Genomic DNA, 72,089 nt, shown 5'->3' with positions numbered 1-72,089 from the left:
GCTATCTCAAACCCTCACCCTAACCCTAACCTCCCACGGGGCAGCACACCTAAACCTAACCTTAAAGCGGGACTGACACGCCCCTCGGGAAGCTATTAAGGCTATTAAAACTAGCATCTAGATTGTGACGTACGTACGGGAACGCACAATTTGACCAATGAAATTGATCTTGTATCTGGGCTAAATGGCAGAGCGGCTCTGGGCTCTGCGAGTTAGCGTTCCTGGTGGCTATCAACTCATGCTAGTGGTTTTGAGGTCACTTTTAGCTTCATAGCTGGGTAAAAGTTTGGTGGAAAAAATATTTTTTTGCTCTAAAATCTTCGTTAGGATGATATTGAGTTGACGTGTAAGTTTTAGGGAAAACTGTTGCATAATCGCAATTTCGCGTGACGGGTTCCATCGTACCTATCTTGTCTATCTGTCTCCCCCCCGCTGACACGCCCTCAGCCGGCTAAGTGCTGAACAGGGCTCACGGAGCCCTGGAGCATCACGTAACGTTACCACTGCCTGTGACTACTCTAGCAAAACTGCGCCGGCCTAACCTGAGTCCACCCCTCTCTCTCTCTCTCTCTCTCTCTCTCTCACACACACACACACACACACACACACCGATATAGGGGCGGTCTCTCTCTCTCTCTCTCACACACACACACCAAGTTGATTCTATCGGTATGTTTTAGCCTGTGTGTATAGCTGTTGTGAACGCGAAGAGTTGTGTTTATTATTTACCAAGAAGAGCATCGGCTCTATCCGTCATCCATTGCAACTGCAAGACGGCGAGACGCGGTTTGTGTGTGTGTGTGAGAGAGAGAGAGAGAGAGAGAGAGAGAGAGAGAGAGAGAGAGAGACTAGCTGGCCTGCTGCAGGGCAGGCAGTGAAGGTTCCTTCCTTCCTTGTGTTTGCAACATGGGGCTGCATGAATGAATGAGTGACAGCTCGTTACGTCTAATGCTCTACTGAATGAAGTGGAGGCTTTCCCAGCTATAGCCCTACCAAGCAGTTTTAGAGAAAATATTTTTATTTTTAAGACTGTGACCGCGGGTGACTATACCATTAAAAAACAACCGCTGTTCTGGTAGGGCAGACTAGCCTGCTAGCCCCATAATGCGCCCTCTCCCTCTGCTCATTCTGGAGCTACAGAATGAGCGGAGGGAGAGGGCACATATGGGACATATGCATACCTGCATGAATGGGACATGGGGATCCGTAATCATCATGAATTGGGGCCGACACGGTTACTTACAGTGACTCATAATACCCAATTACGGATTACCCATACAATGTTTTTCACTCGTGAATTCTGTAGACAGTCTTGCCTATGTCAATTCCAAGGACAGGGCAGAGAGCGATCGGCTCGACTGTAATGAATAAATTGGACAGAGCAGCAGTAATTGGAATAAATAAATGCATGTTGTCTTGTGTTCTTATCTTCTCGGGGCTATTGTTAATGCATGTTCAAAATCAATCAGCAATTTGACCTAAATATTCCCATTTCATATTTATATTATGGCGACGAGTAGTCACTCATGACGGACAATCTGACATAATATAGGCAATGAAACAGTCAGTAAAGTGGAATGAATCACAGCATTATATCGCCCCTTGCTGCAGAATGGAAAAGAATGCAGAATCTTTTCATGGCTTAGAATCTAGGACAAGTAAAGTAGAGTATAGACATAAAAATACCCCCCTCACAATCAGAACAATGACGGTGCGACTAACTGTTTCACACCTGTGGCTATTGGCTAAAACATTCCTGTAGCCTGAATGATTATGCAAACACTGTAAGTACTGTAAACACGTTTTCAATTTCAATAAATCGTGAGCAAATCTGTAAACATTAACAAACAAAGCAGACATTTTAATACTGTATTGAATAGTTTTTGTGCTTGTTACAGTTCTACAAAGTACAAACTATTAATTTAATACAGTTTTCGGACTCGGTGAGTTGTCTCCCTCTGAGACCCTCTAAAGAGAGAGAGAGAGATATACGGAGGGAGAGAAGAAAAAAACCCAAAACCACCCCCACCTCCTCTCGCAATCTCCCCGTTCTGAAGTGCCTTGTGTCCGGCCAGAGTTCAAGGCTTACCGCGGCCCGCGATTCTCATTAATTAATTATGCATAAAGAAACATTTCACATGTTCAAACAATGTTGTGTGTGTGTGTGTGTGTGTGTGTGTTTCTGCGTGTGTGTGTGTGTGAGAGAGAGAGAGAGAGAGGGACGCATCTCTCTCTCTCTCTCTCTCGCACACACGGGGGACTTCGCAGCCGGTGTGTGGTGGGCTTCAGACGGACTAGTCACGCGAAATTGCGATTATGCAACAGTTCAGTTCAGTTCAGTGCAACAACTGAACTCAATGTCATTGTAAGGAAGATTTTCGAGCAATAATTTTTTTTTATTTATTATACTTTCACCTAGTATGACGCAAAAGGTTACCTCAAAACTATTAGCCTTTAGTGCGCTAGCCACTCAGCTCGGCTAGATGCTAGGTCACGTCAGAGCCTGAGATATAGTCACGTGTCGTTTGAAACTGTTTTCATTCAGACCACGTGATGTACCTTATCAGCAATGTTAATCTCGGGCCGGGACACTCCCCCTTTAACGCATGTCTAACCAATGACTAGTCTAAACTAAGTATGCACCCTAAGCCAGGGGCCTCAGTCATTCAGTGGTGTTGACATCTCAAGTTAATCTATTCTGTTCTGTTGTTTTGATTGTGATAACTGGATTTGTACTCTATGAGTTATTTACTGTTCAGAGATGAAGTGCACATATAATGGCACACTGGGCTATGCTTCAGACTGGTGTGCTCCTGCTCACATTGGGAGGAGTTCAAATCCTGTGAGATGTTGACAATTATTTATTTATTTATTCAGTCATCCGTTGATGCGTTTATTTTGACGCTTTAAATGGGCAGAATATTGTACCATAAGGTGAACTTATATAGGTGATGATGGTGATGTTAAAAACAAATATGTAGCCGTTTTGGAAATCGGTGTGATGAATGAGATTTCAAGTTGATCTAGTTCCCATGCAGTTCGTTTTGAGTTGTGATGGTTGCTTTTATAACCTATGATTTGATTACGATTACAAATTGTCATGGCTAGAATGGCTCACTGTAGTAGGCATACGCTCCATGACTGGGGAACTTTATGCCGACAAACGGAGGACAAAGTTCGAACCCCGTCAGAAACAAACGTTTATGGAGATAGACAGTCACAGGAAGACGGGGTTGTCTTCCTGTTTTAATAACAACAAAACATACGGCTAGCCTGAGTAGCCTCGGTCCCAGGCTTATACTGATCTGCGGCTAAGGTCCACATCGCAATGTGAGTGCCCGAGAATCGGATCGGATAACGGATAGGGTATGTGTTGGCATTGTGACAGAAAAAAAGTGGCATTTGCGAGGACAGCTACGCGTTCTGTCGCCGTTAGAACATCTGCGCCGAAGACGCCGTTTCCACGGCGACGGATGATGTCATTTCATTTTGATCTGATTTCATCCAAATCTGATACACCGGTCCGGGGATACGAAATAGCGACCTTCCGATATCAAGACCGCTCCGCAAACCGTTCGGCCACCGCTGCCCAAAGACATGGTCAGTGTTCTGCGCTGGTTTTTCAGACGCCTATGTAAACATTACATTGATCTGCGTTACAAAAGAAACGGTCAAACTATAAAGTCTAACACAATAACTGATACAATACGACTACTGTCACGTGACGGTGTGCATTTCAACAGATCTTACGTTAGCTTAAGGCTACTATAAACAAAAGAAAATAGTATAACTTACTTTATCAGAGAAACAGCAACGAGGGACTTAGCTTAGCTACTAGCACAACTGTTGTTGTGTGCTGTTGTGACTGGAGCAGTGTGAGAGAAATAAGACGTTTGAGTGAATTAAGCCCTGGTTGCTCAAAGCTCTGGGTTGTCCTCTGTGTGTCTTCAGGTTGAAAAGGACGGCCGACAGTCCCTCAAAACGACCAACTGGTTCAAGTTTGTTCAAGTTTAGCTACAAAACGTCTGTTCACTTGGAATGGACCGACCCAGCGAACACAAATGGTTGTTGTGCACATGCGCATTAGCGCTGAAGCCAGTGTTGCCAACTCTCGCGAGAGAAATAAGCCAACCCACCTCCAAAAACAAGCCAAAACAAACCCAATAACATCCCCAAATAATCCTAAAAAAAAATGATTTGATGCATTTATCATTATACACACTATGTATGTCTATGATAATTAATGTTTTAGTAATTTATTATACTAATAATTAGCTTATAAAGAAAATAAAGGGATCTCTGGAAAAAAAGATGCCAAAAGTCGAGGAAAATAAGCAGACTTGGCAACACTGGCTGGAGCGTGCACTTAGCATAAACAGTCGCTAGGGGGAGACATGGTACAGCGTAATACTATGCAGCGTAGGAATTATACTATAGCAAATACATTATATCCGTTACACCAGTGGTTTTCATTGATTGATTGATTGATTGAAATATTTATTAACAGTTTGTAGAATTACAGTACATTTCAACACAGAGACTGTTAACTGTGAGTGGACGACCCAATTAAGCATTTACAACAGGGTCAACATTGTTCAATTCATCAAAACATTTAGAGACATACAATTAGACACTTCTATATAGTTAATGAGCAGAACAGGAATTCATCATAAAGGAAGCAAAAAGGGAAAAGAAACATATACAGTGAGGGGATAAGGGATGGGGGGGATTCAGATTTTACAGGGGCCAGTTTGGAATTGCTGCCGTCCGTAGGTGCCCTTTGAGAGTGATTTTTAAGGGGTTTCTACTGTAGGTGGTCCCCATGTATCAAAATGATGGAGAGTTGGTAACCAAATAGACCCCTTTTTTAACCCTTGAGAGTGTAAAATGAAACCAAATGGACCTGTGGTTTCATTCTACACTCTCAACTATAACACTATAGAAACACTATAACACTATAGAATGATGACCAATGCTATAGAATGATGACCAATGCTATATAGAATGATGACCATATGCTATAGAATGATGACCAATGCTATAGCATTAATAATAAATAATAATGGATATGTATAACGCACTTTACATTCGCAAGAATCTCAAAGTGCTACAGCAGTGAATAAAAGCAAAAGAAACAGCACACCATTAAAAACATAAAAAAAGAACAGGAACATTTAAAACATAAGGGCAAGGCTATAAAAATGCTTTGGTAAAAAGGAAAGTTTTGAGTCCTCTCTTAAAAGCGTCTATACCGACTGTGGGGCTCTCAGGTGGGCGCGGAGAGCGTTCCACAGTTGGGGGGCGACCGAGCAGAAAGCCCGGTCACCCATGGTGCGTAGGTTGATCTTTGTGGCTTTGAGGAGGTTAGTGTTTGAGGAGCGGAGGGAGCGGGTTGAGGATTGAAGGGTGACAAGTTCCTATGACCAATGCTATAGAATGATGACCAATGCTATAGAATGATGACCAATGCTATAGAATGATGAGGTATCTGAAAACACATATATACTGTACCTGTGATTTGTGAGAATTGTTTATTTGCAATTTTGTATGGAAATTAATGTTCTCTATCGTGTTCGAGACTGGCTCTCCACTACATATTATTCAATATGTACGGGAACTGACCCCACGGGGCAGTGTACATGGATATCTCTTTAAGACACATCATCTACGGTGGCCCTGCCCAGATCCAATCAGCGGGCTACTTAAGCCCCATCTGTGCAGAGCCACTTCGATCTTTTGATTTCCACGAGACAGACGTTACTAGGTTATCTCAGCAGTTGGAAACGCATCAGAAAAAATATATTAGAACAGCTGCGTGGCACACAGTCCACTTGCCGTAGGTGAGAAGAGAGCCGGTCGTCCTGACGACTCCTCTCTGGGCGCCGCGTAGCTCCACATTCCACAACAACAACGACAACAACAGCAAACAAGCTGAGTGCCGAGTCCGTCTTGCGGAGGAAGCCTCAGTTTGTCCGTGCGACCGCTCCTAGGTGAAACCTGCTCGTTGGGGGAAACCTTGGAGACGGCGTTCGGTCCGTGCGTCCAACCCTTGGTGAAACCTGCTCGTTGGGGGAAACCTTGGGTCGGCGTTCGGTGTGGCCACTGGCCAGAGGGTCCAAGTGTGAAGCCAACCACGTTGGTAGATCCTTGGCTCCCTGGCTGCAGAAGCGCTGGGACCCAGAGCGAAACCGACCTCGTCGGTGAACCTCCGGTGGACCATCGCGGGCCGCGGCTGTATAGTATACAGTGTATACCGGCCAGACCGCACAGAGGAAAAACAATAACAAACCCCCGACTTCCGCGTTGACGTCACACGTCGGCGTGGGGGGAGGGAGCTCTAGTGAATACACTCTGTGACCCTCACTCGTCGTGTAGGCTGGTTGCCAGGTTGTCTACAAATAAGTGGGTTTATACACACTTATAGATATATAGGTATAGATAGTATACTGTGATACGTATCTATATACATACACACTTATAGATGTATAGGTATATATAGTATACTGTGATACATATCTATATACCCATCCAGGTACTGAATGGATAGATAGCTATACATGCATGTATTTATTTATATATATATATAGATAAATTGGATATATGCAGTTATAATACACGTCTATAGAGTTGTCTGAATATACAAATAAGTAAATAGATATATCTATATATGTATATGAACATATAGATGTGAATTATAACACATAGCTATATATATATTTAGGTACAGAGGGGAAACAGAAACATGGCCAGTCCAGTGCACACCTGTTCGGTGTGTGGGGTGAAAATGCCCATGGAGGACGGCCATGATAGGTGCATGCTGTGCTTGGGTCTGGACCATGCACATACGGCCAGTTTGGACCCGGCATTCTGTATGAATTGTTTCATCCTGCCGGCTAGAGTGAGGGAGGCCAGGGCTCGATCATTCTCTCTGGCACCGGTAGGGGCTATTTTAGCCCAGCAGCATCAGGCCAAGCGGATGAAGACTGCCGTTGGGGGCGACCAGCGGCAGAGGCAACCGCCGTCAGCCACAGCTTCGTCAGCCCCACCAGCTCCGCTAAATCCAACAACCCCACGGCGCCCAGCAGCCATAGTGGTGGCTCCTCCAACTCTACGGCGCCTTATAACTCTGCGGCGCCCTACGGCCCCACCGGCTCCACAGCACCCTGCTGCCATTGTAGGCCAGGAGGAGGTGCACCTGGAGGGTGGGTCGGAGGAGGAGGAGGTTGATGTGGTGGGGGATGACCCCGATGACCCCAAGGACCTCGAGGAAGAAGGCCTCCCCACCTGGCAGGAGGGGGAGGAGGCACAGGCGGAGGAGGAGCAGGAACAAGAGCAGTACCCCTCCTCCGATCTTGAGCTCATAGCACGGGCCGCACGGGCCTTGGACGTAGAGCTGCCCTCAGGGCGGACACAGAAAACCTCCCGGTTCGACGACGAGGGGGGGGACCAGCCGCACTCCCTCTTGGTGCCCCTGCTCCCAGACGTGGAGGACTTAGTGCTCCAGCAGTTTAAGAAGCCGACGGAGGCCCACCACTGGTCAGGCCTAGTTAGACGGCTAGCGAACGTGGAAGGTCCGGAGAGGATCGGCTGTGGCCCACCACCGACCTTGGATCGGGCCTTGGGGGCCTGGATCGCCCCCGCCACATCGGTTCTGGGGCAACCAGCCTGTGCCACAAAGGACACCAAGGCCATGGACACCATGCTGACCAGAGTGCATGGAGCCTTGGCAGTTCAGGGCCAACTGGCCAATACAGCAGCGATCCTAGCCCTGTACCAACGCGGTCTGGCTAGGCAGCTGGACAGCGAGGGTCCCGACCCCACTGCGGAGTTGCAGCAGGTGTCTACGCTTTTGGCAAAACTAATGAAGGAGCAAGCGGTGGCATCAGGCAGGGCGCTTGCCTCACTCTGCGTGGCAAGGCGCCACCTCTGGCTGTCACAGTCGAAGCTGGAAGCGGTTGACAGGAAATGTCTGACGGCGCTACCCGTGGTACCATCGGCCATGTTCGGGCCGAGTGCCATGACATTGCTCCAGCAGGCCCAGGAGGGCCGCAAGTGTGCCAGGGAGGTGTCGGGGGCTATCCAGGAGGGTCGCAGCCAGCGTGTCACGACCCCACGGGCAGAGCCACCCCGACCGACTTATGACGCTCCAGGGGACCTAAGGGGCCAGTTGGACTCCTTCCGGCGCGGCAGGTCCGGACGAGGCCAGAGGCGTGCGCGGGGGCGGGGCAGAGGGCCCCGGGCGCCCCATGCGCGCTCCTGACGGTGGGGGGGGCTCAACCCCCCCTTGCCGCCCCCTGGAACAGACATTGTTCCGGGGGACAATCGGGGCGGACCCCTGGGTGATTTCCACCATGACCCAGGGGTATCGGGTGCCGCGGGCCACTCAGCAGGTGCAGAGAGACCTGCGGGCCATAGTATTGGTTCATCCCTTTCCCCGGGGACTCAAGCTCTGGGCCTGGCCCCTGAGAGGGCGGAGTTCCTAGCCATGGGGTTGCCTCCATCGGTGGTTGGGACTCTGCAGGAAGCCCGGGCTCCATCTACAAGGAGGGTGTACGCATACCGCTGGGAAAATTTCCAAGTATGGTGCACTGCGAGGCAGGTGGATCCCCTCTCTTGTGGGGCTTGCGACATCCTCTCGTTCCTCCAGGGAATGTTGGAGGCAGGCAAGTCTCCCACGACTTTGAGGGGCATGGTGGCGGCCATAAAGGCGAACCGGGTTGGGCCCCGTAAACTGGCAGACGGTTGTTGCGACCTGATTAGTCAGTTCCTTAAAGGCGCCACAAGGTCTCATCCCTCGCAGGGTAGGCCGACAGCCCCCCCTTGGGATCTGGAGGTGGTACTGTCGGCCTTGCGGCACGGGCCGTTCGAGCCCCTGGAAACGGTGGAGCTGGAATGGCTCTCCCGCAAGACCGCATTTTTGCTGGCAATGGCATCCGCAAAAAGAATAGGTGAGCTACATGCCCTGTCAGTGCATGAGGAGTGCTGCCACTTCTTGCCCGAGGAGGCTGGGGTGATATTGCGACCGAACCCTGCGTTCCACCCTAAGGTTTGGTCTGGGTCTCGAGCCAGTCAGTCCCTTGAGTTGCGCCCGCTCAACCCCTCACAAGGAGAAGGGGGATCGGGCGGGCAGGCTCTGTTATGCCCCCTCAGGGCCCTGAGGACGTACCATCGGCGGACGCAAGACCTCAGGACAACGGACCAGCTGTTCGTCTGCTATAGACATAACTGCCTCGGGAAGCCGGTCTCGAAGGCTAGGCTTTCTCACTGGGTAGTGGAAACCATCCAGGAGGCATATAGACAGGCAGGCAAGCCAGCCCCGTCAGGGGTACGGGCACACTCGACTCGCGGCCTCGCAGCCTCATGGGCTTTGTGGCGAGGCGCGACCTTGTCCGAGATATGCACAGCAGCATCTTGGTTGACGCCCTCCACATTCACAAGGTTCTACTGTGTGAACGTGGCAGCCAGCACCCAGTTCACGGAGCGTGTACTGGGCTCCAGGCAGTAGCTTGGACTGGCCTTAGCGTCTAGGAGTTTGTTGACTGGCCTCAGTGTCGGTCAGGGCCAGCTGGGCCTAGGTGGCGGCTCACACCTAGGCCACGAGTTTTGTTGACTGGCCTCAGGGTCTGGGGGCCAGCTGGGCCTAGGTTGCGTCTTGCACCTAGGCCACGAGTTTTGTTGACTGGCCTCAGGGTCTGGGGGCCAGCTGGACCTAGGTTGCGTCTTGCACCTAGGCCACGAGTTTTGTTGACTGGCCGCAGCGTCTGGCTGGGCCAGCTGGGCCTAGGTTGCGTCTTGCACCTAGGCCACGAGCATCATATCCTTATACAAGGGCTTGGAGCACATTGGTGAGCGGGCACCAGGGATGGCTACGGCCAGGGTGCTCACCACTTATAGGCTCTGATGGAATTCAGGGTAAACTGCCTCGGGCTGCCGCGGGGGCAGCTGGTCTGCTTATTTCCTCGCGGTGTGTCTTAGAGAGTTCCCGTACATATTGAATAATATGTAGTGGAGAGCCAGTCTCGAACACGATAGAGAACGGAGGGTTACACTCTCTGTAACCCAGGTTCTCTGAGTGGAGAGACTGGCTCTCCACGAAAGAGCCGCTCCGAAATTCGTGTCAATCAAGTTAATCGAAGTGGCTCTGCACAGATGGGGCTTAAGTAGCCCGCTGATTGGATCTGGGCAGGGCCACCGTAGATGATGTGTCTTAAAGAGATATCCATGTACACTGCCCCGTGGGGTCAGTTCCCGTACATATTGAATAATATGTAGTGGAGAGCCAGTCTCTCCACTCAGAGAACCTGGGTTACAGAGAGTGTAACCCTCCGTTATATAGGTTTGTATTGTCCAGTGTTTGTTCAACTATTCTGTTAGTAGTAGAGCTGGGCATAATTGATCTGTGCAGGGAACTGCTTTAAGGTTTTACTCTAGGAGTAGCCTATACAAGGTTTTACACAGATGGGTGTCTAAGGCTGTCTCACAGGAGAGGCTAGAGAGGACAGTAGGGAACTCACAAGGACACTGGATGCTTTGAGGAAAGAGCATAAATAAACTTAGACCTAGAATGCCTGTGATAAGTTGATTATACTTCGTAAATTTTAATGTATCTCAGGCATAGATCGCTTGCATCAGATCCTGGTTCGGGTTCAAAATGGGCGGCATAAATGTGATAAATGCTCCGTTTGTACTCACCCATTAAATAATTCCAAAGACGTGGAGTGAAATATGGTCCTCTAGTTTTATATCCATGTGAAAGTTCTGGCACAAAACGTGTATTTAGTTAATTATCTCCACTTTTTCAAGAGATGCACACTGACGCCTTTTTCTCCGGCGAGGGGGGGCCGGAAAGATCGATGAACTGAGTTTACAAATACGTCCTGTTTACCGCAGACGTCATCACCAATTGACCAGGGAAACACAAAAGTTTGCAGTCACACAATTGGCAGGTGGTGTGATTAATTACCCAGCACCTATCGCAAAGCACCTGCCAATTGTGTGACCGCAAACTTTTGTGTTTCCCTGGTCAATTGGTGATGACGTCTGCGGTAAACAGGACGTATTTGTAAACTCAGTTCATCGATCTTTCCGGCCCCCCCTCGCCGGAGAGAAAGGCGTCCGTGTGCATCTCTTGAAAAAGTAGAGGACCATTTTTCACACCACGTCTTTGGAATTATTTAATGGGCGAGTACAAATGGAGCATTTATCACATTTAGGCCGCCCATTTTGAACCCGAACAGAAATTAACCTGGGTGTTCTATGGCTCTGTATGTGAAATACTGTACATACTGTATGTAACAACAAGAGCCGTTCTAGACTAAATTAAACTATACATGCATACTGTATGTTCACTGCATTTTGATACTTGACATTCTCTTTACAATATGATAATTTGTTGCACACTAAGTAAGTGCACTGAATGATGTTTGTATGTAGATCCTTTTACCATGAATTTGACTTTTTATTTTAAATGATTCAAGAATGAGTTTCCTCAGTTCAAAATAGCAAGATTTATTGGCCATAATAACGTCGGGCAATATCAATATCAACTGTCCATTTTCAGGAACTCAACAGACAAATAATGCACAAATAATGAAAATTCGCCTGGCTGTTCACCGCTGTTAAAATGTACTGTTATGCTCTCTGTTGTAAACATTGAACACTTTACAAACCTTTACAAATGTCATTTCCAACAGTGATCAAAGACCGGGTCAAAGTTTAGGCTGTATTTTAATTTGTATTTGTTATTTTTATTATAACTCACGTTTCTATAGGCGACACCAATGATGCTTTGCTGTAAACCAGTGGTCCTTGAGGGGGTTCCAGGTGGTCCCCAGATAAATACATATGATGAGTTGGTAACCATCTGGACCTTAAAATGAAACCAACCAAACTATCAATAATGCAATAATAATGCAGCTTCCGCCTATACCTTTTCGATCATGTCAAATTAGTTTAATACATGATTCTTCCCGGTACGGAGGCGGTTTAGCAGGGTCCAGTGCCTACCACGCCGGCACTGGACCCTGCTAAACCGCCTCCGTACCGGGGTCGGACGCTTCGGATCGTCCATGAAGGAGTGGGGCCTGGCAGACAGCGCAGAATGCGAGTGTGGCGAGCCCGAGCAGACTGCGGACCACATTATTACCACCTGTCCTCTGTACAGACCTCCTTCAGAGGCTGGCCTCTTCCAAGTGGGACCAGAGACAATGGCGTGGCTTTCGGACACTGAGCTGGACATTTGACGAAGATACACGAAAGAAGAAGATGATTCTTCTTGTGATGTTCCAATGGCATAAGATCGAAATAAACCATTCAAACAAATATAGAAATACTCAACCTTGGTCACATTTATTCAGTGGCAACAAAAACAAGTCAATGTAGTGCAAGTCCAACTATGGCCAGAACATCTAGATCAGGGGTGTCCAAAAGGTAGATGATCACAAAGGCTCTGCAGGTAGACCACATGACACCCTAAAATATATATAATTTAAAATAAAAGAGCTTTTCTCCAGTGTGGACACGCTGGTGTGGGAGCGTACCCATGTTCCCCAGGTTCTATATTCCCAACCATGCAAAAAAGGTTCTTTGTTCCCCATTTAGAATAAACATAATTCTAGTAAGACTAAAAGTATTTTAGCAACTTAGTCTTACTCTTTGAACAATCCATTGAACTTTAGGCCTTCCTAGGCAACTTAAACTATCTAGTCTTAGCCAACTAAATATGAACACTGGCATTCAAAAAAACTAAAACATAATTGCTCAGACACATCAACCACTGACAGCAAAAACAAACATTCTTTGTTCTGTATTTATACATACAATTGTATAATACAAAACACTGAAGTCCATAAACCAGAAAATAGATCAGTTAATTTGTTATTTTCAGAGTGTTTGTGCCAGGCGTGGATGATTACATTTATGTATTGATCACCTCCTGTCTTGATTGTTTAATGTTGCTTAATGTAAATCCCTCTGGATAAATGCTAAATGCCTAAATTGTAAACATGATGTCATGGGCCGCTATGCTCCATAACAGGCTTGATAAGCCCAAAGCTTATTGATAACGGGTACTCAATAAGCTTGTTATCAGATTTTGTCGGGTATCGGTTATCAAGCTCAATCCCTAGTGTGGACATGCTGGTGTGTCTTGAGATTCTTTGACTGAGTGAAACTCTTGTCACAATGTTTACACTGAAAAGGTTTTTCTCCAGTGTGGACAAGATGGTGCTTCTTCAGATCATCTGAATGCCTGAAACTCTTGTCACAATATTTACATTGGAAATGTTTTTCACCTGTGTGGATACGCTCGTGTCTCTTCAGATGACATGACTGACTGAAACTCTTGTCACAATATTTACACCTAAAAGGTTTTTCTTTAGTGTGGATACGCTCGTGTCTCTTCAGATCACCTGACTCACTGAAACTCTTGTTACAATGTTTACACTGAAAAGGATTTTCTCCAGTGTGGATACGCTGGTGTGTCTTCAGATTACTTTGAAGGTTGAAACTCTTGTCACAATATTTACACTGAAAAGGTTTTTGTCCAGTGTGGACACGCTGGTGTCTCTTCAGACTACCTGACTGACCGAAACTCGTGTCACAATGTATACACTGAAAAGGTTTTTCTCCAGTGTGGACATGCTGGTGTTTCTTCAGACCACCTGACTGACTGAAACTCTTGTCACAGTGTTTACACTGAAAAGGTTTTTCTCCAGTGTGGATACGCTGGTGTGCCTTCAGATAACCTGACTACCTGAAACTCGTGTCACAATGTTTACACTGAAAAGGTTTTTCTCCAGTGTGGACAAGATGGTGCTTCTTCAGATAACTTGAAAGAGTGAAAATCTTGTCACAATGTTTACACTGAAAAGGTTTTTCTCCAATGTGGATACGCTGGTGTGCCTTCAGATAACCTGACTGACTGAAACTCTTGTCACAATGGTGACAGTGGAAAGGTTTTTCTCCAGTGTGGATACGCTGGTGTCTTTTCAGTTGATGTGATAGACTAAAACTCTTATCACAATGTTTACACTGAAAAGGTTTTTCTCCAGTGTGGATACTCTCGTGTGTCTTCAGATGACATGACTGTCTGAAACTCTTGTCACAATGTTTACACTGAAAAGGTTTTTCTCCAGTGTGGATACGCTGGTGTGTCTTCAGATCACCTGACTGAACGAAACTCTTGTCACAATGTTTACACTGAAAAGGTTTTTCTCCAGTGTGGATACGCTGGTGTGTCTTAAGATCACCTGACTGAAAGAAACTCTTGTCACAATGTTTACACTGAAAAGGCTTTTCTCCAGTGTGGATACGCTGGTGTCTTTTCAGGTAATGTGATACTCTGAAACTCTTGTTACAATGGTGACAGTGGAAAGGTTTTTCTCCAGTGTGGATACACTGGTGTGTCTTCAGGTTATTAGATAATCTGAAACTCTTGTCACAATAGTGACAGTGGAAAGGTTTTTCTCCAGTGTGGCCATGTCCACTTGTCTTCCCCCAATCATCACTGGCTTCAGTGAGTTCAGTGTCAGATTCAAGTTTAACTTCAACTTCAACTTCAGGGCAGTGTGAAGAAATGTCTTCATCAACTTCACTTTTCACTGCTAGTAATGTCAACATTGACCTAACAGGTTCCTCTGGTCTTTGAAGTAGTTCCTCCTGTTCCTCTTTAACGTGTGGAGGCTCTGGTTCCTCCTGGAGCAGACTGGAGCTCCTCTCCTGTTCAGGAGAAACTTCCTCTTTACACACAACCATGTGTTCAGTTGAGGTGCTGGCCAGAGGCGTCATTCTGTTTTCATCATCTTCATTTTTTACAGCTACTAATGTGAACATTGACCCATCACCCTCCTTTGGTCTTTGAAATAGAATCTCCTGTTCCTCTTTAATCAGTGGAGCTTCTAGTTTCACCTGGACCAGTCTGCTCCTCTCCTGCTGTTCCTCTTTAATCTGTGGATGTTCTAGTTTCACTTGAACCAGACATAGGCTCCTCTCCTGCTGTTCAGGGGAAACCTCCTTGAAATCTGGAAGGAGGAGAGGGGAGGTAACATCAGCAGAGAGAAACACATTGTGTTTTCTGTTACTCTCCGTGATCAGCATCTCGGTTGCTAGTAGATGAGATACAGCAGCATAATGTGACACATAAATACCACTGCATGAAATAGAATGCTATAGAGTACAATAGACAACACACACAAAACACTACTTGTACATACTACACACAATACCTACTACACACATTAAAGGACCTGAGCCTCCTCAGGAGGTAGTTTGCTCTAGGGGTGTAACGATATAGTAACGAAAACAGCAACATTGATTATGTATCGTATCGTTTTGCTATGCAAATAATCGATTGTATCAATACTATATTTCTGTGCAAGGTATTTAGCATTTTTTAGAAGATAAAAGGGGATTAGTTACTTAGTTTAAAATAATGTCAATGTATTTTAAATAGTTTGTAATTTGTAGTAGTTGTACTGTATCGATTAAAAATAAAAAATCGTATCGGATCACCATAATGAACCAATATCGTCCATGTATCGTATCATCAACCGTGTATCGTATGTATCGTATCGCTGTTGAAATGCATTGTTACACCCATTGTTTGCTCTGTCCCTTTTTGTAGACGGCCTCTGTGTTGTCTCGCCAGTCCACTTTCAATCAGCCCTCAACCAATTTGCAATGACCTACCAACAGTGATGAAGAAGTGTGTGAAAACATGTATGGTAGGTGATGATACCAATTTGTTCAGTGGCATAGCAGGCACTACCGAGTGCATGTGTTTGATCCGACGGAGCATTGGTCCGATCGATAACCTACCTCAAACCCTCACCCTAACCCTAACCTCCCCCGGGGCAGACACTAGAGCCATATGAAATCCGTGTTAACGGAATCGCGGACGGAATCGCGGAAATGACCAATAAAAACGGAATTGGAATAAATTTGGGGAAAAAAGGGGGCTTAATTAAGGGCATGGTGTGTGTGATATGAAATGTCCAGTACCTCCCCAGTGCCACCCCAGTGTCTGCCCTGCAGTGTCTGCCCAGTGTCTGCCCAGTGCCTCCCCAGTGTCTGCCCAGTGGCTCCCCAGTACCTCCCCAGTGTCCACTGAGTGCCTCCCCAGTGTCCCCCTGAGTGCCTCCCCAGTGTCCCCCCCCAGTGGCTGCAGTTTCTCCCCAGTGCCTCCCCAGTGTCCCCCCCGAGTGCCTCCCCAGCGTCCCCCTGAGTGCCTCCCCAGTGTCTCCCCAGTGCCTCCCCAGTGTCTCCCCAGTGCCTCCCAGTGTCCCCCTGAGTGCCTCCCCAGTGCCTCCCCAGTGCCTCCCCCGTGTCCCCTCAGTGACTTCCCAGTGTCCCCTCAGTGCCTCCCCAGTGTACCCCTGAGTGCCTCCCCAGTGATAAAATTATATGCTATATTACTGGGGGGAAACTGTGTGTTTCGATACGGTTATTGTGATCTCTATGACAATTATAATATTCCGAATATATTTTTATTATTTTTGGTATTTTCATAACTTTTCATAGAACATAAACTGAGGGTGCACATTTTTCAACTCAGGGTACTTTGCACCCCCCAGGCACCCCCGTGGCGCCGGGGCCGATTGCACGCAGACAGACAGCAGACGCTGTCCCAACTCCCAACACAAACACTGAGGAAACTTGTTGTTTGATTAAACATAATATGCCACGAAAAATAGCTTCCAATAGCTTAGTTGGTTATTATCGTGTCGAGGAGGTACGTGTCCATAATATCGCCACGAACGGCCAACAAAAGACATCTCTCTTCCACAGTGAGTGAAGCGCAGTGATGCCTGATTTATTCTTCGTCGTACAATGTGTTCCGTGCTGAAAATAGCTGATCTACAAGCTCACAACGTGTTGCGTACGCAACACAATGTGAGCTTGCAGATCATATATTTTTATCATGCGGAGAGATGCTGGCTCTGAGAACATTCAGAAACGTTTGCCTTCACAATAAAAGCATGCAGCTTTCGAAAGTGTACCCATATAGACAAAGGAAAATATTTAAGAATTTGGTGGCATTTCACATTGCAGGTAAACAAACCCATAATGTGTATAAACAATTACAAAATGTGTATAAACAAATCCCAAATGGTGGTAAACAAATGACAAATATATGTAAACTAATGTAAAATATTTGTAAACAAATCATAAATGTTTTATAAACAAACCCAAAATATTTGTAAGCTAATCACATGTTTATAAACAAGCCCAAAATGTTTGTAAACACATACCACATGTGTATAAGCAACCCACCCCCCAAAGAAATGTTTATGAACAAATCCCAAATGTTTGAAACAAATCCCAAATGTTTAAAACAAATCCCAAGCGTTACTCTTTTACCTGCGTTGTTCACTAACATTACAAAGATGCCCAAAGGAAAGGTAGGCCTACTATGTTTACCCAGGGTAACTGGACTAAGCTCAAGAACTTGTTTACAGCCAGGCCCTGCTCATAGAACATTTCATGGTAGAGTTCAATGCCTTGTTCAAGGGCACTTCAGCGGTGGTAATTTTAACGTGCCGGTCCGGGGATACGAAATAGCGACCTTCCGATATCAAGACCGCTCCGCAAACCGTTCGGCCACCGCTGCCCAAAGACATGGTCAGTGTTCTGCGCTGGTTTTTCAGACGCCTATGTAAACATTACATTGATCTGCGTTACAAAAGAAACGGTCAAACTATAAAGTCTAACACAATAACTGATACAAAACGACTACTCTCACGTGACCGTGTGCATTTCAACAGATCTTACGTTAGTTTAAGGCTACTATAAACAAAAGAAAATAGTATAACTTACTTTATCAGAGAAACAGAAACGAGGGACTTAGCTTAGCTACTAGCACAACTGTTGTTGTTGTGACTCGAGCAGTGTGAGAGAAATAAGACGTTTGAGTGAAAAAGCCCTGGTTGCTCAAAGCTCTGGGTTGTCCTGTTGTTGTGTGTCTTCAGGTTCAAAACGACCAACTGGTTCAAGTTTGTTCAAGTTTAGCTACAAAACGTCTGTTCACTTAATTGGAATGGACCGACCCAGCGAACACAAATGGTTGTTGTGCACATGCGCATTAGCGCTGAAGCAGTCTTATAGCATGTTATGTAGACAGCATAAGTGCATTGTATGTGCTATTGTCATAGCACGTCATAGTACATATGTATAGCATAGTAGTATAGATGTATAGCTTATATGTATAGTTTCATTATAGATATTCCACTGTTACTTTCTTAGCTTACGCATGTTTCATGATAAATGTTTTTATGTGATGTATACCCATGCTTTTTTGTTCTTGCTTAATGTAAGTCGCTCTGGATTAAGAGCGTCTGCTAAATGCCTAAATTGTAAATTGTAAATTGAAGCCAGTGTTGCCAACTCGCTACTAGCACAACTGTTGTTGTTGTGACTGGAGCAGTGTGTGAGAAATAAGACGTTTGAGTGAATTAAGCCCTCGTTGCTTAAAGCTCTGGGTTGTCCTCTGTGTGAATTTGGCTACAAAACGTCTGTTCACTTGGAATGGACGGACCCGGTGGAAAGCCTGGTGAGGCGAGGTTAGGTGAACACAAATGGTTGTTGTGCACATGCGCATTAGCGCTGGAGGCAGTGTTGCCAACTCTCGTGAGAGAAATAAGCCAACCCAACTCCAAAAACAAGCCAAAACAAACCCAATAACATCCCCATATAATCATAATAAAAATGATTTGATGCATTTATCATTATACATGCTATGTATGTCTATGATAATTAATGTTTTGGTAATTTATTATACTAATAATTAGCTCATAAATAAAATAAAGGGATCTCTGGAAAAAAAGATGCCAAAAGTCGAAGAAAATAAGCAGACTTGGCAACACTGGCTGGAGCGTGCACTTAGCATAAACAGTCGCTAGGGGGAGCCATGGTACAGCGTAATACTATGCAGCATAGGAATTATACTATAGCAAATACATTATCCGTTACACCAGTGGTTTTCATTGATTGATTGATTGATTGAAATATTTATTAACAGTTTGTAGAATTACAGTACATTTCAAGCACAGGGACTGTTAACTGTGAGTGGACGACCCAATTAAGCATTTACAACAGGGTCAACATTGTTCAATTCATCAAAACATTTAGAGACATACAATTAGACACTTCTATATAGTTAATGAGCAGAACAGGAATTCATCATAAAGGAAGCAAAAAGAGAAAAGAAACATATATACAGTGAGGGGATAAGGGGTGGGGGGGGATTCAGATTGTACAGGGGCCAGTTTGGAATTGCGGCCGTCCGTAGGTAACCTGACGCTGCCAGATCCAAAAAGCTTGCTACACAAATTTGTTTCACAGCTTATTTGGATCTGGGATCGCGGAAGCAAATTCGATGACGGGGCTGTTCCTTTTTTTCAAGATACATGGTAGATGATTGGATGGGAGCGTCTGTCTATAACCGTGTGGGCGTGCAAACACAACCAATCATATCGACGTGTCTATATACCGTCACATCCGCATCCCGCCTTTAGCTCACGCTGATTGGTTCGGTACGAAGCAGATCTGACTCAGGGCTCAACTCCGTCAGAGATCCCAGATGAGTGTTGTGTTGGGGAATATGTTTCCGCAATACCGCCCTCATCTGGCAGCGTCAGGTTAGTCCGTAGGTGCCCTTTGAGAGTGGTTTTTAAGGAGTCAAGGGATTCACATGTCTTAATGACTGTCGGTAGGGCGTTCCACATTTTGGTGGCATAGGAGCGAAAATAATTTAGTCCCTTGTTTGTGCCGAATCTGGGTTGTACATTGTTTGTTGCACTCCCTCTGGTGTTGTGGGTGTGGACTTCAGTGGTCTTAAAGGCCCGCTGACACGCCCCTCGGGAGCTAAGAACTGCTATCAAACAATGCTATCATGATTCTGACGTCAGAGTGGCGAGGGGCTTTCCCCAACGACTTCTATGCGGGCTCGCCGGGCTTGGTGGCCGTGGTAGCATAGCAACTTATGCTACTATTTTGGTGTCACATTTAGCTTGAATACTGGGTGAAAGTCTCATTAAAATAAATATTTTTTCGCTCGAAAATCTTTGTTACAATGACATTGAGTTGACGTGTTTTTTGTTTTAGGGTAACTGTAGCATAATTTTTTAGCCGTGGCTATAGTGCATGACAGCGGGGAAGAGAGCTAAAGACGCCCGAGGCAGATTCGGTGCCATTGCGTGTGTGTGTGTGTGTGTGTACACACATGCCCAGTCCCGCGTAGAGGCTCATGATCTCGTCCGCAAGACTATGCCTCGGCATAGCGATATTTATTATTACAATGAATACAAACATAAACACACTATAGTTCACTTGAACAATGTTGTGGTAACTAACTACGGTATTACAGAGTGAGAGCGAGGGTGTACATGTCAGCCTGCGGTTGAGAGGGGAAAAGAACAGTAGTCGCGCTGCGGGGCTGCTCTGCTCAATTACATTTATAGCCAATATGACGCTAAATGTACCGTCAAAAACGCTAGCCTGACCTATAGCCACTTGTTGCTAGCGCCGTAGCCCCGTTTCAAACTGTTTCAAACTGTTTTCAGTCAGACCACGTGATGTGCTGTACCACCCATATTAATTTCGGGGCGTGTCAGCGGACCTTTAAGGGGTTTCTACTGTAGGTGGTCCCCATGTATCAAAATTATGGAGAGTTGGTAACCAAATAGACCCCTTTTTTAACCCATGAGAGTGTAAAATTAAACCAAATGGACCCGTGGTTTCATTCTACACTCTCAACTATAACACTATAGAAACACTATAACACTATAGAATGATGACAAATGCTATAGAATGATGACCATATGCTATAGAATGATGACAAATGCTATAGAATGATGACCATATGCTATAGAATGATGACCAATGTTATAGAATGATGACCAATGCTATAGAATGATGACCAATGCTATAGAATGATGACCATATGCTATAGAATGATGACCAATGCTATAGCATTAATAATAAATAATAATGGATATTTATAACGCACTTTACATTCGCAAGAATCTCAAAGTGCTACAGCAGTGAATAAAAGCAAAAGAAACAGCACACCATTAAAAAATAAAAAAGAACAGGAACCTTTAAAACATAAGGGCAAGGCTATAAAATGCTTTGGTAAAAAGGAAAGTTTTGAGTCCTCTCTTAAAAGCGTCTATACCGACTGTGGGGCTCTCAGGTGGGCGCGGAGAGCGTTCCACAGTTCGGGGGCGACCGAGCAGAAAGCCCGGTGGGTCACCCATGGTGCGTAGGTTGGTCTTTGTGGCTTTGAGGAGGTTAGTGTTTGAGGAGAGGAGGGAGCGGGTTGAGGATTGAAGGGTGACAAGTTCCTATGACCAATGCTATAGAATGATGACCAATGCTATAGAATGATGAGGTATCTGAAAACACATATATACTGTACCTGTGATTTGTGAGAATTGTTTATTTGCAATTTTGTATGGAAATTAATGTTATATAGGTTTGTATTGTCCAGTGTTTGTTCAACTATTCTGTAGCCTATGCATAGGCTACAAGGTTTTACACAGATGGGTGTCTGAGGCTGTCTCACAGGAGAGGCTAGAGAGGACAGCAGGGAACTCACAAGGACACTGGATGCTTTGAGGAAAGAGCATAATTATAACATATTGGCCCTCATTTTTCAATTAAGTGTAAAATCTGCCACAGATTGGAGTGCAGGTTTCGTAGTACACCCACGTCGCCACGGCATTTATAAAGTGATCGCAAACAGCTGATCCTTCCTTAATTTCGTTCCGACGTTAATAAATGTGACGGCCTCGCCCTCGTTTATGCGACATGAACAACGAAGTACGACCTTGGAAACCATAGTTACATGAGTCAAGTCTGAAGTCAAGCCTTCCTTGCCTTGCTTGACCGCCTCACACACACACACACACACACACACACACACACACGCACGCACATGCAATTTGAAAGCAACTGTCACTGTGTGTTAGTTGTATATGCAATTATTAAAATGTTTATTAATTTAATATTCAACAAGATTAGTGAACGAAAACCTGAACCTGTGATTATGTTAAGCATTAATGAAATAACATTGCTCACGTCATTGGAATGAGTTTGGAAACGCACAGCCCATGACAAACGCTGTTTTGCAACTCTGCATCTCCTCCTGTTCTGTCTGTCTCTGTCTCTGTCACTGTCGTGACCTGCATGCACGTTTATGACATTATACACACACCGACACACAGACGCACGCACGCACACGCAACTTACAAGCCCAACTTGTATCTTAAATAAATAAAGAACGAACACCTGCATGAATTAAATAAAGTTGTAGGCCTACCCTGTCTGTTTCCCTCTCACCTCGCTTGCCTTGCTGTCATGTCCACGCACGCACGCACGCACGCACGCACGCACCTCAAGGCTACATGACACATCGACATCGCATCGCCATGAATGGAATACGTTTGTAGGCAGGCCTATATTAATTTTACCCATCCGTGCGCAGTGCACGGCGAAGGCGATCGGTGAGACTGCGCACTGCTGTGATAAGTCCTGTGGGTGAGTGATGCCTGCACGAGAGACAGGCTACCATGTCGTCAAGGCAGTCATAATCAACGTTTATGGAGTGATTTGATAATTGATGAACGAATCAGAAACATATGGATGAAGGCTTGCATGTGTGCTGGCGACGCACGCCACGGTCCCGTCCTCCCGACCCCCGAAAATGATCTCGCTTTTATCTGAACTGTCAAAGCACTTATTTAAATGGTGAATGATTAAGCCCCTTACGCCTATATCCTGCTACAATTGCAAATAGGCAAGCTGTATGCTTGTCATTGTCACTTGGAAATAAAGGCGTGCAGTCTATTTATGCCTTTAAAAAAAAAATGCCGCATCACCATGCGCTCCCAAATCATCTCACAAGTGCGCTCGCATAACAAGGCCAGTAAAGCACTGTTTGATTAAGCACAAACTAATACATTGTAAACATGTTATATTGTTTTTAATTGCGCAATTTTAATTACTTGTAAAGTTGGGAATCTCTGTTTCTTTGTATATACATATACCGTTTTATATTAACAGTTTAGGAGTGAAAACATATGTTTAGATGCCTGTGACAGCGTGTCAGCAGTTCAGACAATGCTGCTCGATCCGCTTGTGTACGACAGAAAAACAGGACAAAACGGACAAAACGTACGACAGCTCCCGACCAGACGTGACTTTTTGTCCTACTCAAGTTCAATTTCAAGCTTTGGCGGAAATGTTAAATGTGTCGGTAATTTTGGCGTGCACCCATATTTTGGCGTACGCACGGTTGATAGATGAGGCCCTTAGACCTGATTTAAAAACATTAACTTTGAAAGAATATATATTCAAACATTTTTAAGAATTTTCAAAAATAGCAGACCTACAAGCTCGTAGCGCGCCACTCGGTGGCACGCTATGAGCTTGAGCTATGAGCTAAATTATAACATGTTTAAAACACCAAAAGGGGTTCCCGCCCAAAATGGGTTAAACTATACATGCTGTATAGTGTATACTGTATGTTTTACTGGATTTTGATACTTGACATTCTCTTTACAATATGATAATTTTGTTGCACACTAAGTGCACTGAATGATGTTTGTATGTAGATGCTTTTACCATGAATAAAAAAAAAGCTGACAGTTTTTTAATTTTTTACATGATTCAAGAATGAGTCTCCTGAGTTCAAAATAGCAAGATTTATTGGCCATAATAACATCGGGCAATATCAATATCAACTGTCCATTTTCAGGAACTGTCACGTACCTGCTGTTAAAATGTACTGTTATGCTCTCTGTTGTAAACATTGAACACTTTACAAACCTTTACAAATGTAATTTCCAAATTCCAAGACCGGGTCAAAGTTTAGGCTGCATTTTAATTTGTATTTGTTATGTTTATTCTAACTCACGTTTCTATAGGCGACACCGATGTTGCTGTGCTGTAAACCAGTGGTCTTTGAGGGGGTTCCAGGTGGTCCCCAGATAAATAGATATGATGAGTTAGTTGGTAACCATCTGGACCTTAAAATGAAACCAACCAAACTATCAATAATGCAATAATAATGCAGCTTCCGCCTAGAACTTTTCGATCATGTCAAATGAGTTTAATACATGATTCTTCTTGTAATGTTCCAATGACATAAGATTGAAATAAACCATTCAAACAAATATAGAAATACTCAACCTTGGTCACAGGTCTACCAGTAGATCACAAAGGCTCTGCAGGTAGACCACATGACATCCTAAAATATTATAATTTAAAATAAAAGAGCTTTTCTCCAGTGTGGACACGCTGGTGTGGGAGCGTACCTATGTTCCCCAGGTTCTATATTCCCAACCATGCAAAAAAGGTTCTTTGTTCTCCAATTAGAATAAACATAATTCTAGTAAGACTAAAAGTATTTTAGCAACTTAGTCTTACTCTTTGAACAATCCATTGAACTTTAGGCCTGCCTAGGCTACTTAAACTATCTAGTCTTAGCCAACTAAATATGAACACTGACATAAAATAAAACTAAAACATAATTGCTCAGACACTTCAACCACTGACGGCAAAAACAAACATTCTTTGTTCTGTATTTATACATACAATTGTATAGTACAAAACACTGAAGTCCTTAAACCAGAAAATAGATCAGTTAATTCGTTATTTTCAGAGTATTTGTGCCAGGCGTGGATGATTACATTTATGTATTGATCACCTCCTGTCTTGATTGTTTAATGTTGCTTAATGTAAATCCCTCTGGATAAATGCTAAATGCCTAAATTGTAAACATGATGTCATGGGCCGCTATGCTCCATAACAGGCTTGATTATTGATAACGGGTACTCAATAAGCTTGTTATCAGATTTTATCGGGTATCGGTTATCAAGCTCAATCCCTAGTGTGGACATGCTGGTGTGTCTTGAGATAATTTGACTGAGTGAAACTCTTGTCACAATGTTTACACTGAAAAGGGTTTTCTCCAAGTGTGGACAAGATTCTTCAGATCACCTGACTGACTGAAAATCTTGTCACAATGTTTACACTGAAAAGGTTTTTCTCCAGTGTGGATACGCTGGTGTGTCTTCAGATTACTCTGAACGTTGAAACACTTGTCACAATATTTACACTGAAAAAGGTTTTTCCCTAGTGTGGACACGCTGGTGTGTCTTCAGAACACCTGACTGAGTGAAACTCTTGTCACAATATTTACACTGAAAAGGTTTTTCTCCAGTGTGGATATGCTCGTGTGTCTTCAGATGACATGACTGAATGAAACTCTTGTCACAATATTTACACTGAAAAGGTTTTACCCCAGTGTGGACATGTTGGTGTGTCTTCAGCTCACCTGACTACTGAAACTCTTGTCACAATGTTTACAATGAAAAGGTTTTTCTCCAGTGTGGATATGCTCGTGTGTCTTCAGATGACATGACTGAATGAAACTCTTGTCACAATATTTACACTGAAAAGGTTTTACCCCAGTGTGGACATGTTGGTGTGTCTTCAGCTCACCTGACTGACTGAAACTCTTGTCACAATGTTTACACTGAAAAGGTTTTACCCCAGTGTGGACATGTTGGTGTGTCTTCAGCTCACCTGACTGACTGAAACTCTTGTCACAATATTTACACTGAAAAGGTTTTTCTCCAGTGTGGATATGCTCGTGTGTCTTCAGATGACATGACTGATTGAAACTCTTGTCACAATGTTTACACTGAAAAGGTTTTTCTCCAGTGTGGATATGCTGGTGTCTCTTCAGACCACCTGACAAACTGAAACTCTTTTCACAATGTTTACAATGAAAAGGTTTTTCTCCAGTGTGGACACGCTCATGTGTCTTCAGATCAGCTGACTGACCTAAACTCTTGTCACAATATTTACACTGAAAAGGTTTTTCTCCAGTGTGGAGACGCTGGTGTATCTTCAGACAACTTGAAAGAGTGAAACTCTTGTCACAATATTTACACTGAAAAGGTTTTTCTCCAGTGTGGATATGCTCGTGTGTCTTCAGATGACATGACTGACTGAAACTCTTGTCACAATATTTACACTGAAAAGGTTTTACCCCAGTGTGGATATGCTGGTGTCTCTTCAGACCACCTGACTGTCTGAAACTCTTGTCACAATATTTACACTGAAAAGGTTTTTCTCCAGTGTGGAGACGCTGGTGTATCTTCAGATAACTTGAATAAGTGAAACTCTTGTCACATTTTTTACAACTAAAAGTTTTTTCTCCTCTGTGGATAAGATTATGCTTCTTCAGATCACCTGACCGTCTGAAACTCTTGTCACAATGTTTACACTGAAAAGGTTTTTCTCCATTGTGGAGACGCTGGTGTCTGTTCAGATTACTTGAATTTTTGAAACTCTTGTCACAATGTTTACACTGAAAAGGTTTTACTCCAGTGTGGATACGCTGGTGTCTTTTCAGGTTATTTGATAATCTAAAACTCTTGTCACAATGGTGACAGTGGAAAGGTTTTTCTCCAGTGTGGCCACGTCCACTTGTCTTCCCCCAATCATCATTGGATTCAGTGAGTTCAGTGTCAGATTCAAGTTTAACTTCAACTTCAGGGCAGTGTGAAGAGATGTCTTCATCACTTTTCACTGCTAGTAATGTCAACATTGACCTAACAGGTTCCTCTGGTCTTTGAAGTAGTTCCTCCTGTTCCTCTTTAACGTGTGGAGGCTCTGGTTCCTCCTGGAGCAGACTGGAGCTCCTCTCCTGTTCAGGAGAAACTTCCTCTTTACACACAACCATGTGTTCAGTTGAGGTGCTGGCCAGAGGCGTCATTCTGTTTTCATCATCTTCATTTTTTACAGCTACTAATGTGAACATTGACCCATCACCCTCCTTTGGTCTTTGAAATAGCATCTCCTCCTGTTCCTCTTTAATCAGTGGAGCTTCTAGTTTCACCTGGACCAGACTGCTGCTCCTCTCCTGCTGTTCATCTTTAATCAGTGGAGCTTCTAGTTTCACTTGAACGAGACATGGGCTCCTCTCCTGCTGTTCAGGGGAAACCTCCTCGAAATCTGGAAGGAGGAGAGGGGAGGTAACATCAGCAGAGAGAAACACATTGTGTTTTCTGTCACTCTCTGTGATCAGCGTCTCGTTTGCTAGTAGATGAGATACAGCAGCATAATGTGAAACATAAATACAACTGAAGCTACTGGACAAACAGAAACAAAAGAAACTGACACAGGTGGACAAAACCACACAAGACCAGGGCAAACATAGGACAGTATGCATTAGGAGAGACTGTTGTTATGCATTTGCATTATAGTCGGATGGCAGTTGGCATAAAATAGTCTGTAGCGATCCATATGTACCCTCGGGGGGGAATGTGAGCATTCGGCTGAAGGTGCTGCACCTCTGAGGCCAACAAAAGAGGTGGCCTTCTTAAAGGACCTGAGCCTGAGGTACAGTCTGCTCTAGGGGTGTAACGATGTAGTAACGAAAACAGCAACATTGATTATGTATCGTATCGTTTTGCTATGCAAATAATCGATTGTATCAATACTACATTTTTGTGCACAGTATTTAGTAAGGCTGTCACGATTCTCGATACGAATCGAAATTGAATCGAAATTGACGTTCGATTCAGTGTATCGAAATGACGCACCGTCTCGCGATGTTTTATGTTTTTACTTCCGCGAGCGGCCGGGCCATTCCGCCCATGCGAATGCATGGAGAAAAAAAAGAGACGAAAAGCCAGCTGTATCGGAGCCGTGCCACACACACACAGTCAGTCACACACACACACACACACACACACACAGAGAAAGAGAGAGAGAAGAGAGGAGTTGACAGAAGTGAGAGAACGAGACCGCTGTTGCGTTTCACATGGCCAGTGCTGTTGTAGACAGCGACGACGATGATACACGGAAATAAGTGTGGAAAAGAACACGAGTGCCGTATCCCAAAGGCAACACGTCAAATATGGGCCAGCATCTTAGCAGACATCACAAAGAAATCGATCTGTCCAACGACGATGGTACAAAGACAACAACACAGCCAACTATATTCTAGATTCTTATAGAGAAAAGCTCTCAGCTAATTCGCCCCGTGCAAAACAATTAACGCACGGAGTTGCGGTCTGCATAGCTGCAGACATGCGACCACTTTCAATGGTGGAAAACGCTGGCTTTCAATATTAAAAGAGAGTTGCAGAACAGCAGAACCACGTTACAAAATGCCATGCAGGTCGCATATGACCACGTGTGTGTTGCCTGGCATGTATGATAAAGTGAGGGCACAAATCACTGAAGGGCTGAGCCATGCAGATCAAATTGCACTAACAACAGATGGGTCTACTATTTGTCTTTTTTTCCTTTCTTTTACTTACTTAGAGCTTAACAAGAATGTTACAAGTCATCTCATCTTAAAGAAACATTAAAAAAATGTTAGGGCATAAAACCCAAAGTTGTTAAACCTTTTATTATTCTCATTCTGATTTGTTATTTATAGAAAATAAATATGACTTATTGTTTTTCTTTACAAACCAAGATATTGGCCTAAATTATAATGAATATAGCCCTCAATGCTGAAAAAGGAGGTTTTTAAAAAATAGATTGAAAAAATTGAATCGAACATCGAAGCAAATCGTGAGCTTCAAATCGAAAATTGAATTGAATCGTGGACTAGGCGAATCGTGATAGCGAATCGAACATCGAATCGAATCGTGAGCTGCAAATCGGAAATTGAATTGAATCATGGACTAGGCGAATCGTGACAGCCCTAGTATTTAGCAATTTTAAGAAGATAAAAGGGGATTAATTACTTAGTTTAAAATAATGTCAATGTATTTTAAATAGTTACTGTATCGATTTCAAAAAATGTAATCGCATCGGATCACCATAATGAACTGTATCGTATCGCTGTTGAAATGTATCGTTACACCCCTAGTTTGCTCTGTCCCTTTTTGTAGACGGCCTCTGTGTTGTCTCGCCGGTCCAGGTCTTTATTCAAATGGACAACGCGTTGCTTTTTAAAAACAAGCCCCGCCAAGAGAGCTAGCTCCCTTTGTAGGAGCAAGATACGGCCAGGTCTTTTGCAGGGTCCTTACAATATGTTTTAAACTCACATGTTCAATGATTTTTTTTTTTTTCATGATTACATTTGTTTTTTCATGATTACATTTACTATTTTCTGGTTATCACATGCAATTCTACTCATTACCTTTTTCTATAGCCACATGGTCGGCACCAAACATTTTGAATGCTACGTCCTATTAGGGCTGACCCAAAAAAATTCGACGTTCAATCGATACGCACAGGAATCGTTTTTTTAATTTTGAATCGAATAGTCATTAAAAAAAGCGGCCGCTTTTGGTCCGCGAGACGGCCCCATTTGGTCCGCGAGCCTGCATGCTTGCGCCTCGCAGCACCTCGCAACGCCTCCTCTTTCCCCGTGTTAACAAGGAAGTCAACTGACTGCAGCTGCAGTCCCAGGAGCCAGGAAAAATAAATCGAAAGTGTGGTTGCATTTTAAAATACCCTATTTGAATAAAGGTTGTAGGCTACACGAGAGTGAAAATGACCGCTGGGAAAATCCCTAATTTAGAGTGTATAGGCAAGCGCATGCACCACAGCTCAGTGGACATTAAATATAGGCTACCATGTTTGATAAGTCATATAAAAACATTACTTACACGAAAATGAAAAATATAAACTTCACAGATTATAGATCACTTGGAATTATAACAATATGTTGAGTATTGCCTGAATAATGCCACTATAAAATCCCAACTTTTATCGATGCGCCATTGCGCTGAGAACCTTGTGGAGCCTGGCGGTGTACATTATACTTGTGAGGACCTGCTTGGATTCACATGGTGAGTGCGCTCAGTGCGCGCACCGAAAATTAAAAGATCTGCAATCTCATGCGCTGCGTTGTGCATATTGGCTGAGTATTATGGCACGAATTAAACTAGGCCTATAGATTTATTTTGGCGATGCGGAGAATTGATTTTGCCGTTGCCAGCGATATCTTTTTTTCTTGTCTGAAGACTGACCTGTTCCATCAGTGAACTCCCATGCAGCAGAGCAGCTCCTACAGACCCAGACCAAAACACCTTTTCTCTTTGACTTAATTTAATTGCACCTGATCGTATTATTGTAATTATGTAGCCTATACTATTTGCCTGTGTTTTTTCTTTTAATTATGCTTTTTTTGTGCGCCAATGGTGATGCTCCACTTGTTTCAGCCTGTAGGCCTACAGCACTTTGGTCAGCTTTTATTGTTTTAAATGTGCTATATAAATAAAGTTTGATTTAGGCCTATATTGGAGCAGGTGCTGGCAAATAACTAATTACTGTAATGCCGTGCAGTGAAGTTGCGCAAATGTCAACTCAATTAGCAAGCGGAGCTGCTCTGCATGCACTCTGCACTGCAGTCTGCAGATCTCTTCTTAAAGTTTACTTATTATGGTTTACTTTCAACCATAAACCATAATATGATTGACAAACCTTGGATTATAATTCTTCATCGACCAACAGCGCATGCAGCATGACTATAAGAGGTAATTTAACTATGTGGGATTTCTCCATCGGCATCGCATGTCGATAAAAAATGGGATTTCACTAGTGGCATTATTCAGGCAATACTCAGATTGTTATAATTCCAAGTGATCTATAATCTGTGAAGTTTATATATTTTTTCCCATACGCACACTCACAGTCACATTAACTTTATGATCAATCAAATCAACCGTGGTTGATTTTATTTCAGACAGGTGTCAGGCTTGAAGAGTTCATGCATGTTACCGTTCGTTTACAATTGAGAGAGGAGTTTGGATTATATATATTTTTATTTGATGGAGAGGTAATGCCTGTTTCAGGCAGTTGACTTGTTACGGTCGGATGTTTTATTAAGCCTAATTATTTGTGTGTCACTGCTTTCATGAAGGCTGCAACAGTTGTTGCTTATTGTTTAAAATAAATGAGACCAATCCAAGCATGCCTTTCTCTCCGCTATATCGTTGTTTAAGCCAAAGAGTCACTGCTCGCATCGCACTGCCCGCATCGCGCGCCTCACCCCCCCCCCCCCCCCCCCGTTGGGTTTCGAAGCGTTGATGATCGAAACGCGGGAATCTATCTTGAATCGATCATCAAATACGTAATCGAAGGTCAGCCCTACGTCCTATGCTAGCTACGTGTGTATTCAGCTCTAGACAGTTCCCTCATCAAAAGGTACTGCTTTAGACTTGTGCTTGAATTAGGCACGTTTACCGTTTTCCTTTTTCTTGAACCGTATATGTTTGGACAGTGGACACCTTCCTTGCATGAACAAAAAAACAAATCTAAATGTTTCGTTGTCCATTTCTGTACACCTAGCCGTCATCCAAACAAACTCATTTGCAATGACCTACCAACAGTGATGAAGAAGTGTGTGAAAACATGTAAAGTAGGTGATGATACCAATTTGTTCAGTGGCATAGCAGGCACTACCCCCATTATGTTTTACAAATCTTAGTTGTATAAACACGTTTGTCATCTCGTCTCAGTTCATTTCATGACAGTCACGCAGTCACAGTAAGTAACCTGACACTGGCACGTGTGTTACAGCGGAATGTATGGGCCACGTGTCGAAATTAGCAGATCTACAAGCAGGGGTGTGCTGAAGGCAGCGCGCTAGTTCTGCGAAACCATTGGCTTGAGAGATGAGTTCTGAAGGTTTTTTTATTTCCACAACAGCTACCAGATCACACGCCATGCGCCCCTTAATGCTGACGTCACGTTGCCAGGCTCAGTGGCAAAGATTTCAGCACTTTTTGAATCCAAGGTACAACAGGACAGTCAGAGAGGAGCACATGTTTAACTAGCTGTAAATAAAACGCTACCTACCCATCCTGTACAACTTTACTACGGGTTGCAGCGTTGCATCAGACAGTCCATGTCCCTGGCGGTCCATATCCCGCTGTTCCTCTGACCGTGCTGAATGACTTTTGGAGGCCATCTCTCTCCTGACGGTGTGAGATCTCCTCCTGTGGTGCTCTGTGGAAATCACCAACAGAAAATAATGTTTAGTTATCATTCAGCAACCTGAATGATCACAGCGTCCTGACATGCTGTCTCCATCATGGCCATCGAGACATAGATGCTACACACACACACACACACACACACACACACACACACACAGTCGTGAATACATGTTCAGGAGAGTTTATGAATGAATAGTACGGCTGCTTAGGGACAATTTGATGTTACTATCAGTGCCGGAAGTGCTTCAAAATAGGAGCTCTGGGGTGCCGGAGTAGTCTGAGTGCTTTTACTCTGAAAGCCATGAACCGGAAACAGTTTCATAAAAAAGTTGACTTTACAAAGTTGACCTTACATTGCTATAATTTTAATTTATACGATATATGATCCAAAAAGCGTTATTATTTATATTGCGGGAGAGACGGATTAGGAGCAGAAATGAAGCGCCAGCATATCGATCCATTCATCACCACGGAGAGCGCCCTGGATTAGGAGATACGAGTCATTCTTTCCGCCTCGCTAACATGGGAGTCAATGACAAGCTAATAGTTGCACAGAGCGTTAGCATACGGCAAGCGAAAGTCGAACGGGCAAAAAAAAAAAAAAAGACATCTCTCTTCCACAGTGAGTGAAGCGCAGTGATGCCCGATTTATTCTTCGTCGTACAATGTGTTCCGTGCTGAAAATAGCTGATATACAAGCTCACAACGTGTCGCGTACGCAACGCGTTGTGAGCTTGCAGATCAGCTATTTTCATCATGCGGAGAGATCCAGGCTCTGAAAACATTCAGAAACGTTTGCCTTCACAATAAAAGCATGCAGCTTTCAAAAGTGTGCCCATATAGACAAAGGAAAATATTTAGGAATTCGGTGGCATTTCACATTGCAAAAGAGCAATTTTTGTAAAATGTAAAAAAAAATGATAGAGCCCTACACTTAAAAGTTCCTCCAACAATCCCCTCAATATAAAAATCTAAGATGCATTAATACAAACTGAATGACCAGACATAGACGTCTGCAATGATAAGTTCAGGAAAAAAGAAAGAAAGAAAGTTACTATGTTTACCCTGCAGGGTAACTGGACTAAAGGTACTATGTTTACACAGGGTAACTGGACTAAAGGTACTATGTTTACCCAGGGTAACTGGACTAAAGGTACTATGTTTACCCTGCAGGGTAACTGGACTAAAGGTACTATGTTTACCCTGCAGGGTAACTGGACTAAAGGTACTATGTTTACCCTGCAGGGTAACTGGACTAAAGGTACTATGTTTACCCAGGGTAACTGGACTAAAGGTACTATGTTTACCCAGGGTAACTGGACTAAAGTTACTATGTTTACCCAGGGTAACTGGACTAAGCTCAATAACTTGTTTACAGCCAGGCCCTGCTCATAGAACATTTCATGGTAGGGGTTCAAACCCAGGTAAACAAACCCATAATGTTTATAAACAATTACAAAATGTGTATAAACAAATCCCAAATGGTGGTAAAAAAAATCACAAAATGTATGTAAACAAATGTATATTTTTAAACAAATCATAATAATAATAATAATAATAAAAAACTTTATTTGTATAGCACCTTTCATACATAAATGTAGCTCAAAGTGCTTCACAGGGCAAAAATAGAATACAATAAAACATAAGTAGTTAAAATGATAAAACAATGGCAAAGAACAAAATTGAATATAAGAACATAAAATAAATAAAAACAAATAAAAACAAATAAAATAATAATAAAAACACCACATGCAGCAAATCAGTCAGGGCAGGGTGAGAACGTGCAAATTAAAACTCAATTAAAAGGCCTTCAACGGCGCAAGCTTCCGCAGTATACATTTCTTATCCTTACCACACCATTAATCCAAAACGTGTATGGACCATGCACCTTTACACTAATTCATACATAGGAGCGGCGCAGAAAATCCCGCCGCTCCTATGTATGAAAGCCTTTACGTCCCGTCTTTTGTCAGTCGCTTCCATGTTTATCAAGGAAGTGTGCGTGTGCGCGTGCATGTCGAGTGAACTGAAGTCAGTTGGAAATTTTCGACCAGGGGAGGCGCCGGGGAGGCGCTAAAGCTTTTCAACTTCCTTGATAAACATGGAAGCGACTGACAAAAGACGGGACGTAAAGGCTTTCATACATAGGAGCGGCGGGATTTTCTGCGCCGCTCCTATGTATGAATTAGTGTAAAGGTGCATGGTCCATACACGTTTTGGATTAATGGTGTGGTAAGGATAAGAAATGTATACTGCGGAAACTTGCGCCGTTGAAGGCCGTTCCTGAAACGCGTGGGATGGGCCTAGTGTGTGACCTCATCTCGGAGCTACAGAATGAGCGTAGGGAGAGGGCACATATGGGGCTAAGCCAGGCCCTGCTCATAGAACATTTCATGGTAGGGGTTCAATGCCTTGCTCAAGGGCACTTCAGCTGTGGTAATTTGGACATGGACATGTAGTCAGTGTTCTGCGCTGGCTTTTCAGACGCCTATGTAAACATTACATTGATCTGCGTTACAAAAGAAACGGTCAAACTATAATGTCTGACACAATAACTGATACAAAACGACTAATCCACACAATTAGCGACCACTGTCACGTGACAGTGTGCATTTCAACAGATCTTACGTTAGTTTTAGGCTACTATAAACAAAATAGTATAACTTACTTTATCAGAGAAACAGCAACGAGGGACTTAGCTTAGCTACTAGCACAACTGTTGTTGTTGTGACTCGAGCAGTGTGCGTTTGAGTGAATTAAGCCCTGGTTGCTCAAAGCTCTGGGTTGTCCTCTGTGTGTCTTCAGGTTGAATAGGACAGACAGTCCCTCAAAACGACCAACTGGTTCAAGTTTGTTCAAGTTTAGCTACAAAACGTCTGTTCACTTGGAATGGACGGACCCAGCGAACACAAATGGTTGTTGTGCACATGCAGCACTGGAGCTAGTGTTGCCAACTATCGTGAGAGAAATAAGCCAACCCACCTCCAAAAACAAGCCAAAACAAATCCAATAACATCCCCATATAATCCTAATAAAAAGGATTTGATGCATTTATCATTAAACATACTATGTATGTCTATGATAATTAATGTTTTAGTAATTTATTATACTAATAATTAGCCCATAAAGAAAATAAAAGGATCTCTGGAAAAAACGATGCCAAAAGTCGCGGAAAATAAGCAGACTTGGCAACATTGGCTGGAGCGTGCACTTAGCATAAATAGTCGCTAGGGGGAGCCATGGTACAGCGTAATACTATGCAGCATAGGAATTATACTATAGCAAATACATTATCCGTTACACCAGTGGTTTTCATTGATTGATTGATTGATTGATTGAAATATTTATTAACAGTTTGTAGAATTACAGTACATTTCAAGCACAGAGACTGTTAACTGTGAGTGGACGACCCAATTAAGCATTACACTTGTTTACAACAGTTTCCACATTGTTCAATTCATCAAAACATTTAGAGACATACAATTAGACACTTCTATATAGTTAATGAGCAGAACAGGAATTCATCATAAAGGAAGCAAAAAGGGAAAAGAAACATATACAGTGAGGGGATAAGGGGTGGGGGGGGATTCAGATTTTACAGGGGCCAGTTTAGAATTGCAGCCGTCAGTAGGTGCCCTTTGAGAGCGGTTTTTAAGGAGTCAAGGGATTCACATGTCTTAATGACTGTTGGTAGGGTGTTCCACATTTTGGTGACATTGGAGCGAAAATAATTTAGTCCCTTGTTTGTGCCGAATCTGGGTTGTACATGGTTTGTTGCACTCCCTCTGGTGTTGTGGGTGTGGACTTCAGTGGTCTTAAGGGGTTTCTACTGTAGGTGGTCCCCATGTATCAACATGATGGAGAGTTGGTAACCAAATAGACCCCTTTTTTAACCCATGAGAGTGTAAAATGAAACCAAATGGACCCTTGGTTTCATTCTACACTCTCAACTATAACACTATAGAAACACTATAACACTATAGAAACACTAGAAACACTATAGAATGATGACCAATGCTATAGAATTAATAATACATAATAATGGATATTTATAACGCACTTTACATTCGCAAGAATCTCAAAGTGCTACAGCAGTGAATAAAAGCAAAATAAACAGCACACCATTAAAAACATAAAAAAGAACAGGAACATTTAAAACATAAGGGCAAGGCTATAAAAATGCTTTGGTAAAAAGGAAAGTTTTGAGTCCTCTCTTAAAAGCGTCTATACCGACTGTGGGGCTCTCAGGTGGGCGCGGAGAGCGTTCCACAGTTGGGGGGCGACCGAGCAGAAAGCCCGGTCACCCATGGTGCGTAGGTTGGTCTTTGTGGCTTTGAGGAGGTTGGTGTTTGAGGAGCGGAGGGAGCGGGTTGAGGATTGAAGGGTGACAAGTTCCTATGACCAATGCTATAGAATGATGACCAATGCTACAGAATTATGACCAATGCTATAGAATGATGACCAATGCTATAGAATGATGAGGTATCTGAAAACACATACTGTACCTGTGATTTGTGAGAATTGTTTATTTGCAATTTTGTATGGAAATTAATGTTATATAGGTTTGTATTGTCCAGTGTTTGTTCAACTATTCTGTTAGTAGTAGAGCTGGGCATAATTGATCTGTGCAGGGATCTGCTTTAGGTTTTACTCTAGGGAGTATGCATACAAGGTTTTACTCTAGGGAGTATGCATACAAGGTTTTACTCTATAGGGAGTATGCATACAAGGTTTTACTCTGAGTCTAGGGAGTATGCATACAAGGTTTTACACAGCTGTCTCACAGGAGAGGCTAGAGAGGACAGCAGGGAACTCACAAGGACACTGGATGCTTTGAGGAAAGAGCATAATTATACTGCATACTGTATGTTCACTGCATTTTACTGGATTTTGATACTTTACATTCTCTATACAAGATGATAATTTTGTTGCACACTAAGTGCACTGAATGATGTTTGTATGTAGATCCTTTTACCATGAATTAAAACAAAACAATTATTTGTTATTTTTATTCTAACTCACGTTTCTATCGGCGACACCGATGTTGCTTTGTTGTAAACCAGTGGTCCTTGAGGGGGTTCCAGGTGGTCCCCAGATAAATAGATATGATGAGTTGGTAACCATCTGGACCTTAAAATGAAACCAACCAAACTATCAATAATGCAGCTTCCGCCTATACCTTTTCGATCATGTCTGTAGTGGCAAGCTCAAACTATACTTTGCCACTCGGCTGGGCACATGCATATATAGAAATCGTTTTTGACGCGTATATAATATATTGTCCAGGCATTGACTGCTGTAGGGTGAGGTTCCCATTTATTTCAACACATTATGTAATACAGCAGTTTTCTTTATGCAAGATTAAAATTATACGGTAAAAACCGTGTGATCTCTTAGCCTGTTGTGCCCATACCTTCCAAACCATTCAACCTGGCTTGTTGCACCTGTGTTCTCATATGCCAATCCTTGTGACACACACCCCCCATGGTGAACCCGCCCATCATCTCTGCTGCTGTGAATTTTACACCGTCTTTTGTCCAGTGTCCATTCTGGGTCCGGAAACGGTACTGTTTTGAGCATTGACCCCAGGAGAAGCTCTGCTGCTGTGAATTTTACACCTCTCCCGCTTAGCGGAGAGTGGGGTGTGGTAGAGGACATCTCCCCGAACATGTGGGTATGTCCAGATAGTTGCCTCGCGGAGCCGTCTTTTGTCCAGTGTCCATTCTGGGTCCGGAAACGGTACTGTTTTGAGCATTGACCCCAGTAGAAGCTCTGCTGCTGTGAATTTTACACCTCTCCCGCTTAGCGGAGAGTGGGGTGTGGTAGAGGACATCTCCCTGAACACATGGGTATGTCCAGATAGTTGCCTCGCGGAGCCGTCTTTTGTCCAGTGTCCATTCTGGGTCCGGAAACGGTACTGTTTTGAGCATTGACCCCAGTAGAAGCTTTGCTGCTGTGAATTTTACACCTCTCCCGCTTAGCGGAGAGTGGGGTGTGGTAGAGGACATCTCCCCGAACGTGTGGGTATGTCCAGATAGTTGCCTCGCGGAGCCGTCTTTTGTCCAGTGTCCATTCTGGGTCCGGAAACGGTACTGTTTTGAGCATTGACCCCAGTAGAAGCTCTGCTGCTGTGAATTTTACACCTCTCCCGCTTATCGGAGAGTGGGGTGTGGTAGAGGACATCTCCCTCAACACGTGGGTATGTCCAGATAGTTGCCTCGCGGAGGCCTCTTTGTCCAGTGTCCATTCTGGGTCCGGAAACGGTACATTTTTGAGCATTGACCCCAGTAGAAGCTCTGCTGCTGTGAATTTTACACCTCTCCCGCTTAGCGGAGAGTGGGGTGTGGTAGAGGACATCTCCCCGAACGCGTGGGTATGTCCAGATAGTTGCCTCGCGGAGCCGTCTTTTGTCCAGTGTCCACTTTATAAAGTCCATGCACTCCAGTGAATAGCATTTATCCATTTAGATAACTTTTTTATGTTATTTAATTACTTATTTTTACACAGAAACATAATGTGTGTCTTTACAATAACTGTAATGTAATAATAATACTAATAATGTAATGTAAAAAATATTTTTTTAACGAATTAAATAACCTTATTTTATTCTGAATGCAACCGGATGTCTTAAATCTGCTAGCTCTCAGACAGGAAGTTCTAAATTTGCTCATAAGACGGAGCCCGAACACACATAGTTTTTGTGCACATGCGCATTAGCACTGGAGCTAGTGTTGCCAACTCTCGTGAGAGAAATAAGCCAACACACCTCCAAAAACAAGCCAAAACAAACCCAATAACATCCCCATATAATCCTAATAGAAATGATTTGATGCATTTATTATTATACATGTATACTATGTATGTCTATGATAATTAATGTTTTAGTAATTCATTATACTAATAATTGGCCCATAAAGAAAAGAAAAGGATCTCTGGAAAAGAAGATGCCAAAAGTCACGGGAAATAAGCAGACTTGGCAACCCTGGCTGGAGCGTGCACGTAGCATAAACGGTCGCTAGGGGGGAGCCATGGTACAGCGTAATACTATGCAGCATAGGAATTATACTATAGCAAATGCATATGTTACACCAGTGGTTTTCAACCAGTGGTCTTAAGGGGTTTCTACTGTAGGTGGTCCCCATGCATCAAAATGATGGAGAGTTGGTAACCAAATGGACCCCTTTTTTAACCCTTGAGAGTGTAAAATGAAACCAAATGGACCCTTGGTTTCATTCTACACTCTCTCAACTATAACACTACACTAACACTATAGAAACACTATAACACTATAGAAACACTATAACACTATATAGAAACACTATAGAAACACTACAACACTATAGAATGATGACCAATGCTATAGAATGATGACCATATGCTATAGAATGATGAGCAATGCTATAGCATTATGACCAATGCTATAGAATGATGACCAATGCTATAGAATTATGACCAATGCTATATGTAGGAGCAGGTATCTGAAAACACACATATACTGTATCTGTGATTTGTGAGAATTGTTTATTTGCAATTGTGTATGGAAATTAATGTTATATAGGTTTGTATTGTCCAGTGTTTGTTCAACTATTCTGTTAGTAGTAGAGCTGGGCATAATTGATCTGTGCAGGGAACTGCTTTAATCAAGTGGTGGATCCCAATTCAGGGGGTTCACCCTACAAGTTGGGTAGGCTACTAGGTAGGATAGGGTAGGGCACTACCCTGTGGAGGTTGCATAGGCCACACGCTCTGGGGATGTCTGTGAAATGGGACAGCGTTCACTTCGGAGCCGAGTGGAGCTGGGCGGAGCCAAGCGGAGCCGAGCGTTCCCCACTGGCAGCCATTACTGTTTGTTTTTTTTGTAATGTTTTTAAGACCTCTTAAAACTACGGAATTTACTTTCAAGTTATTTTAGGGGAGTATTTAGTTGTTTAAACTTCATATATGTGGTCAATTAATCATAAAACGGCCTACTTAAAAATATCCCACAACGATGTCGGAGAATTCAGAGAACCGTGTTGTCTCGCCTTGGGGGCGGTGTGGATACAGGATTTCTTCGGCTGCCAAATTTATTCGGGGTCCTTCCTTCGCGCAGGAGACCGACGTCACACGTATCGCCTCATGCACGTACGTGATGACGTGGCATCTTGTGATTGGCTTTTGACCGTTTGGTGGGAAGATTCTGCGGAAACACTTTATTCGACTTGTGTACCATATTGCAGTCAGTAAGAAAGAGTTTTAAGTATGTATTTTTTTAAAGAAAGAAAGTTCCATCTGTTAAATGGACCTGGTCCTGGTTCATACCACCCATGCACGAGCAGCCATGAATGTAGAGAGCAGAAAGGCTTACATTAGGCAGGCATCCAAGACCTATACACAGTGAAAGGTAAGGCGTAGGCTACACGTCTCTAGTTTTTATTCAAACGTACATTTCTATGTGCGTTTGGGCCTTTCAGCCAGACGCAAACGGCGTTTTCGGCCACTCAAACGCAGGTTTAATGAAACTGATAAATAAGTGGAGCTTTTAGAAAAGATCCGGATGGTGGAGCTGTGTAGTCATGCAAAACGGAGTTTTTGAGGAAGGATGACGTCACCTCCCTAGTCGCGCATGTTCGTTGTTGCTTTTAACACTGAGCATGCGCATCAGTTCATGGATTGAAAAACGAACAACTTCCGGGGTGAATGCGAAGTTACCATAGAAACGACAACAAACACGATGGCAGCTGTATACAGAGTCATGTATCTTTGGTGGGCACTTTTGGGACTTTTACAAGTCAATTTAGCATTAGCACACCAACTGCACCACTTCACCACGACACAAAGACGTCTGATGCGCGCAATATTGATGGATGGTCCGCAGCGTCCGCGGTTCAAAGTCCGCAAGAGACGCCGATTTTGGGTCAGACCCGGTCGAACCAGTGAGTGGTGGGACAAATTCGAGGCAGGGGTTGTGGTTGAGGAGGAGTGGAAGGAAAACTTCAGAATGTCGAGAGTATCACTGGTGTCACTGGCTGAGCGTCTTCGTCCTCACTTAGAGGTACGATGATTTCCCTTTTTGCATGATGAAAATGGAGGAGGGTCATTCCTATAGTATTCAGTGCCATTTGTGTCCCACTCCCCAGGTAGGCTACAGCATATCTTGTGTAAAAATAAACACTAATTCTAAAAGGTTTATACAATTAAAGCTTTTCTAGTATGTGTACCTCAGAGTGAAATTAATATAAAACAATCCCTTTGATTTTAGTACAGGTATAGGCTATGCTACAATTTCATGTCCCTATGATGTTTATTCAGCTTCAGTTACAATTATATGTCACTTGGTAATCAAGTTCAAACAAAATACAAAAAAAATAATTCTTATTATATAGTATAGTTGTCATGCTTCTCATCAATTAAAATGTTATTAATTGTGATATTTTTAATGCTTAAAATATTGAAATCAATGTTTGTCCATGACTATACTGTCCCCCTGTTACACTGATGCAAATCCACCTGTAAATGTCCCCTGACTTTCTAGCCACATGACTTCAGAAAGTACTAAGTAGCATATATTTGAGGGGTGCCAGCCCCTCCTAATTCAATGTTTGTTTTGTCTCAATGTTTGTTTTACATCATGTTAAAGATAATAAGAGTGCCCCTCACTTCACAGGGGTGTGATTATTTTTTATCAATGTTTTAGGTTGTTACTGTTGTGTAAACATGTCTCCCCTGGCCCTGTTGTGCTTAAATATCAAGACAATTTATACATTTTCATACATCTGAAAATATGATTCAACATATTAAAAATGTACTGTGTTAACTTAATACTCAAGGCCTACAAAGGCCTACAATGTTCCTCCGAACCTGCTCCGAGCCATTGATACCATGTACACGGGAACGAGAGCCCGAGTGACAACGCCGGATGGTAACAGTGAGGAATTCAGCATCCAAACCGGAGTGCTGCAGGGAGACACCCTAGCCCCCTTCCTTTTCATAATAGTGTTGGACTATGCCCTGAGACAAGCTATTAATGGAAGGGAGCCAGAGCTCGGCTTCACTATCTCACCCAGAAGGTCTACAAGACACCCTGCAGAAACCCTCACAGACCTGGACTACGCTGATGACATCTGCCTGCTATCTGACAACGTAAGGCAGGCACAGGCTCTCCTGACCAGTGTGGAGTTGGAGTGCGCCAAAGTTGGCCTCAGGCTTAATGCAAAGAAGACTGAGGTCATAATATATAACATCCCCCAAGAGCATCTGCCCCTAACGACAATAGAGGGTACTGTTCTAAAGGAGGCCAGCGACTTCAAATACCTGGGCGCATGGGTCGACTCCACAGAGAAGGACCTTAAAGTGAGGAAGGCACTCGCCTGGCGAGCTCTTAACGGTATGACCAGTGTGTGGAAATCCAACCTCCCCCGACACATCAAGATCAGTTTCTTCTCTGCTACCGTGGAGTCCGTCCTCCTCTACGGCTGTGAATGCTGGACACTTACACAAGCCCTACAGAAATCCCTGGACGGGTGCTACACCAGAATGTTACGTGTGGTACTTAACATCAACCAGGATGAGCACATCACCAACAAGCGTCTGTACGGGGCATTACCAAGTGTAACGGAGAAGATAGCAGTAAGGAGGATGAGACTAGCTGGCCACCGACATCAAGAACTCCCGGCCAAAAAGCTTGTACTGTGGGAACCAACACACGGGCATCGATCGAGAGGACGTCCCACACCTACCTACGTGGACTTACTAAAGAAAGATACTGGTGCGGAAAGCACAAAGGAGCTGGCCAGATGTATGGAGAACCGAGATGACTGGAGACGACGATGGAGGGCTCGTCTGAGGACGACGTAGAGAGAGTGTTCGCAATGTGATACCATATTCTTCATTACATGAGGAGTAATGGCCATTTTTAGAATGAAATGTCCCCCCTGTTATGTCCAAAATGTGTCCCCCTGTTCCAGTGTAAATGTATACTCAAGACTAGGTTAAAAACCTTTCTCTACGACAAAGCCTATAGCTAGACTTGTCTCCAGTACTCGCTCACCCGACAAAGTGGGTGAGAACTGAGTAAGGGGAACCTCCTGCCAAAACCTGCACCTGTGTTGTGTGTCTGCTAAATACCATATAGTCGTACACTGTTTGTGTGGGTTTGTCTCCCAAGTTTAACCATTTATTGGTAAATTGAATGATGAAAGGGGGGAGGGGGGGGAACCCGGGATGGGTGAGACTCAGGATGGGGGTGTACTCTCGGGAGAGGACGCCGTGTAAGCGCGCTCAGAGAGCCGGCGTCTCTGCTCCGGAACTGCCCCAAAAAGAGCTGGCTGGGAGACGAGTGCGGGACTGAAGGAAGGGAGCGAGTGAGGACCCTCGAGAATGGGGAGAGGGTTTATAGGCGGCCTAGGTGGAGATGGGCGTTTTGGACGTCCGTGATGTTGGTCCTGATGTAGGACTGGTAGGCCTGGGAGGACCAGCGGCCGAGGATTCGGATGAGGTGGTCTGAGAGGACTCGCCTGGACGCGGTGGTGGCTGCGCCGATGCGGAACGAATGGCCGGAGTAGAGCTGGGGGGGAAGGCCAGACAGAGTTAGGATTCGGCGGAGGTGCTTGTGGAACCAGGAGCGGGTGGCGATGGAACCCGTCTCCGTGGTGAACAGGGGGTCGTGTGGTGTTGAGTGAGCGTCTCATGGTGACGTAGCGGAGAATGGGTTCGTAGGGGCTGAGAGGGTGATCTGTACGGAAGAGGTGGATTGCTGAGGAACGCCCGAGTTGGTCTGTCTTGCTGCGTTTGAGGGTGAAAGTGAGGGAGTCGGAGGAGTGGAAGGTGATGTCGGAGAGGCTAGGATGACAGGAAGGGTCGTAACGGGCGGAGGAGGACGTGAATTCTGCGCAGCGCAGGAACCTGAAGAAGGCGAGGAGAAACATGCTTTCTAGGGTTAGGTCGACCAGGGGGGACAGGTAACCTGAGCGGAGCGTGGCCAGGCATTTGAGGAGTCGGAGGCGAGAGGCTGGCGGCCAGGGCTTCGGTGCGGCGAAGGCCTCGGAGTAGCATGATGATGTGGGGGTGAGTGACGGACGGGCATGGGGTCCCGTGGAGGAGTTTGAAGAAGAAGTTGAGGCCGCTCAGGTATACTTGCGTGGTGGAGGTGCGAAGGCGGAGGTGGGAGTGGGCGTAGGTGACGAATGCTGCGATGACCGGGAGGTGAGTGGAAGGGAAGGTGATGCCAGAGATGGAGTGGAAACGCTTGAAGGCGTTCCAGGCGGAGAGGTTAGCCGGCGAGAATCCGTTGAGGATGTGGTGTTGGGCTTGGATGGGGAGTTGACGGATGAGGGGGTTTAGGTGAATGTTGTCGCCGATAAGGGAGGAACTGGCGTGGGTTGGGGGTCCGCCCCGGGGGCGACCTGCCGAAATCTCTGAAATGAGAGACGAGAGAGGGAGTCAGCTATCTGGTTGTGGTGACCTGGGACGTGTGCCGCACGGAGGATGAACTGGTGAGTGACGGAGGTCCAGGTGAGGCGGCGGAGGAGTGGTGAGATGTCGGGGGAGTTGGAGCGACCTTTGTTTATTATGGCGACGGTGGCAGTGTTGTCTGAGTGAATGAGGATGCTCCTTCGGGACCATTCGTGGCCCCAAAGAAGCGTGGCTATGACGACTGGGTAGATTTCGTGAAGGGCGGAGGAGGCGTGAGTGGCGGAGTGAGACAGGGTGGTGAACTCTGGTGGCCATGCTGAGGCGAACCAGCACCCTTGGTAGTAGCCGAAGCCAAAGTCAATGGAGGGGGCTGCGTCTGTATATAGCTGGATGTCTTCTGGGTGGGTGGTGAGGGTGTCGTAAAACAGCGTGATGCCGTTCCACTTGGAGAGGAGGTGGTACCAGAGGTGGAGGTCGGTGCGGCATGGCTCGGTGATGGTGATGAGGTCGTGGAGGGAGCGTACGGAGGATGCTGTGGTGAGGAGTTGGGATAGGAAGGGGCGGCCTTGGGGGACGATGCGGAGGGTGAAGTTGAGGTGACCGAGGAGGGACAGGAGTTGGCGTTTGGTGCAGCGTAGTCTAAGAAAATTGGCCTCAGATCCTGTGCAGCAGGGGCGTGGCCCAGTGCGTTGCGTTTCAAATAAAATGCGAATCAAAAAACAGGGGCGGGTTCCACATGGAGTGGGCGCTACATCTAAATAAGACGGAAGGGAAACTGCTCCTTGAGCGGTGGTGGCCTACTACAATACAATTTGGAATTGGATTCCCTTCGGACTATTTTCATGGTGCTTCAGACCGGAAAGGGGAGTGTCCGCTCAGATTCTGAGCGCAACGTACTTCCCTCACAGGGATACGTTCCTTTTTTCCCAGAAGTTCCTTTTTTCTCGCCCGCCTAGTGGCGAAAAATAAAACTTCTGGGAACTAAGAATAGGTGCAGCGGGGTGTGACCAGGTAGTTCTGCAGGAGGAGGGTGATGCGGTCTAGTTTCTCCTGGGGGAGGGAGGCTTTGAACGTCACGGTGTCCAGGGTGATGCCGAGGAACTCGAGGCGGGTAGCGGGGCCGAGGGTCTTTTCCTCTGAGAGGGGGACTCCGACTTCTGCAAAGACGGACCTGAGGATGGTGAGGCCGGGTGCGGGGTGGGGGGGAGGGGGCTCGACAATGAGGAAGTCATCCAGGAGGTGCACGAGGTGGGCTATGGGGTGGTTGTTGATCAAGATCCAGCAAAGGGCGTCTGAAAGTGCGAGGAGGAGAGGTCTACGACCAGGCGCTTCTTCCCCGAGTACTTCCGGGTGGCCAAACCGATTGGGCTGATTCTATAGAGCAGGAAGGGAGGCTCGTGGAAGGGCCCCATCATGAAGCCCTCCTTGACCTCTTTAGCGAGCAGGGTGTCGACCGCGGTGGTGGGGATGGCTAGCAAGCCGGGGTGGAATCCGTTGGTGAGGAAGTGTACGAATTGGCGGTCGGGGTGGTTGCGAAGGGCGTGGGAGAGGGCTGGGACTTTGACGGGGGTGCTGAGGTGGTGGGCTAGTCACGTGGGGTTGTGAAGGCATGCTGCATGGCCGTGGGCTCCCCCGCAGAAGGAGCAGGCGTGCAGCATCCTGCAGGTTGACTGAGGGGGAGGAGGGGGGGTTTGTAGCAGGCGTAGCGTGCGCCGGCCGGCGTGAGTGTGAGGGAGGAGGGGGGGGGGGGGAAGTGGGCCGGACACGTGCCTGTTGTAGCTGCCGGGAGGCAGGAGGGGGCGGGGCCGCGCCGCATCTGGATTGGCTTGGTGGTTTCGCCAGCCAGAGAGCGAACAATGTCGCCTTTCTATCGGTCCTTTGGAAGGGAATCCCTCTAGCCGTTAGCAGGCGTTGAAGCCCAGCTACCGTCCCAGGTGGAGCGAGATCAATTCGTGGCGGCAGCGACTCGCCACGACCTATTTTTTTACGCCATGGCGTATTCTTCATTATCCGCCATGGCAGAACAGAATCCGCCGTGGCGAGTACAGAATCCGCCGTGGCGAGTTGATCAATTCGTGGCGGCAGCGACTCGCCACGACCTATTTTTTTACGCCATGGCGTATTCTTCATTATCCGCCATGGCAGAACAGAATCCGCCGTGGCGAGTACAGAATCCGCCGTGGCGAGTTGATCAATTCGTGGCGGCAGCGACTCGCCACGACCTATTTTTTTACGCCATGGCGTATCCTTCATTATCCGCCATGGCAGAACAGAATCCGCCATTGTTTTGTTTTTTTTTGCGTGCCGTGGTGCAGGTTATCTGTCCTAGTAGTACAATTCTCGGAATTATTTCATCCTCTGCTAGCGTAACGTTTAGCGCTCTCGCCCCTATAGTCAAGGCACCGTGCGGACCCAGGTTCGATTCTTGCAAAAAGCAAACTTTTTTTTTTTAAAGTTATTTTTTTACCCGTACATACAGTGTGTGTGCGTGCGTATACAGTGTGCGTGCGTGTATGCGTGCGTATACAGTGTGTGTGTGCGTGCGTGCGTGCGTGCGTGCTTCATCGTATTTATTATTATTACCTGCATATTAATAATAATAATAATAATAATAAATACGATGAAGCACGCACGCACACACACACACACAGAAATTCTGTAGCCAGCTGGGTTTAACGAGATGGCTCAGACTCAGTGCAACTGTTTTTGTTATGTTGCAGTCTATCGTGTGATAATCCGATTGATTTATAAAACATTTAGCATTATGAACTGAAGCTCATTTGGTGCGCCGCAAAACAGAGGCCAGCCAGCGGTATAAACATTAAACAAGTTAACAACCACCACGGAAAATCACAGAGCCCGAGGCCCTGCCCGGCCCGTCTAATTAGCATATTTTTTGGGCCCGGCCCGGCCCTAAAATGTCAGACAGGTAGTAAAGTCAGCTGTTCACCGGTGACATTTGCTTGAATGGAGAGAGAGGGGGTGGACGGGGAAGGTCAAACTTTGTTGACCGCAAATCGCTTTTCTACATGCTGTGATTCACTGTGGTACTAAACTTTTAACATTAATAAACATAACAAAAGCAGCGACACCCCACCCCCCATCCATGCGCTTTGTGCGTAAAACCGTCATTATGGGGTACGCAGCACTCTCGTGGACCTCAATTGCAAGAGAGAGAGAGAGAGAGAGAGAGAGAGTCACTCACCCCCCCCCCCCCCCCCCCATCCCCTCTCTCTCTCTCTCTCTCTCTCTCTCTCTCTCTCTCTCTCTCTCTCTCTCTCTCTCTTTCTTATAAACGTTGCGCGCACACACACACACATATACACACACAGATCTCGGAATTATTTCATCCTCTGCTAGCGTAACGGCTAGCGCTCTCGCCCCTATAGTCAAGGCACCGTGCGGCCTCGGGTTCGAATCTTGCAAAAGCAAACTATTACTTTATTACTTTTAAAGTTCTTTTTTTACCCGTACATACAGTGTGTGTGCGTGCGTGCGTATACAGTGTGCGTGCGTGTATGCGTGCGTATACAGTGTGTGTGTGTGTGTGCGTGCGTGCTTCATCGTATTTATTATTATTATTATTATTATTAATATGCAGGTAATAATAATAAATACGATGAAGCACGCACGCACGCACGCACACACACACTGTATACGCACGCATACACGCACGCACACTGTATACGCACGCACGCACACACACTGTATGTACGGGTAAAAAAAGAACTTTAAAAAAAATAAGTTTGCTTTTTGCAAGAATCGAACCTGGGTCCGCACGGTGCCTTGACTATAGGGGCGAGAGCGCTAAACGTTACGCTAGCAGAGGATGAAATAATTCCGAGAATTGTACTACTAGGACAGATAACCTGCACCACGGCACGCAAAAAAAAAATAAACAATGGCGGATTCTGTTCTGCCATAGCGGATAATGAAGGATACGCCATGGCGTAAAAAAATAGGTCGTGGCGAGTCGCTGCCGCCACGAATTGATCAACTCGCCACGGCGGATTCTGTACTCGCCACGGCGGATTCTGTTCTGCCATGGCGGATAATGAAGAATACGCCATGGCGTAAAAAAATAGGTCGTGGCGAGTCGCTGCCGCCACGAATTGATCAACTCGCCACGGCGGATTCTGTACTCGCCACGGCGGATTCTGTTCTGCCATGGCGGATAATGAAGAATACGCCATGGCGTAAAAAAATAGGTCGTGGCGAGTCGCTGCCGCCACAAATTGATCTCGCTGTCTCTCTACCGTCCAGTCGGCGACAGATACATTTAATTGGCCAAAGCTGGCAATGACTGGGGCGACAGAGGTGGAGGATCGGGAGGACGAGGCGCGGCTGCTGCTGCTGCTCGGTTCCGCCGGCCTTGGCTGTGCCGGCGGGACCGAACGCGAGCTTGACATGCCAGTGTCGGGTATGGCCGACATGGCACGGCTGGAGCTTCCTGACGAAAATAAAACGTCTTCGCTGTCTGAGGCGTGAAGCTCCAGCTCGCGCTTAGTGCTAGGATCCATTTGGTGGATATTTTCCGCCGCAGCGGTGCTGCGATTTCCTCTCTTTTCTCTTTGAGTGAAGAAAAGGAAAGAGAAAGAAAAACCAGCGAAATGCGCCGCTGTTAAGCAGCACTTGTTCGGTGTAGGACACGAACACTGGTATCAGGATATACACAGCTTAACTCACAAATCAGGTATACAATTAAATGCAACGAGTGAAAGAATGATTTAGCTTTAGAATGTGAGCAGTTTGATGGCAAGTGAAACGGACGTGGATGAGTGACGGGTTGTCAAACAGATTGACGCTTACGTTTCGTATGCAGGTCGGGGACAGCAAGAAGAGACTTCTGGCTTGTCGGGTTCTGGATCACATAGTGAGAACAGGTAGATGTTGGCGCACAGGTGTATAATTTATACTGTGGTGATTGTGGCCGGATTGGCCAGGTGATAATGACAGGCAGGTGGATTTGATAAGGAGGGGAGTGATTGCGAACGCAGTGAGCACTTACTATGAGACCTAGCAGATCATGTCTGTCTGTCTGTCTGTGTGTGTGTCCATGTGTCCCCCCTTTGTGCCCATATATGGAGCTGGTGTCCGTGTGTTACGCTTTTGTGCCCATATATGGAGCTGCTTTGGGGACTTCTTATATGGTTATGGCTGAGTCATGGTGACAACTTAAATATGTACGAGCTGCGTTCGCTTCCCGCGTTTGCGCGTCTTACTGGTTGATAAGGAGGGGGGAGTGGTTAAGGTCGAGCGGAAGGAGGCCTCTTCTCCCGAAACTACGTTGTATAATACAACTTCCCTTGTTGGAGATCGCCATAGCGTCTTCGCCAGCCAATGCAGCCATCACTATCGGTTGTGTGATTGTAACCTTTTTATTCATTATAATTGCAGTGATAAGACCGCAATGAAGGCGTCTGGGAGGTCATCGACCCGTTTGTAATGTATAACGAATACACATGTCTCATCCTAAACTGCGGAAGCCATCGAGTTGTCATGTTGTCGATATCACAGCCGGGCTTAGCGTCTCTCTCGATACCGTGGATGAAACCTTTTTCCATCGCTGATCGCTCCTACGTGCTTCAGTGCTTCTTTGCCCAAACATGTCCAGAGTCCAGACATGTCAACCACTAACCTCACCGATCCAGTAACGCGCCTCACCGTTATACTATCGTTCTGAAACGATCGGTGGAAGGTAGCCTACACTGATCAAGACTTTTGTTGCCCCCCCCCCCCCCGTTACTGCGATTGAGACAATGATCAGATATGTAATAATCATCATCATCATGAAGTTATCATCATAGCGAGTTATAAAGGTTTAAAGTCACAGACATTGACAGGCAGATATAAAAATAAACATAAATCAATTATTATCATATACAGTACTATACTACACACTGAATGAAAGCCCTGAATGTCTACTTTTAGGAGGAAAACAAATACACATTGATCCCATGTACAGTTTGTCAGTAGGCTATTGAATGCAGTTGTTCAGGTCCATGCCTTGTCTAAAATTCTTTTTTTCAGAGAGAACTTTAGAGAAGGCATGGACCTGAACAACTATTATTAAAAAACTAATACTGTAATAATAATAAAAATCACACCCCTGTGAAGTGAGCAGTGCAATGTTGTGAAGTGAGCAGTGCAACATTGCACTGCTCACTTCACAGGGGTGTGATTTTTATTATTATTACAGTATTAGTTTTTTTCTTATGAAAGCAGAAAGTCTTCTGTTTCATACGGTATATAGTATGTACGCTATAGGCCTTATTTTGTGAATATTTAGTTGTTCATGTCCATGCTTTGTCTAAAATTCGAGAACTTTAGAGAAGGCATGGACCTGAACAACTATTATTACTAGTAACAAGTCCTTTCATGACTATGATAGTCAATGAAGCTATGTCTGAAATCCATGAAAAAGTTTAATCTTGAACATTTCATCTCTCTCTAAGTATGGGGGAGTCCTTGTTGGGCTAATTTAGTGATTTTATTTTAGCAATGCTATTGGAACATGTTCTTTGTTTGATAGCATTAGTGTTGCCTGGGAAAGTAGGTTAACTAATGTTACTTTTTGTCACTTCTAGAGAAAGCACCGGATTCACCTGGATAAATACATGAAACTCACAAATATGGCAAATAGGGCAAATATGGCAGCTTTCAGTTTGGCGAAATCTCGGGCATCGGCGTCCGGCAGGTCCCTACACGCTAGCTGGGCCTCTCCGGAGAGGAACGGGGCTAGGATGGAAGCCCAGTCACCTAGGGGCCATCGCTCACGGGTGGCCGTGCGCTCGAAGAGCTCAACATACGCCTCCACATCATCTTCGGGGGCCTGTTTCGTGAGGACGTCGCTTGGGGACCTAGTGGCATTGCCATCCTGTGTGATTTTCCTTAGAAGGGCTTGCATTGCTGTCTGCAGCTCCGTCTGACTAGTCTGTAAAGTAGCCTGGCTCTTCAGGAGAGCCTGTATGGCTTGGGCATGCTCCATGCTCACTACAGCTTGACTACGCCTTGGTGTGAATCAGTGCATTACCCACATTCTCCACCATATGTGGGGGCTCTGATTGCACGCCAAGGACACACACAGGAGACAGCGTTGCAACAAGCCTATTTAGGCACAATTTTATTCATCCCAAAATTATATCATAGTCTTTTCATGCTACGGTGTGTAGGGAGAGGGCGGGAGGAGGAGCCAGCCCTACAAAAGGTGAGTAAGGTTAACTTAGGGTTCTGGGACTTCTCCGTCCCTGGGTTCCAATAAACGGTGCTTATAGCGGGCCGTGTCCTCCAATCATTAGTGACAGTTTCTGTCACGCTTAGTCTTTTATATAGGGGATAGGGGGAATGATTTGCCACAAGCCTCCGAGCCCAACGGTGGTTTATTCGGTGCCTGAAGAGTCCTGTGAGATAAGAGAATCACAGTTACTATTGGGTCGATCATACATGGCATAATATGGTGAGAGGGAATATGGGTTGGTCTTACCGAGCACCGCAGGTCAGCTTGTCCCCCGGGAGAGTCTCGACTAGACTGAGAGAGAGAGGAGGCTTTTATGTTGTCTGGGGGTGTCGGCCCGCAGGTGTCAGCTAGTATGATAATGATAGTTGAAGAGATGCCGTGGGATGTACCGCGCGTCCTGGACCAATCCCAGCAAGGAGCGTCTCATGCCGTCCCTCCCTCTCTCTCTCTCTCTCCCCGGGGTCACCAACCCGTGGTGCGCGGTCCTCGACCGAGACGCCACAATATATATATATATATATATATATATATATATATATATATATATATATATATATAGGACCTGAATGTAAACAAGACTTTTATTTGTTATCCTTTAGACTAAGCGTTTGACTGTGATGTTTGCATTTCTGTCTTATAAAATATTCCATCAAGGCTAAGCTCCAGCAGCTCCGCATCTCCTCCAAGTACTGTGGGCCTTTGCTGGATGCTCTTCAGTCAGGACTGGAAAGGCGTTTTGGACAGATGCTTGGTGATCCAGAGCTAATTGCTGCAGCCATTCTTGTCCCCAAGTTCAGGACATGCTGGACACGTGACGAAGGCATCCTAAAACTTGGTAAGTTTTTTTTATTTGTTTATTGATGATAAGGACATTTTATCATTTGCAGTTTCCATAATGTACTGAGCTATTTTTTCTTGCAATATAAGTCACGTTTATACTTGTGAAAACAAAATGACAACCCTTTACTAATCCTCATGTGTTGTGTATTAAAAATAAGTAGTAATACCTAGATTAAAAAAGTAGATCATGGATTTAGACAATATTTTAATGCTAAAATGTTTTGCAACAGTGTTTATTGGGCAAGTGCTTAAATCCTTTGGTCTTGTGGTTCTGTAATTCCATAGGCCTTGACTACATCAAAAGCCATCTGAAGGATCAACCCACAGTGCATTCAGATGAAAATGCGCCCCAGTCTTCAGACGAGGATGACTTATTTTCCACCATCAAGCAGGGTAACGCGACTGAAAACACCAAGCAGCTTGAGTCCTACCTGGCCGGCCCAGCTGATACCATGGCCGCCCTCAAACCTTTCCCATCAGTGTGCCACTTGTCTCTCAAGCTCAACACACCATTACCTGCCTCAGCTGCGTGTGAGAGGCTTTTTAGCACAGCAGGGCTGATTTTCCGCCCGAAAAGAGCACGCATTGGGTCAAAGAACTTTGAACCAGCTTCTGCTCAAGCTAAACAAAAGATTTTGGTAGTCCTGTAGCGTTAAGGGAATGTGTGTGTCTGTGTGAGACAGATAGTGGTTGATCAGAATCTGCTCATTAATCTGTTTTAGCCTGGCTGAGATGATTAAAGTATACTGGAGGCGCTGACATTAATCACCACTCAACTCAGGGACAAGACACTACACAGAGGAACTTATGTTGGACAGTTCTACCTCAATTCAGAAAGTTCCTAATTTCATTGAGCAGCTGACTAGAGTTTATTTATTATTGTTTACAGAATGCACAGCCATATATTATTTGTTTACAGAATTCACTGCCATACCGGTATGTCACTTTATTATTTACTGTATCTCCTTTTTAGGAGACGAGTGTACTACACATAGAAGTGTATGTTTTTGTTCATGTACTTATTAAGTTGAACGTTTGAGCTTCGCTGTGCAGTGTTCACATTTGTCTGCTTAAGTGAAATTTCCCTGACTAGAATGCACAGCCATACGTCACTTTACTGTATCTCCTTTAGGAGACAATAGTTTACTACACTAAGTGTTTTTGTACTAAATTTGAGCTTCACTGTGCAGTGTACAGACACAGTGTGTCTGCTTGAAGTGGAAAGTTTCTCCACGATGACTGTGCTGACTGTGTGCTGATTAATAATAATAATAAAAAAAAAAATAATAATAATACATGATGATCATGTTTTAGGGTGGAAAGAAATCACGGCACTCCATCTTTCACCTTTCAGACTTTTGGTTTGGTTCCTGTCTCGGATCTCCTTGTCAATCACAGTGTAGATGGGATAGGGATCCGTGTCGTGTTTTCCCCTCTGCTCTGAAAGAACATGTTCATCTATCTGAAAACACAACAAGTAAAATGGCTCAGTACTTCCTGCTATGACTCAGCCAAGTGTTCTAACAGTTTTATACCTCCTCCATAACCAGAATGGCCGGGGCATTGCATTGTATTCTTAACCTGACTCCGCCAGATTGTGGCAGTATTAACCCATTTTGGACTGAGTTTGATTTTTTTTTTAAAGGCTTCTAAATCCTAACATCTTTCTGAAAAACCTATGTGGGCCACAGACCCCCATCTCAAAATATGTAGTTCCAGGGACCCCCCCCCCCAGAAGCAAATATTTTAGTTAAAAATGTTCTATTATATATTCAATGATTTGCGCCACATTTTCATAAACCTGGATTCTATTGAAACTTTGGAAAATCCTATAGGATTGTCCCAAAGTTCCAATAGAATCCTATAGAATTCTATTGGAACTTTGTAAAATATATAGGATTCTAGACAAATTGAAAATCCTATATAGGCCTACTCAGAGAAATCTAGTAAGAGAGTAATGACACTCACGTTGACTCCCATTGTAACAATGGAATGCGGAAGTGCTCATTCTATCTCAATGGGATAGTTCGATCCAGCCATAGGAGCAATGTTTGGAACTATAGCTAGGTACCCACTTTGCGGCGAGATCAAAGCATGTCACCACTCTCTTACTCTGAGCCTACTATAGGATTCTTATAGGAATTTCATTATCCTATAGAAATTATTTTTTTAACATTTTAAAATGATCACAATCGTTTTGAAAATACTATATGATTTCTTTTACTAGGGTACACTATACAAATAAAGTTTATTATTCTTATTATTTTACTGTATTGTGACGAAGGGAAACAGTGATTATTGTAGTAGTTTTCATGTAGTTTTCAACTAGCATAATATATTATGCTGCAGTTTGTCTTTGTCTTTAAAGAATGCTTCACAACTGAAGATGGTTTTCTGTGTAAATGCTTGGCTGACCTCTTTCACGAAGGTGGTGACTACGTGTGGAGACCAGCCGTGTGCTTGATTGAAGTTGTCGTATTGATCCCATTTCTCAGGATACCGCAACAACACTCCAAGACCATTCAGCCGTTGAACTGTTTCCATGGTCACAGGCTTCGGATCGGAGGACCAGTTGGGATGTTTGTATAAGGAGGCCATATTCCTGTAGATGACATGAGAGACATTTGTGATGTTCTGTAAAGGCTAATTCATAGTCTGGATTTCCAGTGGTGAGGTGACCACCGCTCCGGTGGTGAGGTGACCACCGGAGCTGAAATTAACGTTGAGCGGTGGTGAGTTAAAACAGAGAGAAGGGCTGGAGCGGTGGCGGTGGTTTGCTCTTCACCGTGGCTCAGTGACGTTGTAGTTCGGTGGTCACCTCACCACAGAAAATCCAGACTATGTATAACGCTTAAGTCACTTGACAAACACTGACAACAAATCTATGGCTCCACTCTGACGACCATACTTGTATACTTTTTTTTATGTGGTTTAATTATGAGAGAGCCTTTCACGTGAATTATCCTTGATAGTGAAGCTCATAGGCAGAGTTTCACATTTGTATCAGGGGGGGTCAAAATAATCGTAATAATATATGTCACGGTAGGCCTACGAGGCAGGAGGTTTGGGGTTTAATAACAAAACTCTACACAGGAACAGAACACAAAGGAACTGAAAGAACAGGGGAGTATATAAAGGCAGGGATAAAAGGACACAGGTGAACACAAGTGACAATCAACACTAGGATAGGCTGGGGAACTAAGGGGACACAGGTGGAAACATTAACAAATCACAGTACAGTGGTGAGACAAGTCAAGTAACGTGAGCAACACAAGGAAACAAACAAACTACACAATTAAAGTGTAAAGTAACACTCAAACTGCGACTAGGAAACCAGGAACACACAATACTTAAAAACCAGGAACACAACAGAAAAGTTAAACAACTACAACTAAGAACAAGAAGCACTACAAAACATAAAACATGACAAATATGAGCATGCATGGCAGTGTGTGCACGTACACAGTCCAACTAATTAGTGCAAATTGGCCAAATTGTCAAATATGAACACATTGACTGCCATAATTAATTCTTCAGTCACTGCCACAGATATTTTATGTGCAGACCCTTATTTTGAAGGCCAACGGCTCCTGTGGCCTACCAGGTAGATCCAGACACATCATACAGTCCAGTAGACCTTGTTTCTTCAGTTCAAGCACAGATCCCAGCAGTCCCACCATGGCTCTCTGTCCTCCTCCAGAACCAATCAGAGCAATGTTGGGAACCTTGTTCTTTTAACAGAAACATCATACACAAACGTAACCTTATTTTGCACACAAGTAGGGCATGCATGGCCTACTTGTGCGCAAGCAGAGCACAGTCACCATGTCTTGAACACATGACTCACGCTATAACAGACCGCTCTGGAAAACCTTGGCCAGAGGTTCATCGTTGGCATCCAGGGAGCGTGTGTGCAAAATTTGACATCGACCGGATTAACGGATTAGCTGGTAAAAGATGGACGGACGGACGGACGGACGCACGCACGCACGCACGCACGCACGCACACACACACACACACACACACACGCACACACACACACACACACACACACACACACACGCACGCACACACACACGCACACACACGAACGGACGGAGTGCAAAACATAGTGTCTCCCCATGCCTTCGGCCTGGTGGAGACAATAAAACAGATGAAATGCTCCTACCAGAGTGGAGGGGATGTTGAGTTTCTTCAGGCATTGTTGAACTGTGAGTCTTCTTCTGGTGACATGCTCTTTCTCTGCCTCGTTCAGAGTGTGACCGATACGGACCTTGATGGGGAAAAAGATGGGGGAACAAAGATTAGATATATTTATTTTGTTGACAAAATCAACGGTAGATTTAGTTGACAAAAAGCTTATGATATTTACTCGACTTAAACTAGACTAAAACTACAACTTTTCAGGTGACTAAAATATGACTAAATGACAATGACAAAAATAGAAAGGTTGCAATTCTACGAAATTGCAAAGTTTCACTGAAGAGAGTCACGAGGAATCTACCAGTGGGAACTGAATTATGTGAAGCATGACAACAGTGACAACAATGTGTGAAGCATATGACCAAATTCAATGTTCTGTTCTGCAAAGTTATGAAAAAGCAGGTTAACTTTTCTGTTCTGCAAAGTTATAAAAAAGCATGTTCACTTTTCTGTTCTGCAAAGTTATAAAAAAGCAGGTTCACTTTTCTGTTCTGCAAAGTTATAAAAAAGCAGGTTCACTTTTCTGTTCTGCAAAGTTATAAAAAAGCAGGTTCACTTTTCTGTTCTGCAAAGTTATAAAAAAGCAGGTTCACTTTTCTGTTCTGCAAAGTTATAAAAAGCAGGTTCCACTTTTCTGTTCTGCAAAGTTATAAACAAGCAGGTTCACTTTTCTGTTTCTTAATTCACATTTGTATATCGATCTTATGTCGTATATGGGTGTTTCACATCAAATGTAAGTACTGTAGTACGTCATTATTTAATGTATGGCCTGAAATCCGGAATAAACAAAACTGTTTCCTTGTTCCAGTGAGAAGCATTTGACTGTGTAATTATTATGTCTAATGGCGGAGTCCATTAGTATACATGTAGGGCTATAGTGCTTGTCATGTCCCATGGCAAAACAATTAAAATCACACCAGTGTGAAGTGAGGGGCGCTCTAATCAATTGACCTCATACCTTAGTTACGTCACCAAGAATGGTGGTCCCTTATTGGCCAAGGATTTCCACCGATTTGCTCAGAAACATATAACGTACATTCTCCATTCATCGTCAATGGCATTTAATGTTTGTGTTAAGACAGGATCTACACTATAGCTGTTAAAATATATTGATGAAAATGCCCCCTGATCAATCAAACTCTATGCCCTTTTCCACCAAAATAACTTTGTTTCTGGTTCCGTTCTTTATTTTTCATGATGGTTTAGAACACCACAGCATCTTCCAACCTGATTTGTGATGTGACACTGCAGCCACTTTGGTTCCCACTTCAGGGCAAGAAGAAGTAGTTTTTTTTGTCTCCAGTTCCGAACAAACTTTTAGGGATCCCCTGAACCAATTAATTTGAGGTCAAAAGTTGAGGTCCTCAGGTGGGCTGAGGATGGAGCCTCTGTCTCACCTGGGTCATGTTGAGGTTCTCAGGAGGGCTGAGGATGGAGTCTCTGTCTCACCTGGGTCATGTTGAGGTTCTCAGGAGGGCTGAGGATGGAGTCTCTGTCTCACCTGGGTCATGTTGAGGTTCTCAGGAGGGCTGAGGATGGAGCCGCTAGCCAGAGTATACAGCAGACCAGAGACGGTCATCATCAGAGGAGTGACCTTCATGGCTGCAACTTGAAGAATGTGTGTGCGTGTGTGTCTGTTTATCCGTGTGTGTCCGTTCGTGTGTGTGTGTGTGTGTGGGGCGGTTTTTACCGCTACGCAAACTACGCAGCTGCGTAGAGCCCCGACGGCTAGAGGCCCCGAGAGTTCTCCCTGAAAAATGTTTAATATCGCAGCGGCAGCCCCGCCAGCCCGTTCCGTAGCAGACTCGCAGTTGATATTTTGCCTATTGCGGTCGGTTAGGGGGGCCCCCCCAGGGGGGGGCTACGACGGCCCATGGCGTCGCTTCCTCGGCGTCACTTCTTCATGATCCTCCCCCGTTAAGCGACGCCCGGTCGCGGCCGTCCGTCCCGTCGTGGGCTCCCCTGTTGGTCTTTGTCCCCCTATACTGCGCCTCAGACCGGCCGTTTCAACGTGGAAATAATGTTGCAAAACAAAACAACAACAATCATACAACCTAGACTGTCAGGAAAGGAATAGGACCGTGGCGCAAAACGTCATATTTACCCTGCTCTTCTATTATTTTTTAATTTTTATCCCACGATTTTGTAACCCAGTTTTCTTTTCACCCAGTGCCAATTATCTAATGTAATCCTGGGCGCTACACTTCCTCTGCCAACCTGGGGGGGCAGCGGACTGACCTCATGCCTCCTTCTATGCATGAGGAGTCCAAGCTGCTTCTTTTCACCTGACAGAGGGGAATTTCCCCGGCCGGACGTAGCGCGTGGAAGGGACACATTATTCCGACCAGTTCCTTTCCCCTCCATCAGGCACCCCGGCTGGCCAGGGGGAGGTAGTTTTAGAGACCAGGATTACGGCATGTTTTTGTGAGGGTATCTACCCTAGGGGACACGGGTAGAACATGCAAACTCCACACAGAAAGGCCCTATCGCCAACCCCCGCCTCGGGTATGGGCACTGATGACGCGGAGGAGGGAACACGCCGCCAGTGCCCACAGCGTCCCCAGCGGGAATCGAACCCAGGACCTTCTAGCTGTGAGGCGACAGCACTACCAACTGTGCCACCGTGCCCCTCTTACCCTGCTCTTCAATAACAAAAGTGTGTTCTTACATGAATCCTCCATTAAACTAGGGGCCTGATTCATTAAAAAGAAATACGCCACCGTTACACTGTGGCGGAAACAGATATCGTATTTATCCATCCGATCAAGCTACGTTGAGATGACGTGTTATTCAGAGAGCGGTGTGTACCACAGGTGCGCTGGCGTATCGCAGGTGTATGTCATACTGAATGCAGTGGGTGCAAAGTGATCGGAAAAGCACCCGACAACCTCATTTGCATTGATCCACGCCCCATATCGCACCATAAAAGGCTTCAAGCATGACTCAGCAGACAGCAGTTTGGTCTGTCAAAAAAAGAAAAAAGGCTTTGCAGCCGCAGACTATGCGGCAGCCGCGGCCCGCGGTCACTGCATGAATATAGCCCGCACTCTATTAATGTAATAATTCTACACATGTAGGAGCAGGACAGTTAGGGCTTTTATGTTATGTCGTTTTTGCACAATTGTATATTGCCACTGTAGGCTACTATATATGTACAAACTGACATCAATCCATCACCAAAGGACACCAAAGGAAATTATAATTGCTTCAGCGGAGCATGCACCACAACGGTGCGTGCTCCGCTGCTGAAGCAATATAATTATAATTTATTGAATTAAGTTCGGGACCAAGGCGGGTGCTGCACTCACACCTTTGCAGTCAGAGGTAAAACATAGGCTATCCGATATTTAAAATATCGGATAGGCCTATAGGCCTATGTCAATGCAAAAGTCGTCTTTTGAGAGAGAGAGAGAGAGAGAGAGAGAGAGAGAGAGAGAGAGAGAGAGAGAGAGAGAGAGAGAGAGAGGAGGGGGGCATTGCGCGATAAAGAACAGTATATAGCCTATATACATTCATAAGTGAATAATTGGGATCCTCTTGTCTGAAGAATTTAATAAATTATAATCCAGTGAGTTTATCGAGTGAGTTAAACTATTCTGTGTGTGGCATCCATGCATGTGATCAATATCAATACATGATTATAAAGTCTGTCCTTCATATTTGCAAGCACGGGAGCAGCGCATGTCGGACCATCGCTTTTTCGCATCGCAGCGAATGTGGAGCTGCGGAGCAGACCGTTGCCCCCGTCGGCTAGAATGCTGTCGGAAAAAAGGCCGCCTCCCAGGCTAATGTGGTCTTCTATTTTTTATATAGGGCTATATAGCCCATTCATTTTCCAATGTGAATCGGATCGGCAGCACGCTGCTGTCTGCCCCCCCCCCCCCCCCCACCCCACACACACACACACACACACACACACACACCGACCGACAGTCAACTGACTCAAGGAGCTCCGTAACAAAACAATTCCAATAGGCCTGCCGCCTACTGCAGGCATTACTACACTAAACAATGTTGGATTCGTAGTGCAGAATGCAGATAAGCCTATGTTCTTATTATAATTGTGAGTTTGTTTTTTAACATGCGCGAGAGCCGATCTACAAGCTCACAACGCGTTGCACTGCGAGTAGAAAGCTGTCAAGTGAGAAGCGCAATCGCGCATGCTATAGTAATATCCTAATGAATAAATAAAAAGGTGTCAGGCTTGCAGGGGCAGTTTCTGTATGGGAAATGCATGCATTTAGGCATACAAGTGCACTCAGCTTTTATTATATAGGCTATCATTTCTTTTGTGCTGATCGACCAATATGTCATGGGGACACATGCATATTTTATCTGAGATTTGGGAACAATTTATTGATTCAGCATGAAGACTAAAGCCTTCTGAATAAATCTCACGTGTATGCTTCCGCAAATGTCTCCCGTCTCCGCCACCTAAAGACGTCCCGTGGGAATTGACGGAGTTTCCGACCAACGTACGTGAGCGTCAAGTTCACGGCCATTTCCATGAATTCCAAATGAATGTGGGAAATCCACGTAAATGCCTTTCCGCTAGCTTCACGTCATGTTATCACCGTAAACGCCGTTGTGAATCAGGCCCTAGGTGAGTAAATTAATTTAATATGAAAGTTTTCAGTGACGTAAATTGCAGATCATTCTCCTGTCGAAAATGATTGGTTGGGTGTTAATACCAATTGAAATTACAACAAATGGGCTTCCTCTACCAATAAGGTGTTCAGTGAGTGTGTCATGCATATGTTCTCTGTTGCATTTGCTGCTGCATCAACAGTTTGTTCATTTGCGTTTGTAGCCTACTAGTTTAGTTGAATCATGAAACGAGTTTACCCCAGTGGATCTCAAAAAGACAAAAAAAAAGAAAAAAGATGAAATGATCAGTGTAGAGCAGGATGACCTCCTTTACAAATGCTGAAGTCTACTAGTGTTTCATTTGTATATGAAAACTTTAATTAAACTGCACTGTCCATTGTCAAGTTCATACTCAATTATGATGCTTTTTTCAGTACATGCAGTATTTGAAATTAAATAAAACATTAACTTTTCAAGATTTCAATTCAGAAATAGCTAAAAATAATTCAGAATTCCAATTTAAAAAAGAGCAAAAATAGCAGATCTACTAGATCAAAATTTTGATCTCAAAGTGCACCAGATTGAAGATCTGGACACGGCGTGGCAATGAGGGGGCCCCTACAAAAGGTTTGCTTACAGCCCCCTGTTTGCTAAATCCGGCCCTAGACACACACACGGACAGGACACACAGTGTGTCCTGTCCGTGTGTGTGTGTGTGTGTGTGTGTGTGTGTGTGTGTGTGTGTGTGAGGAGCGGGACAGGTGGACAGACACACACACACACACACACACGCACACGCACACACACACACACACACACACACACACACACACACACACACACACACACACACACACACACACACACGTTTTGTGCTCATGGTTATGCGTTATTCTGTTGGATGCTGTAACAGACTGTGAATATATCCCCAAGGAGAGTGTCCCGGGGCAACCCGTGCCCTATAGACACTAAAAAGACGTGACAAACACACTGCACAGCTGCTTCCATTAATTAATGGAAATTAGATAGATATCGTAGCATTCAAACAAAAAAACAGGTGTGTCTGTAGCAAGACACAAGAAGGTTTTGTTTGTTGCCTGTAATGTTATCTGTGTTGCCTATAGGGTTGCCACCTTGAAATAAGGGACACTTATAATATGTCCAAGCGGGGGTCGGGGTGGGTCACAAGGGGTAGTCAAGAAAGCTATAGGCTACTTCAAGTTTAAATTGCTTTATTAGCAATGAACATTCAAGTGCTGTTAATTTACATACAACAATTATAACCTGCCTGGAGACACTTAATAGCTGAATGAGGACAACAATACCTGCCTGGAGACACTTTGGCTACTGAATGAGGACAACAATACAATTAAACACTTTTTTAAACCCAAATTAAAAGCTTAATACAAAAATAAAGTGCAAAACATTTCCCCTTCCTCCTCCTTCAACCCTCTTGGCCAAAAAGTCATGGGTTCATCTGAAAGTATATCTCCTCCTCTCCCAGAGTAAAACAGTAAATAGCATTATGTCATATTTGGTGTAGACCAGAGTAAAATAGTAAACAGCATATCCTCTTTGGTGTGTAGACAGTCAACAGTTAACATAACAGCTTTCCCTCTCTTCCTATAGCTGTGTTACTTCTTTTTCCAAGTGTACTTCTTGTCACTCCTTGCAGCACTGAGTAGCTCTTTGTCTTTCAAAGCAGTGCTGTGAAACTCTGAACAGGACTGCTCAAAGTTGAGAGTGATCAGGAGCTCACTCCTCATGAGCTCCACTGAGCACCTGTTCCTGCTGTCACTCCACTTGTTGGTCATTCTGGAGAAAATCCTTTCCACATATACAGTGGATGCTGGGATGCTCAGTATGTGGCTGATGATAGACAGCATGTTGGGCAGGTCAGATTCTTTAAAAATAGCCATCCACCTGCCAGCAACACCTTGGGACTTCCATAAGTTCCATTCATCCTCAGAATCTCCTCTGAGCCTCTTCAGGATGTTATTGGCTGCGGTGCATTCATCATAAAGCTCATCCATATTCACTTTATGGATGAGGTTGAGCTTAGTAGCCACCTTCTCAATGTCAGTGAAGGTCAATGTGTCATGGTGCAGAGAGAGAGGTTGCAGTGAGAACAGCCAGTTGTCTTCTGAAAAGTTGAACCATTTCTCAACATATCCAATTGCTGTGTTAAGAAACGCAGTGAAATCTGTGTATGCCCTGTTCGCATCAGGTGGAAGGAGCTTCTGCAGCTTCAATTTAGTTAAGTAGCCGTAGAACTGGTCATCTCGTCTCTGTGTGAGTTTTTCCTTGAAGTCATCCATGATGGAATATAACTCAACACAGGTGGTTGCATTACTCTCCAACTTCTTTAAAACTTCCTCAAAGAGGGAGAGGATATTGTTGCAGAAGAGAAGGTAAACTTCCACTATGTCTCCATCTTCCTCATTTGAGTCTTCCTCTTCTCTGAGCTTTAACAAAGCTTGAATCTGTTTGGGACACTCAGCCCCCATGCTCTTGAAGTAAGACTTCAGTGCAGTCCAGGTTTGCATCAGTCGGTGGATGGCTGGATTAAGAGAGAGCCACCTGGTTGTGACATGTCGTAGGATTTCTTGGAACTGAACATCACAAAAGTCGCAAAACTCTTTGAGTGATTCTCTTCGTTTGGCAGATATGGAGAAGTGGCCATATACTTTCAGCACAACATTCTCCACATCTACAGTGAGCTGGTCTAATGCATACTTCACTGTGTTGTGCACTATGTGGGCATGGCAGTTCCCTTGCAGCAAATCTTTGTGTTTCTTCTTCAGGTTGGTGAAAACAGAGTTGTGAATTCCATAATTAACATTAGTGTTGTCTGCACTAAATGCTGTCACTTGATCCAATTGTAACCCCGCTAAATAATTAGATCGGACAGGATACAGGAGTATGGTACAAGCATAATAGTTTTATTTATAAATAGGATACAAAAAGGCTTTTATTTGAATATCAAAAAGTATTAAAAACGTAGTGTTTGAGTAGACTTATAAATAGTGGAAGGATGGTAGTTTCACACAATACATGATGAATAAATAAGGAAAAGGGACAACAGTCCTTTACAGGGCTGTTTCACTTGAACACTTGAACCTATGGACAAACCAGAGTCAGTAATGTACACAGAATAGCTACATCCATTATGCATTTGACCAAACAGCTGAACTCTACTGATTACAATATATCCCCTATAATTCCCAACAGTCACCATTTCAAGCAGCATCATGTATGATAATAACAACAATAATACAAAACAGAAATCATAATACTAGGCCCGCCTTACCAGGTCTCGTCACTCTAACCACACACACTGTCTTTTCACTGGCTCATACAGGCCAACATCTCGACCTGTAGCTGTTACAATAATACACAGGCGTTAGACCATTAACCAGAACGCTGCACATTATTCCATTGTTCTGTCCTGCACCAACACACATACGGCAGTATAGGCTACTCACATTCCTCCCGTTAATGTCCTACACCGACTGGATAATGCCACACCCCAAACATTACTCGGTGAACCTCCCAGGCTATACACTACAGCAGTATGGTGTATACCTGACAATGACAAATTGACAATACTCTCCTTTTTAGAATAGATCATACAAAACATATTGAACGAGCATATAGGCTTACAAAAGGAGCATATAGGCTTACCAACTGACAAGTCTGCAGCTGCGCGTACCTCTCACAACGCATGAACGTGCGGCGTTTGTGAGACCCACAACTGACGTCCTGTCATCTGCCTGTCCAGAACTTCTTTAAATACACGTCTCACTTAGGCCTCTACTACCCTCTAGGGGTTACACAATGACAAGCCACATTTTTCTAGGGATTGTTCAAGGAGAGCTACAATCCCGGCAGCTGACTCATCTGCATTCTCCACAAAGTCAAGCATTTTATTTGTGACCCCACCTTTTGGAGTGAAATATTGGACAGCAAGGGGAAACATCTTCCTGTTCCCTTTATTCGAGGCATCCGTCTGTATGGAAAATGGGAGGGGTTGTCACGACTATGGTCGTGTGAGTGTTATGATTTATGAGTGTTATTTTGGATTATAAATATATATATATGTTTATTGCTAATAGTATGTATATATTTATATGGTGGTATATTGTTATAGTATATATATATGTATGTGGATTATCTTAGGCCTAGATGTCTTCTAATATATATATATATATCTATATCTGTGCAGCAGTTGTTATGAACCTGTATTAGACTAACTCTCCTCCCATGCAGAGTATACTAATGGGTCTTCAGACAGACTGATTGTCATCAGCTGTGTGTCTGGGGTAACCCTGTTGGCCATGACCATGGAGGTCTGATCAACCTCCCTGATTGGCTGACGGTCACGTGAGCGAGCTAGCGGCCGCGGCTCTCTCACTACATAGCCCATTCATGCCCAGCCCAGCGCTGGGGAAACACTTCTAAGGTCTTTCCCCCATCCGTCGTACTACTGTCGCCAACTGTTTTCGTTTTGTTCTTTAATTTGTGAAGTTGAACCTTTGTTTGTTTAGATAAGTTTTCCCTTCGGAAAGGAATAACTTTAGTTTTGTTTTGTGATCCGGTTTGTATTAATTTGAAGTTGAAGAGCCATTTATTTTGTACTATTGTTAAATTATTATATTTATTCACTATACTACTGAATAAATACTTGCATTAAGGCCTTGGTTTCCGTTTCTCCTACCTATCTTACATTACCTTTTACCCCTAGACATATGGTTTTGTAACATATTTGGGAGCCCGTCCGTTTCAAAAAACAAATTAAGGATTCAGTTGTTCAGTTGGTTATGTTTTTTGTTTTGCTAGTATTGCTTTTGGTGGTAGACGGATTGGGGAGTATTAATGGTGAGTATGTTGCTCGCACCAGTTTGAGTAACAGATTTTGTTGCGGTGGTATGGCCTCTGATGACCAGGGTGCTAGTACGGATGTCCTGTCGCTTGAGGAGCTACAACAGTGCTCATATTGGGAATTGTACAGTATTGCCAAACAATTTAACGTTCCTTTACCGCACGGTACCAAAAAGAAAGAGGCGATTTTCGCAGCTGTCTCACGGCAGTTGCTTTCACAGGGAGTCATTACGATGCTGTCAGATGAGAGTGAGGGGGGAGACGTATCACTCATTGTCGCAGAACCGAGTTCCAGTGGGGCCAATCAGTCTGACACTACGGGTGTGTTAGAGCAGGGCGAGGATCCCGCGGGGGACCCGTCTGCTCAGGCCCCACATGATTACCCACGGGGCACTGGGGGGAGTCCTCAGGACATAGGGGGGGTTCTGCGCCTCCGGGAGCTTGAGCTGGAAATAGCACTAACAACGCTGAAGAGCGAGGAGTGCAAACTACAGCGTCAGAGACATGAGCTCGACATGGCACGCCTGCGAGGCCAGACCTACCCCGACGAGGCGTCCGCAGGGGCGCCCGCCTCCCAGCAGCAACACGGGTCATCCCCAGGTTCCAGAGGAGTGGCAGCGTTCGACATAAGCAAACAAATCGCATTGGTACCTGCGTTCAAGGAGGGTGAGTTGGATAACTACTTTTGTGCTTTTGAACGAATTGCTGGTGCTGTTAAGTGGCCCAGGGAATTCTGGAGTTTGCTACTCCAATGTAAGTTGACAGGTAGAGCACAGGATATCTGTAGCGCACTCACGGTGGATGAGAGCCTATGTTATGATGTCGTAAAGGCGGCTATCCTTAGCGGTTTCGAAATGGTGCCTGAACATTATAGGCAAAAATATAGGGCCGCTCAAAAATCCTCTACTCAAACGTTTGTGGAATTTGGCCGTGAAAAAGCCACATTGTTTAGGAAATGGTGCAACGCGAGCAACGTACACACTTTTGAGCAGCTTACTGAGCTGATAGTGATGGAAGATTTCAAATCATGTATCCCAGATCGTATTGTTGTCTATCTTGAGGAACAAAAGATTAACTCAATTGCTAAAGCCTCTGTGAGGGCCGATGAATATGATCTGACGCACCGGTCGGGTGTTTCTCCGGTGCGTAGCGGGGAGGGTCTGTTTAACATGCAGAAAAAACAGCACAAATTGTCACAGCCGAAAAGTCCACCGAGGGGCGCAAGTGCAGCGCCTGACAATCGTGCTTGCTTTTACTGTCATGAAATGGGCCATTTGGTTTCTCGTTGCCCTAAAGTACAACATAAGCAGCAGAAAGAGAATGGAAATGGAAATGTGTATTCAAAAAAACCAAAGGGTGTGGGGTTTGTGCATACTATTCCTCGGTCTGCTTCCGAGACAGCTATGGCTGTCCGGGCGGAGGTAGAGGAGTGTTTTGATCCCTTTATTTTGCATGGCTCAGTCTCTCTGTCTGATAAGGAAAATGAGCGCGTTCCTATCACCATTTTGCGTGATACAGGCGCCTCACAGTCCCTTATTTTACAGAGTGTACTGCCATTTGCGGAGAATACCTTTTGTGGTTCCGATGCATTGGTTTTGGGCGTGGAAATGATATCCTCTCGCGCTCCATTGCATATGATCCACCTACGCTCTCCACTTGTTTCTGGTCTTGTGCAGATCGGGTTACGTGAAAGTTTACCCATTGAAGGTGTGGGGATGATTCTTGGCAACGACATAGCTGGGGAAAAAGTGTTTGCGTCGCTAGAAGTGGTTGAAAAGCCTGTGGCTAACGTAGCTATGCCTGTGCTGGGAGCCCCACCCACTGTGTTTCCGGGTTGTGCTGTGACTCGCGCACAATCGAAAAAGTTTGATGACGAGGCTACGTTGTGTGACACTTTCTTGTGTGCCGAGCGACCAGTGGGTGATGCCCCACAGACACCGCGTAAGCGGGCTAGGAAAAGCTTGCTGGCTACTAAAAGTGATTTTGGGTTTGATATCGATAGGGAAACATTTGCGCATGCGCAGAAGCACGATCGCTCTCTCTCTGTGTGCTGGGAGGCAGTTACCAAAGTGGGTGATGCTGCTGTGCCGAGTGCATATAGTGTAGAGGATGGCCTCCTTGTGCGTAAATGGTTTCCAGCGGCTATCGGTGACTTGAAATGGAATGTGGTGCGTCAGGTTGTGGTACCTCAGGGTTTCCGGTCCCAGATTCTCAGTCTGGCTCACGACAACATTTCTGGCCACCTGGGCATTCGTAAAACTTATGACCGCATCCTGCGCTATTTTTTCTGGCCGGGTTTGAATGCGTCTGTTACTGACTTCTGCCGCACTTGTCATGTGTGTCAGATGACGGGGAAGCCAAACCAGACTATTCCGCCCGCGCCGTTGAAACCGATCCCTGCTGTGGGTGAACCATTTGAGCACATCATGATTGACTGTGTCGGTCCATTACCGACCACAAAATCTGGTCACAAATACCTTCTTACTGTAATGTGTAGTGCAACGCGCTACCCAGAAGCGTTCCCATTACGCACACTAAAAGTGAGACCAGTTATTAAAGCGCTTTCTAGCTTTTTCTCTACTTTTGGTTTTTGCCGGTATCTTCAAAGTGACCAGGGCTCAAATTTCATGTCAAAATTATTTGCTCAAGTTGCTTCCACCCTTGGCATAGAACACAGACACTCTAGCGCTTATCATCCTGAGTCCCAGGGCGCGCTTGAGCGGTTTCACCAGACGTTGAAAGCGATGATGAAGAAATACTGTCACGAAACTGGTAAAGCCTGGGACGAGGGCTTGCCTTATCTTATGCTGGCAGTAAGAGAGAGCGTACAGGAGTCGCTGGGGTTTAGCCCAGCGGAGCTGGTGTTTGGCCATACGGTGCGCGGGCCGTTGCGTGCGTTTCGAGAGGGCTTATTAGCCAACGCAAACTCGCCGGTGACTAATGTATTGGATTTTGTTGCGGGGTTTCGCGAGCGATTGCACAAGGCCAGACAGATGGCTAGCAGCTTTCTGAGTAAAGCTCAAGGTAAAATGAAGGCATGGTTTGACAGGAAGGCTGTGCATAGAGTGTTTGCTGTGGGTCAGAGGGTGTTGGTGCTGCTCCCACTGCAAAGCTCAGCCTTCCAGGCCAAATTCAGTGGTCCTTATGTGATTGACAAAAAAATAAGTGAAACGGATTATGTGATTTTGACGCCCGATCGTCGCAAAAAGACAAGGGTTTGTCATGTGAATATGCTCAAGCCGTATCTGGCTCGCACCGAGTCAGATACTCCTGTTATTCCCGCAGTTGTCGCCTCACTTTCTGCAGCAGCGCCGTCACTTTATTCCCCTGAGAGTGATGGGCTGCGTGTAAAAGGTTCGTCTGGGTCACGTCTACAGAACTCTGAAATATTGAATGATTTACCGGGGTATTTAAAACATTTGGGTCCCCAGGCGCAAGCAGACATTATTGATTTGATGGAAAATAATGTGAATCTGTTTTCAGATAACCCATCATGCACATCAGCCCTTTCTCATGATGTAATTGTACAGAAGGATTGCCCTCCTATTAAGCAACATGCCTATCGGGTTAATCCAACCAAGCGTGCTTTACTACGAAAAGAGGTTGACTACTTGTTAGAGAACGGGCTGGCTGTTCATAGCAGCAGTGCGTGGTCTAGTCCCTGCTTGCTGGTGCCTAAGGCTGACGGGAGCCAGCGGTTTTGTACAGATTTTCGTAAGGTTAACAATATAACGCAGGCTGACAGTTATCCGCTCCCGAGGATGTTGGATTGCGTGGATCGGGTGGGGTCTGCTAAATTTGTAACTAAATTGGATTTGCTAAAGGGTTATTGGCAAGTGGCTTTGACACCCCGTGCATCAGAGATCAGTGCATTCGTGACACCAGACGGTTTATACCAATATACAGTGATGCCATTTGGCTTAAGAAATGCACCAGCGACATTTCAAAGATTAATGAATAATGTACTAAGAGGCGTGGACAATACAGAGACTTATTTGGACGATGTTGTGGCATATAATGATACTTGGCTTGAGCATATACACACTTTGAGACAGATTTTTCAGCGGTTAGGAGAGGCTAACCTGACATTAAATTTGTCAAAATGTGAATTTGGTTGTGCGACCGTAACGTATCTTGGGAAGCAGGTTGGTCAGGGCCAGGTACGTGCTATTAATGCAAAAATCCAGGCTATTCTAGAATATCCTGTGCCAAGGACTAGGCGTGAGCTCCGCCGGTTTTTGGGCATGGCAGGTTACTACCGGGGGTTTTGCAAAAGTTTTGCTGCCGTCACTGCGCCGCTGACTACGCTGACTAGCGTCAAAAGAGTATTTATCTGGTCGCCTGCCTGTCAGTTAGCGTTCGAATCCTGCAAGGCTCTCCTCTGCAGCACTCCAGTCCTGGCTGCGCCCGACTTCACCAAACCGTTCAAGCTGGAGGTGGATGCCAGCGCCTGTGGGGCCGGTGCTGTCCTGCTCCAGGAGGATCTTCAGGATATCGATCATCCCATCTGTTACTATTCAAAGAAATTTAATTCAGCGCAGGGTAACTATAGTACCGTTGAGAAGGAAGCTCTCGCCCTGTTACTTGCATTACAATTTTTCGAGGTATATGTTGGCTCAAGCCCGTTGCCTATTGTTGTCTATACTGACCATAATCCCCTTGTGTTCCTAAGGCAAATGCAAAATTCAAATCAAAGACTGATGAGATGGTCCTTGATGCTACAGGACTTTGAAGTGGAAATTCGCCACAAGAAGGGGACGGACAATGTCCTTGCGGATGCCCTTTCCCGGGTTTAAGGTGCTCTCTTCTTTGAGAAGAAGTTATTTGGGGATATAACTTATTTTCGGGAAGGGGGGTGTCACGACTATGGTCGTGTGAGTGTTATGATTTATGAGTGTTATTTTGGATTATAAATATATATATATGTTTATTGCTAATAGTATGTATATATTTATATGGTGGTATATTGTTATAGTATATATATATGTATGTGGATTATCTTAGGCCTAGATGTCTTCTAATATATATATATATATCTATATCTGTGCAGCAGTTGTTATGAACCTGTATTAGACTAACTCTCCTCCCATGCAGAGTATACTAATGGGTCTTCAGACAGACTGATTGTCATCAGCTGTGTGTCTGGGGTAACCCTGTTGGCCATGACCATGGAGGTCTGATCAACCTCCCTGATTGGCTGACGGTCACGTGAGCGAGCTAGCGGCCGCGGCTCTCTCACTACATAGCCCATTCATGCCCAGCCCAGCGCTGGGGAAACACTTCTAAGGTCTTTCCCCCATCCGTCGTACTACTGTCGCCAACTGTTTTCGTTTTGTTCTTTAATTTGTGAAGTTGAACCTTTGTTTGTTTAGATAAGTTTTCCCTTCGGAAAGGAATAACTTTAGTTTTGTTTTGTGATCCGGTTTGTATTAATTTGAAGTTGAAGAGCCATTTATTTTGTACTATTGTTAAATTATTATATTTATTCACTATACTACTGAATAAATACTTGCATTAAGGCCTTGGTTTCCGTTTCTCCTACCTATCTTACATTACCTTTTACCCCTAGACATATGGTTTTGTAACAGGGGTGTTGCTAAGTCCTTGAGAACATCACCCACTGCTTTCGGAGCCAAGACATCTTTCACCAGTGCCTCTGCCTTTGTTCTCCCTATAGTCATCTTCTTCACTATTTTGGAATCATGGAGAATCTTTTGATTCAGCTTGTGTGCACAGTCAGCACTGTTGTAGCTGAGATTATGTTTTACTGTGTGGTATACCTGGGTCACCTCCGCTGCAGTAACCTAGAGGGGAGGAGTGGGATGACAAATTGTTAATGAAATTAAACAGTATGACATTTATATCTGTATACTATTATGTATTGTGTATATGTGTTTTTCTTTGTATTTATTTTTGTATATGTGTATTTATTAACTGTAAATGTTCATGGGCACAATATTTAATTATATTC

This window comes from Protomyctophum bolini (assembly GCF_963924005.1).
Source record: "Protomyctophum bolini genome assembly, chromosome: 11".
Classification (NCBI taxonomy): domain Eukaryota; kingdom Metazoa; phylum Chordata; class Actinopteri; order Myctophiformes; family Myctophidae; genus Protomyctophum; species Protomyctophum bolini.
The sequence above is the reverse complement of the archived record's forward strand: the minus strand, read 5'-3'. Positions refer to the sequence as shown.